Source organism: Erinaceus europaeus, chromosome 1, assembly GCF_950295315.1.
Source record: "Erinaceus europaeus chromosome 1, mEriEur2.1, whole genome shotgun sequence".
NCBI lineage: Eukaryota > Metazoa > Chordata > Mammalia > Eulipotyphla > Erinaceidae > Erinaceus > Erinaceus europaeus.
In genome coordinates, this window is record NC_080162.1 from 20431683 (window position 1) to 20503599 (window position 71917).

The window sequence follows — 71917 nt, forward strand, 5'->3', positions numbered from 1 at the left end:
AATGTAAGTTGAGAGGGCCAGGGCTTGTTCGCAGGTAGATCTTCCTGGGTGGAAACCAGCTTGGGCGGGTGATAGGAATTTCTCTGTAAGAGGAGAAATACGTGACAGAAGCAGTCACTCAAGGAGTTTGTAACACACGGCGGACAGTGTTGGGTTTTTCTTTGGTTTCAAAACCTCTATAATCTTTGCATGACGCCAAACTTTGGGCATAGACTCAGATTCCAAGAAGTGGGACAGGAATGAAGCGAGCCACTTCTTTGCCGCAGGACCCACAACCACTCATAAGTCAGAAATAAGTGGTGCACTATGAGGTAGAGCTTAATGACTTCAGCAAGACTGTATACATGCTTTAGGATATGTGCTGGAGAGTGCATTGTAGGATTAGAAGAGAATCAGTGCAAGAAATCATTCATTGTAAAGCTAATAGCATCATTCATTGACAGGTAGAATATAGGCACAAATACATAAGGGAGCATGTGAAGAGGAAGGTAATACTAATTTGACCATAGTGAAATACAGGCGTTGGTGAGTGTGTGTGTGGGGTGGGGGGAGGGTGGGTAGGGGTGTTGTGTGGCTGTTCCAGTTGGGAGATATTCCAGTGAGATGCTCCAGAGATCCCTTTGACCTCAAGACCAAATTTTGGAAATGACCAGCACAAGCAATCGAAACCCTTGAAGTGCAAATCTTTCCCTGGGGGAAGAACAAAAAAAAGAGGGAAGAATCCTGAGGAACATTATCATTTAAAAGATTAGAGTTAATCACATACATTTATTTATTCCTTAGAATGTTTCGGTAGTGCTAATATTGCTTATGTTTTGCTATAAGAAACCTGAAGTTTAGGAATATTAATTAGAAACAGATCCAAATTCAAATTTTACCTCAACAAATCCTCACCCACCTCTTCCTTTTGAAATAGTTTCAGAAGATGTGTAATGGGAAAAACCTCGTGTGAAGTGACTTGTTGGAATTGTGGGATTTCATTCGGTTTCTTTGAAAAGTACACATCATAGATAGCATAATGGTTATGCAAAGAGACTCATGGCTGAGGGTCCAAAGTCCCAGGTTCAATCCCCCGCACCACCATAAACCACAGCCGGTAAGAGCTCTGGTTTAAAAACAAAAGTACACATTCCCACAAGTTTTATTTTAAGGTTGATGTGAGAGTATTTGCCTATCACTGAGCGCTTTTTACATTCATAACTAACGTAGTTAGAATTTACTGCTAAAAAGGATTCCACTTGTCCTGCTAAGATCAGCAGTTGTTAAACATGTTCATATGGATCCAACCTTAAGGGGTCCATAGGTGAGTTCACTGCAAGGGCGAGTCTGGAGGTGGAACCACCCTCGCTGACAGCTTCGTTTCCATAGCTACCGTTGCTATGTTGAGCATCATGCCTTCCCATTGGCCACTGCTCCGACACTGGTTCCGCCGGCAGATTCCATTGGTTCTCACGTCCTAGAGTCCAGCCGGAAGTGAAGCGTCGCAAAGCAGAGGGAAGGCGGGAGTCCCGATTGAGAACGCCGAGGCTGGAGAGGCTAAAATGGCGAACTCTCCGTGGGCTGAGATTCGGGAGAAATTCCAAGCGGCATTGGCCCTGTCGCGGGTGGAATTGCATAAAAATCCCGAGAAGGAACCGTACAAGTCCAAATACAGCGCCCGAGCGCTGCTGGAGGAGGTCAGGGCGCTGCTGGGCCCCGCTCCGGAGGACGAGGAGGAGCGGGCCGAGGCCGAGGACGGCTCGGGCGCCGGGGACCTCGCCCTGGGGGTGCCGGCGGAGGTGGTGGAGGTCGAGGGGCCCGCCGCCCAGGCGGCCGTGAGGCTGGCGGTTCTGGAGTTTCACCTCGGAGTGAACCACATCGACACCGAGGAGCTGTCGGCCGGGGAGGAGCATCTGGTGAAATGCCTGCGGCTGCTGCGCCGCTACCGGCTGTCGCGGGGCTGCGTCTCCCTGCACATCCAGGCGCAGGTGGGCCGGGCCGGGCCGGGCTCGGGGGACCCCTCCTGGCCTCCCGAATTTATTTGGGGTTTTTTAAATGGCTTTGCAGTAAAGTTGTTGGCACGGGTACAGTTCGGCATCTCCTGGTGATAGGTGTCTGTCTGTCTGCAGGGCCCCAGTTCTTGCCAGTGCCGTCGATGTTGAGAGGCACAGTTTGTCCCCCACATTTTTGTATATTTATTCACTGATCTTCCCTTTTTGTTGCCCTTGTTGTCTTTTATTTTTATAGTTATTATTGTTGTTGTTATTGTTGTCGTTGTTGGATCGGAAAGAGAGAAATGGAGAGAGGAGGGGAAGACAGAGGGGGGGAGAGACAGACAGACAGACACCTGCAGACCTGCTTCACCGCCGTGAAGCGACTCCCCTGCAGGTGGGGATCCGGGGGCTCGAACCGGGATCCCTACGCCGGTCCCTGCGCTTCATGCCCGCTGCGCCACCGCCCGACTCCCCGTCCCCCACATTTTTAAAAATCTTTATTTATTGGATAGAGACAGCCAGAAGGCGACAGGGAAGGGGGGAACAGAGACACCTGCAGCCCTGCTTCAGCCCTCGCAAAGCTTTCCCCCTGCAGGTGGGGGCCGGGGGCTGGAACCCCGGTCCTTGCGCATTGTAACTTGTGCTCTCCACCAGGTGCGCTCCCACCCGGCTCCTGTCTCCACGTTTTGAAGCTTTAGTATCAGCGTCTCCCGAGCTTATTCTCTCCGTCTCCTTTTTAAAAAATCTTTATTTATTGGATAGAGACATCGAGAAGTCAAGAGAGAAGGGGGTGATGGAGACAGAGACACCTGCAGCCCTGCTTCAGCACTCTCAAAGCGTTCCCCCTGCAGGTGGGGGCCGGGGACTCGAACCCGGGGCCTTGCGCACTGTAACTTGCGCCTCAAGCAGGTGCCACCACCCGGCCCCCCGAGCTTATTCTCCACGCTCATCGCTAACACCCCTCTGTGTTTTGCTCAGTCGTGATCATCGCGGTGGTGTCCCCAGACCCACGTAGCTGATTGTAAATGCCCGTTCCAACGTGTCACCAGTCCACATCTTCATTCTTACTTTAAAAAAAATTTTTTAAATCATTTATTTATTGGATAGAGACAGCCAGAAGTCGAGAGGAAGGGAGAAACAGAGGGAAAGAGACAGAGAGACACCTGCAGCCCTGCTTCACCACTTGCAAAGCTTTCCCCCTGCAGGTGGGGACTGGGGCCTCGAACCTGGGTCCTTGAGCACTGTAATGTGTGCCCTCAACCAGGTGCGCCACCACATCTTCATTCTGTGAAGAACCAATCTTACTAGTAGTCACTAACGAAGAATATTAAAAAAAAAAAAAAAAAAAGAAAGAAAAGAGAAAAAAGAAAGGAAGAGGAAAAGAAAACAGACCGCAGGGAAATGGCTCAACTGGCAGAGAATTAATCTCGCGTGTTGAATCTGGGTGAGGTCCCGGAGCCACATACACCAGAGTGGTGCTCTGCGTTGTTTTGCTTTGTTTTTCACCCTAAATAGAGAGCTGTAGTCCATGGGATGCCAGCAGTTTGATTGGGGACCGACACCCCACTCACTGGGCCCTTTCTGTCTCTTTTCTCTGTCTCATGTTGAACTTACACATGTAATAAATTAAAAAATAAACCAAGAACAAATCCAGTGTAATTTAAATCATAACTTGAGATCTCAGTGAAATCACAAAGAATGACCAGAGTGTATTCCAAATTTCAAAGAAGATATTTAAATTCTTCATTTTCTTTTTTTTTTTTTAAAGTGATGTGACTACTATATTCTGACACATACACTTTTTTAAATATATTTTATTTTATTTATTTATTCCCTTTTGTTGCCCTTGTTGTTTTATTGTTGTAGTTATTATTGTTGTCGTCGTTGTTGGATAGGACAGAGAGAAATGGAGAGAGGAGGGGAAGACAGAGAGGAGGAGAGAAAGACAGACACCTGCAGACCTGCTTCACCGCCTGTGAAGCGACTCCCCTGCAGGTGGGGAGCCGGGATTCAAACCTAAACTCTTCATTTTCTATTCTTGCCGTATTTGTTTGCTTACTCCCCAAGGAATTTCTTCTCATTCTTCAGAACTCACTTCATAGTTTTAGTAACTGTCTACAGACTAGTTTGGTACAAAGAACCATCTCCCCTCTACCTTTCTAATCCTTATTGTGACACATTTTATTTATTTACATTAAAAAAAATATATATATATATATATATTTTTTTAATTTTATTATGAGAGAGAGAGAAATAGAGACATGCCAGAGCACTGCTCAGCCCTGGCTTTGTTGGTGCTGGAGACTGAACCTGGGACTTCAGGCATGAAAGTTTTTTGTTTTTTTTTAAATTTTATTTATTTACTTATTCCCTTTTGTTGCCCTGGTTGTTTTATTGTTGTAGTTATTACTGTTGTTATTGTTGTTATTGGATAGGACAGAGAAATGGAGAGAGATGGGGGAAGACAGAGAGGGGGAGAGAAAGACAGACACCTGCAGACCTGCTTCACCTCCTGTGAAGCGACTCCCCTGCAGGTGGGGAGCCGGGGCTCGAACCGGGACCCTTATACCGGTCCCTGCGCTTTGTGCCACCTGCGCTTAACCCGCTGCGCTACAGCCCTAATCCCGAGAAAGTTTTTTTAAAAATTTATTTATTTATTCTCTTTTGTTGCCCTTGTTTTATTGTTGTAGTTATTGATGTCGTCGCTATTGGATAGGACAGAGAGAAATGGAGAGAGGAGGGGGAGACAGAGAGGGGGAGAGAAAGACAGACACCTGCAGACCTGCTTCACTGCCTGTGAAGTGACTCCCCTGCAGGTGGGGAGCCGGGGGCTCAAACCGGGATCCTTATGCCGGTCCTTGTGTTTTGCGCCACCTGCGCTTAACCTGCTGAGCTATAGCCCGACTTCCAAAAGTTTTTTTTTTTTAATAGAACACAAATCAACACTTATTAAAACTATATAGGTGTTATGTATAATAATAAATGATCAGTCTAATTTTTTAAAGAAGACTAAGCAGGTGGCTCAGCAGTAGAGCACATGTTTTGCTTATGTAAGGGCCCAAGTTTGTTTCTGGCACCACATATGTGGAACAGTGTTTGAGTCCTCCTCCTCTCCTTCCCTCCTCCTCTCCTTCCCTTCTCCTCTCCTCATCTCCCTCCTCCTCTCCTTCCGTCCTCCTCTCCTTCCCTCCTCCTCTCCTTCCCTCCTCCTCTCCTCATCTCCCTCCAGGCCACATTTTCAGGGAGAAGCTTATAGTGCAGCAGCCGCAGGTATTTCTCCTGTTTGTTACCTGCTATTAAAAAAAGAAAGAAAGAAAGAACCCAAGAGTTGGTTCAGTGAATAAAGTTTGGACTTTAAAAACCAAAACAGAGAGTCGGGCGGTGGCGCAGCGGGTTAAGCGCACGTGGCGCAAAGCGCAGGGACCGGCATAAGGATCCCGGTTCGAGCCCCCGGCTCCCCACCTGCAGGGGAGTCACTTCGCAGGCGGTGAAGCAGGTCTGCAGGTGTCTGTCTTTCTCTCCCCCTCTCTGTCTTCTCTTCCTCTCTCCATTTCTCTCTGTCCGATCTAAAAATGATGACATCAATAACAACAACAATAACTACAACAATAAAAAAAACACAAGGGCAGTGGTCCAGTAAGTGGCGCACTGGATAAGGTATTGGACTCTCAAGCATGAGGTCTTGGGTTCAATCCCTGGCAGCACACGTACCAGAGTGATGTCTGGCTCTTTCTCTCTCCTGTGTTTCTCATTAATAAATAAATAAAATCTTTAAAAAAAAAAAAACATAGGGAATGATCTCACTCATAGACACAAGTTGTTAAACTAGATCAGAAGGGAGAACACTAAGCAGAACTGGGACTGGAGGTGGTGTACTGCACCAAAGTGAAAGACTCAGGTGTGGGGAGTGTCCTGGTCCTGGAACAGGATGGCAGAGGAGGCCCCAGTGAGGGTTGCATTGTCATGTGGAAATGTTACCCACATACAAACTGTTGTATTTCACTGTTGACTATAAACCAGTAATCCCCCAATAAAGAAAAAAAAAGAGTGCTGGTGGCGGCAAGCGCACACATCATCAGGCACCAGGACCCACATTCCAGCCCCTGCGCCCCACCTGCAGGGCCAGGGGTGCTTCATGAGTGGTGGAGCAGGCGTGCAGATGTCTTATCTTTCTACCCCATCCCTGGTATCTTATCTTCCTCTCTCTCTCTATCTCTTCTCCTCTCAATTTCTTTCTGTCCTATCAAATAGAAATAGAAAGAAAAAACAAGCAGAATTAAAGGGCCTCTGGGAGTGGCAGATGTGTAGTGCCAGCACGGAGTCCTAGCAATAACTGTGGTGGCAATTTTTTAAAATGGGAGGGGGAGGCTGGGGGTGGTGGCCCACCTGGTTGAGTGCACATGTCATCAAGCGCAAGGGACCCAGGTTCAAGCCCCCAGCCTCCACCCGCAGGGGGATGCTTCATATGGTGAAGAAGTACTACAGGTATTTCTCTTTCGCCCTCCCTCTTTCTTCCTCCTCCCCTCTCAGTTTATCAGCCCTATCAAGTAAAATAAATAAGTAAATACAAAAAGCATATGTATGTTCTGGAAGCAGCAGAGCTGTCATGGGACACCAGCCCCCAGCCATAACACTGATGGCAAAAAATTCATCTGGGGTGGGAGTAGATAGTATAATGGTTTTGCAGACAGACTCATGCCTGAGGATACAAAGTCCCAGGTTCAGTCCCTTGCACCACCATAAGCCAGAGCTATCAGTGCTCTGGTTAAAAAAGGGCAGGGATAGACAGCATAATGGTTATGCAAAGAGACTCTCATGCCTGGGGCTCCAAAGTCCCAGGTTTAATCCTCTGCACCACCGTAAACCAGAGCCAGTACACTACTGCTGGCCCCCTTATTATTTATATTTAACTAACGAAAGAGATACAGAGAGAGATACCTTAGTTTATGGTGGTGTTGGGGATTGAACCTGGGACCTCAGCCCTAAGGCATGAGTCTTTTGAATAACCATTATTCTGGCTCCCTAGCCCTAGTATTTTGTTTGTTTAGATTTATTTGTGGGGGTTGCACAGTGGTGCACCTGGTTGAGCACACTCATCACCATGCACAAGGTCCCAAGTTCAAGCCCCCTGTTCCCACTTATGGGGGGAGCTTCCCAAGCAGTGAAACAGTGCTGCAGCTCTCTCTTTCTCTCTCTCCCCCTTCCTATCCCTATCCCTATCCCCATCTTCCCATCCCCCTCAATTTCTCTGTCTCTATCCAAAATAAATAAATAAAAGTTCAGAGAGAGAGAGAGAGAGAGAGAGTTGCTACTGAGACAGACATAAAGAAAAAGAGGGAGGACCAGAATACCACTCTTGGATCTGATGCCAGGGTTGAATTTAGGACCTCATGCTTAAAAGTGCAACTTTTTTTTTTAAATCTTTTAAAAAAAGTATTTATTCCCTTTTGTTGCCCTTGTTGTTTCATTGTCGTTATTGATGTCGTCATTATTGGATAGGACAGAGAGAAAATGGAGAGAGGAGAGGAAGACAGAGGGGGAGAGAAAGACAGACACCTGCAGACCTGCTTCACTGCTTGTGAAGTGACTCCCCTGCAGGTGGGGAGCCGGGGGCTTGAACCGGGATCCTTATGCCTGTCCTTACGCTTTGTGCCACGTGCGCTTAACCCATTGAGCTACCTCCTGACTCCCTAAAGTCCAACTTTTTAAAAAATAAGTATTTATTCCCTTTTGTTGCCCTTGTTGTTTTATTGTTGTATTTATTATTGTTGTTATTATTGATGTCGTAGTTGTTGAATAGGACAGAGAGAAATGGAGAGAGGAGAGGAAGACAGAGGGGGAGAGAAAACTAGACACCTGCAGACCGCTTGTGAAGTGACCGGGGACTCGAACCGGTACCCTTACATCGGTCCTTGCACTTTACGCCACCTGCGCTTAACCTGCTGCGCTACCGCCCAACTTCCAAGTCCAACTTTTTCTCCACTGTGCGACCTCTTGGGCCACAACAGTAACTCTCCTTCCCCTCCCCCCACCCCAGGATTATCACTGGGGCTCAGTTCTTGCATGATGAATCCTTTGCTCCTGGGGGATTTACTTTTTGCCTTCTCTCTCTTCCTGTAGAAGAGAGAAGGATTGAAGGGGAAGGGAGAGGGAGAAGGAGAAAGAAAGACACTTGCACAACAAGGGCAACAAAAGAGTAAATAAATAACTAAATATAAAAAAAATAAAAGAAAACATTAAAAAAGAAGAAAGTCACTTGCAACACTGCTTTACTGCTCATGCAACTTCCCTGCTATGAGTGGGGACTAGGGGCTTGAACTCGAGGCCTTGTGCATAGTAAGGTATATGCTTAACCAGGTGCATCACTGTTGCCTGGCTCCCAAACAGTGACTTTTGAAAATGTTTTTTTAAAAGGCCTCTGGAGGATAATATCAGTAAGTATTATTATTATTATTTTTTTTTTCTAAACTAAAGTCATCAGTAAGTATTATTATTATCACTATTAAACCACTTTATTTTTTAAAAAGATGTGTTGATTAATAAGCAAGAGAGAGAACGTGATGCCAGGAATGCAACTCACGACCTCGTGCTTTAAAATCCAACACTATCCACGGCATCAATTCCCAGCCACTATAAATATTGTGAAAGTACTGGACTTAAAGCATGAGGTTCCGAGTTCAATCCCTGGCATCACATATGCCAGAGGGTGCTCTTATTCTCTCTCTTCCCTCCTGTCCTGTCAATTAAAAAAAAAATAAGCAAATAAAATAAAAACCTACTAAAAGAGAAAGAAGGTGTTATGTTTTTATGTCTTTCTCTTGTCTCTGTGTGTGTTCAAGTTACTCTCCAGTTTAGGACTTTTCAATAAGCTTTTATTATATTTGAAATTGAGACATGACCTAGCTAGTTGCCACTGACTTTAAGTGCCTTGTTCATTTTTTGTTCCCCCTGTGGGGCTTTACTTGAAGGTTCAGCTTCCCAGGCCACTCAGTGATAAGTGGAAGGATTCAGTTTCTTACAGGTGTTTGGTCTGAGAGCCTTAGTTCCTTGCTGGATGTTGGACTCTCTTAGTTCTTTGCCACAAGAGTCTGTCTGTTGTATGATTCAGAACTTGACAGTTGCCTTTTCTTAGAGTAAGCAAGAGGTTCCACCCAATATGGAATCACAAGGTTTACAACCTAATCTTGGAAGAGAGCTTTTTAAAATACATTTTAAGTAGTTATTTGTTTAGGCGAGCGAGAACCAGAGCATCACTGTTGTATGAGATAGCAGGAATTGGCACTTGGAACCTTCTCCGTGTAGGCTTGGCACTGCACATGACATGCCGTCACCTGGGCTGTGGAAAAGATCTTTTGTCACTTTGACCATATCCTTTTTGTTAGAAATTAGTCACTGAATCCAGCCTATGTAAGGGACAGAGGGCATACAAGGTCTGAATACCAGGAGGCAGGGGGCGTCCAGGATTCACCTCAGTGACTGCCTCCTGTGCCCTGCATAAAGACACTTAGTATTATAAATAGTAAGTTTGTTGTTGATTAGGCCTCAGTACTATTTGATAGGCAATATTGACTTTGAAACGATGGTTATAGAGGCTGGGCAGTGGCACACTGGGTTAAGCACACTAGTGCCCAGTGCAATGATCTGGGTTTGAGCCTCCGGCTCCCCACCTGCAGGGGAGTCGCTTCACAGGCAGTGAAGCAGGTCTGCAGGTGTCCCTCTCTCCCTCTCTCTGTCTTCCCCTCCTCTCTCCATTTCTCTCTGTCTTATCCAACAATGACGACATCAATAACAACAATAATAACTACAACAAGGGCACCAAAAGGGAATAATAAATAAATAAATATTAAAAAAAGAAACTATGGTTATTACTTTAATTAGATATTTGTATTGTTATAATTTATTTCTCTTTTCATTATTTTCCAGAATAATCTAGGTATCTTGTGGTCTGAAAGAGAAGAAATTGAAACTGCACAAGCTTACCTTGAATCATCAGAAGCACTTTATAATCAATATATGAAAGAGGTACAGTGCATATCATATCAACTTTATGAGTCAGTGAAAATGGTCAGGAATTGCTTAACAATTCTTCACTTAGAACATCAGTGTGATTGCTTAAAAAGAAAGATGCATTTAAAAAAACTTTTTTAAAAATTATCTTTATTTATTGGATAGAGACAGCCAGAAATCAAGAGGGAAGGGGGTGATAAAGAGGGAGAGAGACAGAGAGACACCTGCAGCCCTGCTTCACCACTTGTGAAGCTTTCCCCCTGCAGGTGGGGACCAGGGGCTCAAACCTGGGTCCTTGCGCATTGTAATACATGCACTTAACCAGGTGCGCCACTACCCAGCCCCTGAAAGATGCATTTTTGTAGATCAAATATGAGCGAGAAGGAGACAAGAAGCCTGGCTTCCTCTGGCACATGGAGTGCTGGACCACACACCTCGGGCCTGCAGGCCTGGTGCTCTGCCAGTTGAGCCATTTCCCCAATGATTCAGTGTGACTTTAAAGAAAATATATCTTTTAATTATCTTTTTTTCCCTTTTCTTTTTAACCTGAGCACTGTTCAGCTCTGGCTGATGGTGGTATAGGGGCTTGAATTTTGAATTATCTTTCTTTCTTTATTATTTTTTTTAAATATTTATTTTATTTATTCCCTTTTGTTGCCCTTGCTGTTTTGTTGTTGTAGTTATTATTGTTGTTGTCGTCGTTGGATAGGACAGAGAGAAATGGAGAGAGATGGGGAAGACAGAGAGGGGGAGAGAAAGACAGACACCTGCAGACCTGCATCACCGCCTGTGGAGGGACATGCAGGTGGGGGCTCGAACTGGGATCTTTAAGCCGGTCCTTGCGCTTTGCGCCACATGGGCTTAACCCGCTGCACAACCCCCCCGACTTCCTTCCTTCCTTCCTTCCTTCCTTCCTTCCTTCCTTCCTTCCTTCCTTCCTTCCTTCCTCTCTCTCTCTCCCTCCCTCCCTCTCTCTCTCTCTCTCTCTCTTTCTTTCTTTCTTTCTTTCTTTCTTTCTTTCTTTCTTTCTTTCTCTCTTTCTTGGATATAGACAGCCAGCAATTGAGAGAAAGGGGGATATGGAGGTAGATAGATGATAAAGAGAGGGAGAGAGAGAGACACCTGCAGCCCTGCTTTACCTCTTGTGAAGCTTTCCCCCTGCAGGTGGGACCAGGGTCTTGAACCCAGGTCCTTGCAAATTATAACATGTGCACTCAACCAGGTGCACCACCACCAGGCCCCATGTGACTTTTTTAATATACTCAGGGAACTGCTGTAGAGTGGTCTAGATGGCCGCTGAATAGTTGAAGTTATTTCCTATTATATTAAGAGTCCTTATGTATTTATTTTAAAATATTTATTTATTTATCAGAGCACTTCTCAGCTCTTGCTTATGGTGGTGTGAGGGATTGAACCTGGGACTTTGGAGCAACAGGCATGAGATTCTCTTTGTATAACAATTATGCTATCTACTCCTGCCCTGCTTTATTTTTTCTCTCTGAAAGTAGCTTGCACCCATCGGGGTTATCACTGGTACTTGGTGTGGCTACTATAAGTCCACTACTCTGGGTGGCCTTTTTCTTTTCTTTTCTCTTCTTTTCTTTTCTTTCTTTCTTTCTCTCTTTCTTTCTTTCCTCCTTCCTTCCTTCCTCCCTCCCTTCCTTTCTTATTTTTTTAAAAATATTTATTTATTTCCTTTTGTTGCCCTTGTTTTATTGTTGTAGTTATTGCTGTTGTTATTAATTTCATCGTTGTTGGATAGGACAGAGAGAAATGGAGAGAGGAGAGGAAGACAGAGAGGGGCAGAGAAAGACAGACATCTGCAGACTTGCTTCACCTCTTGTGAAGCGACGTCCCTGCAGGTGGGGAGCCAGGGGCTTGGACCGGGATCCTTACTCCGGCTCCGGTCCTTACGCTTTGCGCCATGTGCGTTTAACTGACTGTTACCGCCCCACTCCCCCTTCCGTTCTTTCTTTTTTATTTGACAGGACAGAGCAATTGAATGAGGAGGGGGAGGCAGAGAGGGTGAGAGAAAGACAAACACATGCAGACCTGCTTCATGGCTCGTTAAGTGTCTCCCGTGCAGGTGGGGAGTAGGGGTTTAATGCTGTGCATGGTAACAGATGTGCTTAGCCAAGAGCACCACCACCCAGCTCCCTAAAGCACTTTTTTTTAACAGACAAAAGACTTAAAATTTGTAGCTTTTTAAATGAACATGAAATTACATTTCAGGTTTTTTTTGTGTGTGTTGTAGACAGTCTCATTTTACTTGTTTGATTCTATAGAATTAAAAAAAATATTCCCTTTTGTTGCCCTTGTTTTATTGTTGTAGTTATTGTTGTTGTTGATGATGTCATCATTGTTTGATAGGACAGAGAGAAATGGAGAGAGGAGGGGAAGACAGGGGGAGAGAAAGATAGACACCTGCAGACCTGCTTCACCACTTGTGAAGAGACTCCCCTGCAGGTGGGGAGCCGGGGGCTTGATCCTTGGGCTTTGCGCCACGTGTGCTTAACCTGCTGCGCTACCGCCCGACTCCCGATTCTTTAGAATTTTATGGTTAAGGAAAATCACGTTTGCAGCCCAAGAGGCAATGAATGTCGGGTTAGAGAACTAGGCGTGAAAGCGTGTTTGGAGTTCAGTCCCTGCTGTCTCACAGGCCAGACTGGTGCTCTGGTTCTCTCTCACTAATGAATAAATACTTTTTTAAAAAAGAAAATTGTTCCTTTGGTATCATGAAAGTTAACTAGTGAAAAATGAAGCAGTTATTGTTTTTAAAATTAGATTTCTCCAGTGTCTCCAGAGGAGGGCGCTTGATGTTTACAGTTCAAACTGTAGAATTTTGTCTCTCTGTAATGTAGGTTGGGAGTCCTCCTCTAGATCCTGTTGAGCACTTTCTTCCTGAAGAAGAAAAACTTGCTGAGCAGGAGAGATCAAAAAGGTGAGTGGGGTGCGGGGGCAGGTGGTGGCGCACCTGGTTGAGCACACATGTTGCAATGCACAAGGACCCAGGTTTGAGCCCTGGGTCCCCACCTGCAGGGGCAAAGCTTTGTGAATGGTGAAGCAGTGTTTCAGGTGTCCCTGTCTCCCCTTCCCTCTCGATTTCTGGCTGTTTCTATTCAATATGAAAGTAAAGATAACAAAAAAATAAAAAAGAATTAAAAAGGGTACCAGCAGTGGCACATCTGGTGAAGTGCTTTCATTAAAGTGCACAAAGACCCAGGTTCAAGCCCCTGGTCCCCTCCTGCAGGAGGGAAGTTTCACGAGTGGTGAGGCAGGACTGCAGATGTCTCTTTCTCTCCTCCACCTCCTCTCTCAATTTCTCTCTGTCTCTAATAATAAGGACATGAAAATATTAAAAATATTAATGAAAAATAATTTTTAAAAAAGGTGAGAGTGGGTATAATAACTAACCCTCATAACTGCTTCTACATAGTGTAGATAAGCTTATTTTTGCCTCCAAGTCACTTGTAAAGATTATAAAATGTGAATTCTGACATAAATGAAAACCGCCATTTGCCACTTGCTAGATATGTGCTCTTATTCAAATCTGACGCTCAGTTTTGTTATCTGTCAGTTGCTATTCCAATTCAGAGTGCTGGTGAGGGGATGAAAATACACGAGTGGTCCGGGCGGTGGCGCAGTGAATTGGGCTCTCAAGCATGAGGTTCTGAGTTCAGTCCCCAGCAGCACATGTACCAGAGTGATGTCTGGTTCTTTCTCTCTCCTCCTATCTTTCTCGTGAATAAATAAATAAATTCTTTAAAAAAAAAAAAGAAAATACATATGAAAATCTCTTATAAATTATAAGCCATTACACAAAGTCTGCTTTTTTTTTTTTCTTTGTAGATTTGAGAAGGTTTATACTCACAATTTGTATTACTTGGCTCAAGTCTACCAGCACATGGAAATGTTTGAGAAGGCAGCTCGTTATTGCCACAGTACCCTCAAGCGCCAGCTGGAGCACAATGCCTACCATCCTATTGAGTGGGCTGTCAATGCTGCCACCTTGTCACAATTTTACATCAATAAGGTAAGCGTCCTCTAAGTAGTTCTCGAACAAAGATACCGGTAGTGCTTATAAAAGTCAATTGACAGTGCCTTGAAAATGCAGTCTTTAACAAATAGAGAGTCTGTATTTTATGAGGTAAACTGGACAAAAAGAATGCAGCCCCGTTTGCAAACATACTGAAGTCTTGTACTTTCTGATTGCTTCAATTTTTTTGAGTCTTCAAAATGCTGAGTTCTGTTAGTCTTACGTGTCACTCGCCCCTAAAATTGCATATTATCTAAGCCCAGTTCTTTTTTTAATTAGAGACACTGTCTCAGTTTAATTCATTTTAGTGAGATGTTACCTTACATTGCAGATTTTCTCAGAGATACGTCTTTATCTTTATTCAGTGGTGATCTGGTAACGATGAGAATTTGTCTAAGGAAGTTGACTGTTAAATGTGGACTTTGATAAAAGCATGTGATACATTTCTGTTACTCTTCAAAATGACCTCCTCTGTAATATATGTATATATTTTCATATTGGAAAGGTCTTAGCTGGAAAACTCCAAGTACTTATGATATACATCTTTGGATTATCTCATGAGGACAAATTTGAACTTCTTAGTTGTTTATCAGAATTATTTAAACTCATGATGGTATATTCTTACTTAGCCTATTTATTGCTTCAGCCCAGAAACATTTTTAATGCTAAAATGCTTTTAAGCAACCTTTCCCAGCCGTGTTTTCTATTAATTCTCAGTAAAATATTCTAGCAAGAAAAATTATTTTTATTGTATTTCTAATTTATAAGCCTTTGAAATTTTGGTAATTCTTTGCTAATCAGTTCCTTCGTAGATGTTCTGGTTATCTGCTTACCCTTACTGGGCCTTTTTGAAATTTTTTTTGTTAGTGCTGGTTCTGTAAATGCACCCTATGTTTAAAGTATTGTCCCACAGAATTTCATTCAGAAAAGCTATTAGCAGGAGAGAAAGGGCTGTGGTGACTGCAGCATCGCTTCTAGGACTTTGATCTAAGATCAAGTGTGTAAGTAACGCTACTGCATATATCAGCGCTTTTAGTTAAAACCGAATTCATGAATCCATTTCATTGTGGTCATCATCTGAAAGTGTTACCTAGTGCCTCTGCTTGTTGTACCTTTCTTTTTTTTTTTTTTTTTAATAGCTGCTAGAGGCCCCTTGTTTATTTTGTTTAGCAACTTTAAAATTACATATCCATTGTGCTTTTATGTAACACTTAAAATTCCATGGATACTGGTAATACTGCTATGTAGATATTAAAATATAATTAAAAATGCAAAAGCTGTTCAGCATTGCTTATGTAGAGCATGCGGTATTCTCATGAATACTTTTCCTAGCCTGTGCTCTTTTTTTTTTTTAATCAAAATATTACATACTGTTGTTGAAATTAAGTTACACTGCAGAGAGAGAGAGAGAGATTTGAACCATGATTTTAAATGATATAACCATCATTCCTGTCATCGCCATCTTCATCTGGTCCTAGTGGAAAGTTTTTCTTCGTGAATCCCTACTGGCGGGTGCTAAAGCCACACACTTACCAGCCACCTAGAAGGCCAAAAGGCCTGCACATCTTGGTGGGCTGCTCCCAGGGAGCCAGTCTGAACAGAACTGCAATGACAGTGATGGCTAAGGGATTGCGGAGGGGCAGTTAAACTTTAATTGCAACTTTTCTGTTTGGTTTTTGAGGCTTAACACCAACATTTTGATCCCTAGGAGTTGCTGGGCTGACACTGCACATGGTGCCCTGCTAGTAAATTTATCTAGTAGTTTATTTATTCTTTATTATTTTATTATTTATTTAGTGATTCTGTGCTGAGAATTTAAAGTCATACCCAATCACTAAAATCTTCTTAAGAAAATAACCAATATAAAGTGGACATTATATTTTAGCGAAGGTGGCTTCCATCTAAAAATTGGACTTTAACTTTGTACTTTTGCTGGGTGGCTCTATGAATAAATGACAGCTACAAGTATATATCAACAAGGAAATCTCCTAGCTATTTGAGAAGTTTACCATACCCAGATTTGATTTTTTTTTTTTTTTAATTGCCACAAGAGTTATTGCTGGGGCTCAGTGCTGGCACTACAAATATATCACTCCAAGTGGGCTTTTCCTGCCTGCCTGCCTACCTGCCTGCCTGCCTCTTTCCTTCCCTCCTTCCTTCATTCCTTCCTTCTTTCTTTCCTTCCTTCCCTTCTCTCTCTCTTTTTTTTTTTTTTCTATTTTTATTTGATATGACAGAGACTTTGAGAAAGGAGGGGAGACAGAGAGGAAGCAAGACACCTGCAGACCTGCTTCACCGTTCATGAAGCATCCTCCCTGCAGGTGGGGAACAGGAACTCGGACTGGGTCCTTGTGCATGGTAAGGTGTCCACTCAGCCAGGCGGACCACCACCTGGCCCCTAGATTATGTAGTCTTTAAATGGGTTGGTAAAGCAATTCTATAGAGCTTAGCTTATCTGTAAAAATATGTGGACTTCTGGGAGTTGGGCGGTAGCGCAGCAGGGTAAGCACACGTGGTGCGAAGCGCAAGGACCAGCTTAAGGATCTGGGTTCGAGCCCCGGCTCCCCACCTGCAGGGGAGTCGCTTCACAGGCAGTGAAGCAGGTCTGTAGGTGTCTCTCTTTCTCTCCCCCTCACTGTCTTCTTCTCCTCTCTCCATTTCTGTCCTATCTAACAATGGCGACATCAATAACAACAATAATAATAACTACAACAACAATGAAAAACAACAAGGGCAACAAAAGGGAAAATACATACACAAATAAATAAATATAAAAAAATTAAAAAATATATGTGGACTTCAAAAACTTGGTGGGAAGCCTTGTGTGCATTCCAAAGGTTTAAAAGGCAAGCATTTTTTTTTTTTTAATCAGAATTGTCTATTTTTACAGAATGTCAGTGGTCTAAGAATTTATCATGCATGGAACTCGGGATGTTTAGAGAACTATTTGAGGTACTTGCACTGTAGGACGATAGCCGTTGTGGTCTGATGACGATGAGCTCTAGCTTGTAGCCAGCTGTTGTCTTCTAACCAGTGTGGATGATTATTGATTATTGAGAGTTTTTAATGTCCAGCAGCTGCATAGGGTCTCCTCTGTAGTGGTTTTGGCCTGACTTTATAGGTTCCCCTCTGCCCTATATTGACTGGTTATGCAAGTATGGGTCACAAATGAGACTGTGATAATTGCTTTCACTCTTTATTTCTTCAACAGCTGTGTTTTATGGAGGCCAGACATTGTCTATCAGCTGCTAATGTCATTTTTGGTCAAACTGGAAAGATTCTAACTACAGAAGACTGTAAGTTTATGTCTGCTTGTTTTTCTTTTCTTTTCTTTTTCAAAGATTTATTTATTTGTTCACAAAGAATGACAGAGAGAGAGAGAAAGAACCAGGTATCACTTTGGTACATTTGCTGCTGGGGACTGAACTTGGGACCTCACACTTGAGAGTCCAATGCTTTATCCACTGCACCACTTCCCAGACCACTGGATGCTTGTTTTTATGTAGTGCTTTTAAAAATAATAATAATAAATTAATAACTCTCTGTATATATTTACCCATTTCTTCCATGGTTCTGCCCTCTCCTCCCCTCTAAGTCAAACCTACACCCACTGCCACTTCTGAGTAGCCTTCTTTTTCCCTCTTCTCTCTCTGGGTCCTGATGGAATTAGAGTTGAGAACCCACTGGTCATCTTCCCCTAACATTTGTTCTCCTCTGGGAATATGGATCAAAATTCTTTACCGAGTGCAGAACGTGGTAGGTTCTGGCTTCTGTAATTACTTCTCTGCTGGACATGGGTGTTGACATGTTGATCCATACCCCCAGCCTGTTTCTACCTTTCTCTGCTGGGGCAGGGCTCTGGAGAGGGGAGACTTCGGGACACATTTGTGAGGTCATCTGTCCAGGGAAGTTAGGATGGAATCATAGTAGCATCTACAACTTGTTGACTGAAAGGAGGCAAGATATAAGTTAGGACAAAGTGTTCAATGAACAAGAACTAAAAAGTAGGAATAAAACAGATGAGAATAGGGACCTTAGGGTGGAAAGAAGCTAGGAAGTCCATTTTAAGTGTGTTCCAAGTGGCCTGTGACTTTAGTATTTATTTATTTATTCATTTATTTATTTGCCTAAGCTTGATAGCTAATATGCAGGTAGATTAAAAATACTGTCTGGGAAGAAAGCTGGATTAGGGCAAAGAGTAGCTCCCAAACTTGAAGAAAGTATATAAATACAGTTAACTGTTTACCCAGTTGATCTGACCCAGGGCCCATATTCACATTTAGTACAGGAGCCTGTGTAACCACTGAGTCCCTGTAAGCCTGAGCTCAAAGTCCATGGTCACAGCTGGGAACATTCTAGGCTGCACTCACTTCAGGACCAGTCTTCCTCAGGGGGAAGGACAGGATGACCCAGTCTCCCTTCAAAAAGTGGGGCAGTCCCTATCATTGCTACCTTATAATGAGGACCAAGCCCTGGAGAGGTCCACAAGAGGGCTTATGATGATGTTCCTGAAGGAAGTGACCAGTGATGGAGGATGTGTTGCAGGTCTTGGCCCATATTGTCTATATGGGAATCCAAGGATTCCCTGACTACAGCCCCAGGTGATGGGGTGGCCTGGTATTTACCATAAAGGCCATCAAGTGAGCCACCAGAACACTACTCATGCCTGGCTTCTGGTGGTACCAGGGAATAAACCTGGGGCCTCTGAGCCTCAGGTATAAAAGTCATTTTGCATAGCCATTATGCTGTCTCCCTGACCCTCATTGTATAGTTTTTAAAAACCTTAATTTTGAGATAATTTTAAGCTTTGGAAAACTTATAGGAACAACAGTACTATTATATGTCCTTTAAGTTTGGCTTTTAATACTTGCCTCATTTATGGTCATTTTTTTTCTTACAGAACTTGGAAAAAAGCATACATACATTAAATTCTTTTTTTCCGAAGTTCAGTATGTATTTCCTAAAATAAAAATATTTTCTTAAAGGAACCAGGCAGTCAGCACCTGGTTGAATGCTCGTTATTATGTGTAAGGATTCAGGTTCCAGCCCCTGTACCCCACCTGTAGGGGGGAAGCTTCATGAGTGGTAAAGCAGGTCTGCAGGTGTCTCTTTCTCTCTTTCTCTTACTCTCTTCTCAGTTTCTCTCTGTCCTATCAAATGAAGATGATGGTGATGAAAAAAAAAAAAGGCCACTGGAGCAGTGAGTTCATCATGCAGGCACAGAACTCTAGTGATAATCCTGATGGCAATAAAAAATTTTTTTTTCATAATCATAGAGTAGGAAATGTAACATTGATGCATTTTTCATGTGTGGTGTATGTTTCTGTTGTACTAGTTATGTATGTGATTTCTTTTATAGCAATTTCTTTCCTTTTTTAACATTTATTTATTTATTTCCTTTTTGCTGCCCTTTTTGTTTTTATTGCTATTGTAGTTATTGTTTATGACCTCATTGTTGGATAGGACAGAGAGAACTGGAGAGAGGAGGGGAAGACAGAGGGGGAGAGAAAGACAGACACCTGCAGACCTGCTTCACCACCTGTGAAGCGACTCCCCTGCAGGTGGGAATATAGCAATTTTTAGTAATAGAATAATATCTAGCTTAAGATTGTATATTGGCTCTGGAGGTGTGGTGTAGGGAATAAAGTGCTAGACTGATAAGCATACGGTTCTGAGTTCAATCCCTGGCATTGTATGTACCAGAGTTTCTCTTTCTGTCTCTTTCTCATAAGTGAGTAAATCTTTAAATAAAAAAATAAATAAGTAAATAAATAAAAGATTGCATATTACATTTAGCTGTTACATCTCTCTTTTATAAAAATATTTTTCTTTTTTCTTTTATTATTTTTAAAAATATTTTATTTATTTATTAATGAGAGGGATAGGAGGAGAGAGAGAACCAGACATCACTCTGGTACATGTGTTACCAGGGTTTGAACTTGGTACTTCACAGCTTGAGAGTTCAACACTTTTATCCACTGCACCACCTCCTGGACCAAATTTTTCTTTTTAAATGTTATTTATTTTATCTTAATCTTAATGAGAAAGAGAGAGAGAGAGAGAAAGAGACTAAAGCACTTTTCAGCCCTTCCTTGCTTATGGTGAAACTGGAAATTGAACCTGGGACTTTGGGACCTCAGGCATGGGAGTCTTTTGCATGACTTATGCTATCTCCCCAGTCCCTTACATCTCTCCAGTCATTTTTAATCTGGAAGAATTCCTCAGTCTTTCTCTTTTATTATATAGATATTTTGCAAAGTATAGGCCAGTTATTTTGTGGATTTTTTTTTTGCCCCCAGGGCTATTGCTGGGGTCTGGTCACCAGGCCTGCACTATGAATTCACTGCTCCTGGTGACTATTTCCCCCCCATTTTTTTTAATTGGAAAGGACAGAGAGAAATGGAGAGAGGACGGGAAGATAGAGTAGGAAAGAAAGACACCTGCAGACCTGCTTCACCGCCTGTGAAGCAACTTTGCTGCACGTGGGGAGCCGGGGGCTTGAACCAGGATCCTTGTGTGCATCCTTGTGCTTCTTAACCAAGCGTACATAACCCAGTATGCTCTTAGCCTGTTGCACTACTCCCTGACCCTCATTTTGTGGATTTTCCATCAGTTATATGTCATTCCTTATGTTTTTTAAAAAAGATTTTTTAATATATTTATTTATTCCCTGTTGTTGCCCTTGTTTTCTTGTTGTTGTTGTTATTGATATTGTCATTGCTGGATAGGACAGAGAGAAATGGAGAGAGGAGGGAAAGACAAGAGAGAAAGACAGACACCTGCAGATCTGCTTCACTGCTTGTGAAGCGACTCCCCTGCAGGTGGGGAGCCAGGGCTCGAACCGGGATCCTTATGCTGGTCCTTACTCTTTGCACCATGTGCGCTTAACCTGCTGTGCTACTGCCCAACTCCCTGGTTTTTGTTTTAAGATTTTATTATTAGTATTTAAAATTTTTTTTTATTTCTTTATTGGAGAATTAATGTTTTACATTCAACAGTAAATACAATAGTTTGTACATGCAAAACATTCCCCAGTTGATTTTATTTATTATTAATGAGAAAGATAGAAGAGAGAAAAAGAACCAGACGTCACTGTGGCACCTGTGCTGCCGGGGATTGAACTTGGGACCTCATGCTTGAGAATCCAGTGCTTTATCCACTGTGTCTCCTCCCGGACCACCCTAATGTTAAGATTCATTTTATGTATGTTTGGTTGGAATACTGTAAAAGTGTTCTGTCCAAAAAACCCTCTCCAGATTTCTTTTTGTTGGCAAAACTAGCTATTAATGTAGATCTTTCATAAAAGCAAAGAGGCATAATATGAACTTTAAAAAGTAAAACATTGGGGCCGGGTGGTTGCGCACCTGGTTGAGTGCACGTTACAGTGCTCAAGGACCTGGGTTCGAGCCCCCAGTCCCCACCTGCAGGGGGAAAGCTTTACAAGTGGTGAAGCAGTGCTGCAGATGTGTCTCTCTCTATCTCCCCTACCCTCTCGATTTCTAGCTGTCTCTAGCCAGTAAATAAAGATAATTTAAAAAAAATTAAAAAGTAAAACATTAATTCTCCAATAAATAAATAAAAAATAAAAAGAGGGAAAAAAAAGGTAGCATCATGAGGGCCAGGTGGTAGTGCAGCGGGTTAAGCACATGTGGTATAAAGCACAAGCACTGGCCTAAGAATCCCGGTTCGAGCCCCCGGCTCCCCACCTGCAGGGGATTCTTTTTGCAAGCGGTGAAGCAGGTCTGCAGGTGTCTATCTTTCTCTCCTATGTTCTTCCTGATCAGAAGAACATATATATTGTCAAATTAGCTGTTTTCTCCCAGTTAATTTATTGCAGTAAATTAACTGTAGGTCCATTGAAGTCTAAGAGGTAATGGTAAAAAGAGAGAGAGAAAACTAAATCACCAGTAAAATAACATTTTTACCTTTTTTTAATATTTATTTATTTTCCCTTTTGTTGCCCTTGTTCTTTTAAAATTGTTGTTGTTATTATTATTGTTGTTATTGATGTCATCATTGTTAGATAAGACAGAGAGAAATGGAGAGAGATAGGGAAGACAGAGAGAGGGAGAGAAAGATAGACACTTGCACACCTACTTCACCGCCTGTGAAGCGATTCCCCTGCAAGTGGGGAGCCAGGGGCTCGAACCAGGATCCTTACCCGGTCCTTGTGCTTTGCACCACGTGCACTTAACCCGCTGCGCTACCACCCGACTCCCAACATTTTTACTTTTATTTTTTAAAATAGAAAGCAAAATGACAATACCAGTGTTTTTAAAATGTTTTTATTGAGTGCTCTCATAAATTGTTGGTTAGAGCATTTGTTGAAAAATTTGACACTACTGTATTAAGAGCATGTAAATGTAAACTCTGACCCAGTAAATTTCACTTCCAGGTATCTTGTCTTAAGGAAGTAATTCAAAGTTCACATAGATTTTTGCAGTGATCTTTTTGTTTAGAATTGGAAACTTGCCGTAATAGAAGGGTGATTAAGGTATGGTACATCTGTTTAATTGTATGTAATGCACACTTAAAAATCATGCTAAGGGGCCGGGCAGTGGTGCACCTGGTTGAGCTCACAAGTTACCATGAGCAAGGACCTGGGTTCAAGCCCCCAGTTCCCACCTCTAGGGGGGAAGTTTTGCATGTGGCCAAGCAGTGCTGCAGATGTCGCTCTTTCCTTCTGTAGCTTCCCCTCCTGTCTCAGTTTCTGTCCAATAAATAAAAAATATATATATATTTGAATTTATTTATTTATTCCCTTTTGTTGCCCTTGTTTTTTTATTGTTATGGTTACTATTGTTGTTATTGATGTCGTTGTTGGATAGGACAGAGAGAAATGGAGAGAGGAGGGGAAGACAGAGGGGGAGAGAAAAGACATCTGCAGACCTGCTTCACTGCCTGTGAAGCGACTCCCCTGCGGGTGGGGAGCTAGGGGCTCGAACCGGGATCTTTACGCCGGCCCTTGAGCTTTGTGCCACATGCGCTTAACCCACTGCGCTACTGCCCGTCTCCATAAATAAAATATTTTTAAAATTATGTTAAGTAGCCAGGGAGGTGGTATAGTAGCATGAGGCCCCAAGTTCTGCCCTTGGCATTGTATATGTCAGAGTGATGTTTGCTTCCTCTCTCTCCATCTCAAGTAAATAATTAATTTAGAAATAATTTGAGATGTTAATATGCTAAAGGAGGCTGGCTGTGGTGTTGCGATGTCTTTCCTTCTCTTCCTGGCTCTCGGTCTCTTTCTCTGAAAAAAAGTGTGGAGAGGAGAAGCCCCAGCAATGAAGAAAAAAAAGGCCATGTATAAGGAGGTGCTCGGGATATGGGTAAGATGTAAATATATTGTATGAAGAAAAAGGCATATTCAGAATTTTCAAAATTGGATTGAAGCAGCCTGGAAGGTAAGGTGGCTTAGTGGTCGAGTGCAGGGCATGCATGTGTGAGGTGGATATGCTGCCGTGCTGCCTTGCTTTTGTCATTAAGTAAATACATCTTTAAAAAATTGAATATACTTTATGACCATAGCCATATATATAGTTTCTTTCTTTTTTAAAAATTTATTTATGAGAAAGGTAGTGGGAGAGAAAGGAAGAACCAGACATCACTCTGGTACACATGCTGCTGGGGATTGAACTCAAGCCTTTATGCTTGAGAGTTCAATGCTTCATCCATTGCACCACCTCCCAGACCACGTGGTCTTAGTTTTTACCTACAGATAATACATAAAATACTAGAAAGATATAGGAAAACAAATACTAATGAGTATTTTTAGTGGTAGAAATTTGGGTATTCCCCAGCCCACTCCCCAACTTGGTGAGGTTGTTACTTGTATTGATTCAGAAAACAGTGATATTAAAATGAAGTATCCTGTGGCAGTAACCGATTGTAAACATTAACTGGGACAAATCATGCGTTCTGCTCTTTTAGCTACTGAAACTGAAGGAGATGTTCCAGAGCTTTATCATCAGAGGAAAGGGGAGATAGCAAGATGCTGGATCAAATACTGCTTGACCCTCATGCAGAATGCTCAACTTGCTATGCAGGTAAGCTGTCAAAAGTTGCCTTTCTATCTTTATTATTATTACTGCGGATATATATTGAAGCAGATCACTGCTTAGCTCTGGCTTATAGTGATGTGGGGGTTGAAACTGGGACCTCTTGTGCCTTGGGCATACGTTTGTTGCACTAGCCACCCTCTCCTCTTCTCTTCTCTTCTCTTCTCTTCTCTTCTCTTCTCTTCTCCTCACTTTATTTTCATTTTCTTTCCATTTCCCTCCCTCTCTCTTGCTTATTTATTGCACAGGATTGTCTGTGGAGCTTGATGCAGCACTATGAACCCACCATTCCTGGCAGCTATTTCTCCTTTTTTTTTTTTTTTCCTCTTTCTATTTTATTTGACAGGACAGAGAGATATTGGGGGGAGGGGCTGGAGAAGGGGGGGCTGGGCTGTGGCACACCCAGTTAAGTGCACATAGTATGAAGCACAAGGACTCGCACAATGATCCCTGTTTGATCCCCTGGCTCCTGACCTGCAGGTGTTTATCTTCCCCTTATCTCTCATTTGTCTCTGTCCTAGCCAATAAAATGGCCTTCGGGAGCAGTAGATTGGTAGTGCTGGCACCGAGCCCCAGTGATAACCCTGGAGGAAAAAAAATAAATAAAATTAAAAAGAGAGGGACAGAGAAAGATAGACACCAGTTGTGAAATGCCCCCCTGCAGGTGGAGAGTGAGGGCTTGAACCCGGGTCCTTGCGCTTACCCAGGTGCACCGTCGCCCTGCCCCCTCTCTTTTACTGGGGAGTTAATGGTTTACAGTACAGTTGTTGACATATGGGTACATGAGTGGAGAATGAATTCAAGGAAAGTAGAGCATATGAGGAAAGTTAGAGACAACTGCAACATTCTAGATGAGAAATGAAGGTAAATTGGTTTAGGATGGTGATAGGAAATGAAGGGAAAAAAAAAAGGATTCAAGAGGTAAATAAAAGCAAGACGGGAAGGCCTGGCTGAAGATTGGATGTGTCAGGTAAAGAGGAGAGGTGAGGAGAAGGCTGTCTCAAGAAGAATAATTTCAGGTTGCTGACTGTGCAGACTGCTAGGATATTTTAATTTCAGCAGCATAGAGTTTGCATGGTTGTTAAGGGTACTGGACTTACAAGCAGGGGATTCTGGGTTAGATCCTTAGCATTGCATGTGCCAAAGTGATGCTCTGGTTCATCTCTTCCCCCCCCCCCCCATACACACACACACACACAGAGATACACCATTAATCTTCAAAAATTTAATTTCACTAAATGACTTTATTCAAATAGTATTAGAATAGGAACCTGTTTGAGGAAGAATAGGAATTCCATTATAAGTATGTTGAGTAGGTGGTGTTGAGATTTCTGAAAAGAAATGTCAAGCGAAGCATAGTTACGGGCAGCAGTCTGGAGTTTGAGAAGAGGGTTGGACTATGCTCATAGATCATAGTTTTTCTCCCAGAGGACAGTTGCAGCCATGGTGTGGATGGAATCGCCTGTCTGGAGTAGCATTGCCCCCTAGACATAGTATCCCGGTCATGTGTATCACTAAAGGGTTTTAAAAGGGCTGGAGAAATGGCTCAGTGATTTGAGGCCCCAGTTTCGATTCCGAACTCTACCATCTGCCAATGCTGAGCAGTACTCTGATTTCTCTTTATAGGAATAAATAAATCTATGCTGTGAACATCTAGATATTAGTGACATCAATCATAGACATCCATGATCACACACCAGACTCTCATGTCTGAGGCCTCAGAGTTTCTGTCCAAGTTTAGTTTAGTCCCTTATACCACTTCATGCCAGAGCCGAGCAGTACTCTGGTCTGTACTTCTCATATAAATGAATAAGGCAGCCCAGAGGATTCATTAAGAAAGTTATGGTGGGGTGGAGAGGTAACATATTGGTTATGCAAAAGACTTTCATGTCCAAAGTCCCAGGTTCAATCCCCAGCACCACCCTAAGCCAGGGCTGAGCAGTGCTCTGGTCTTTCTGTGTCTTCCGCTGTATCAGTTTCTGATTAAAAGTAAAATAAATATAAATTGGAGCTGTCAAAACAGCTCACTTAGTGCACTTGCATTGTCACGGACGAGACCCAGGTTTGAACCCAGCCCCTACAGCACTGAAAAAGGGTTTTTAAATTTTTTACTTATTGTTACTATTTATATCAGATAGAAACAGAGACAAAAGGGAGTCGGTAGTGCAGTGGGTTAAGCGCAGGCGCGGCAAAGCGCAGGGACCGGCGTAAGGATCCCGGTTCGAGCCCCCAGCTCTCCACCTGCAGGGGAGTCGCTTCACAGTCGGCGAAGCAGGTCTGCAGGTGTCTCTTTCTTTCCCCCTCACCGTCTTCTCCTCCTCTCTCTATTTCTCTGTGTCCTATCTAACAATGATGACATCAATAATAATAATAACTACAACAATAAAACAAGGGCAACAAAAGGGAATAAATAATTATTAAAAAAAATTTAAAAGAGAGACAAAAAGCTAAGAGATAGTGAAAGAAGCCACAGTACCAAAGCTTCCTTCCATGCAGTAGGGTAGTAGACTCCTGAACCTGAGCTGTGCACATGACAAAACTGCAGCTATTCAAGTGAGCTGTTCTGCCAACTGAAGGAAGCTTTGATGCTGTGATATCTTTCTCTGTTTCTCTATTTCTGTCTCTACTTTTTATCTGAAAAAGTCAGCCTAGAGTGGTGAAGCCCCAGTGATGCCCCCTACCCCCTAAAAAGAAACGAAGGAAGGAAGGAAAGGAAGGGAAAATATAAGGACTACAAAATAGCTTTCTTGGATAGTGTGTTCCTTTGCCATGTACTAGACCCAGGTTCAAGCCCAGCCCTCACCATATTGAAGGAATTTTTGATGCTATGGTCTCTTTCACTCTTTCTTTCTCTACCTTGGTCTCTGTCTAAAAAAAAACAATGGAGGGGGGACACAGAGCGAAACTTGGACTAGTTCTGTTCTGTTGCAACAAAGCTAAGGACTTGGGGCGGGAGGTGAGAAGGGAGAGCATTGAGAGGGTGTTGGGGACCCAGTGCGTGATGAGGGAGTGGGAGTTAGTTGGCATTGTATCCATATGACGTGTAAAACCTCCCTAAACCAGACCAGGGAGTAAGAGGGTTTTCCTTTATTTTCTTTTCTTCTCTTTTCTTTTTCTTTTCAAATTGAAAAACAGATCTTTATTGTCTACAATTATATATGTATATATTTAAAAAAAAAAAAAAAACCAAAAGAAATGATTCTCTCACATCTTCATCTTCTTCCTTTTCTTCAAGCCCTGTGATAAAGGACATTATTACATTTTATTCAGACTGGACCAGATGTCCAGACAAGGCTCCATCTCTGTTCTTCTGTATTTGCAAGCTGCATAGTCACATAGCCATCTGCAGCTACCAGGTAGCCCCTGTGTTCCATTCCCCACCTAAGTTTCACCATTACTGGCTTTCCTGTTAATCTGTTGTGGAAAGGTTTGGGATTGAAAGGCAAACTCACCTCGACGAAGAGCTGCAGGTGAGTTGCTGGTGACCCACCGAGGAGTGGAGTGTCTCCAGCAGGCCCTGGTTGGCGGAGCTTCAAGAGGGGCTTTATTTTCTTTACTCCTGAGCTTATTTTAACATTAGTAGACATCAAAGGAGATGAGCTTCCTACTTAATCATGATTTTCTTTCTTTCAGGACAACATAGGAGAGCTCGATCTTGATAAACAATATGAACTTAGAGCTTTAAGGAAAAAAGAACTAGATGAAGAAGAAAGTGTTAGGAAGAAGGCTGTACAGTTTGGAACGGGTGAATTATGTGATGCCATCTCTGCAGTGGAAGAGAAAGTGAGATATCTGAGACCTTTAGACTTTGAAGAAGCTAGAGAACTTTTCTTACTGGGTCAGCAGTATGTCTTTGAAGCAAAAGAGTTCTTTCAGATTGATGGTTATGTTACTGATCATATTGAAGTTGTACAAGACCACAGTTCTCTGTTTAAGGTGCTTGCATTCTTTGAAACTGACATGGAGAGACGGTGCAAAATGCATAAGCGTCGAATAGCGATGCTAGAGCCCCTAATTGTAGACCTGAACCCACAGTATTACCTTCTAGTCAACAGACAGATTCAGTTTGAAATCGCACATGCTTATTATGACATGATGGATTTGAAGGTTGCCATTGCTGACAAGATGAGGGATCCTGATTCACACATTGTGAAAAAAATAAACAGTCTTAATAAGTCAGCACTGAAGTACTACCAGCTCTTCCTAGACTCCCTGCGAGACCCAAATAAAGTCTTTCCTGAGCACTTAGGGGAGGATGTTCTTCGCCCTGCCATGTTAGCTAAGTTTCGAGTGGCCCGTTTATATGGCAAAATCATCACTGCGGATCCCAAGAAAGAGTTAGAAAACTTGGCGACATCACTAGAACATTATAAATTTATTGTTGATTACTGTGAGAAGTACCCCGAGGCTGCCCAGGAAATAGAAGTTGAGCTGGAACTTAGTAAAGAGATGGTGAGTCTCCTTCCAACAAAAATGGAGAGATTCAGGACCAAAATGGCCTTGACTTAAACTCCTGCTTCTAATGAAGGAAAATGTGCAATATTAAAGTGAGTTTCTCCCTAGTTAGACAGGCCCAATTCCACCACGGTGTTTATCGTGAGAGCTAAGTGAATGCAGTCTGAACTTGAGTTACAGTCAGACAGTTGGATCGTTGGGTAGGACCTTAATCACCATAAAGATAAAGAATGATCTACACCTGATGATGTAAGTTGCCTTGCTAGAGTAACATGTGATTAATATTTTAGGCTGCTTGTTTCCTATTTAAAAATAAACCTGCCTCAGTTTTTAAAAGTAGATTCCTTGTCGGCTAGTACGTGGTAGATTCATTAAGAAGGAAAATATTAGGTAATATACCTGTTACTATATTAAATTAAAAAAAAAGTAACTTTTGTCAGTTGCTCTCAAAAGACATCTTTTGTGGAAATATTAAAACTAAAACTAAGTTATATTGTAGAGTGTTGTAAAGTGCTTTTATTAATTATAGGGGGGAAGGCCTCGTTAGAAACATAATAAACTGACTTGTTTCACTAATAAAAGCTTTCATTTCTCCTTTTGTTGTCTAATAAGAATTGATTTTTGGGAGTCGGGCGGTGGCGCAGCGGGTTAAGCGCACGTGGCGCAAATCGCCAGGACCTGCGTAAGGATCCCAGTTCGAGCACCCGGCTCCCCACCTGCAGGGGAGTCGCTTCACAAGCGGTGAAGCAGGTCTGCAGGTGTCTGTCTTTCTCTCCTCCTCTCTGTCTTCCCCTCCTCTCTCCATTTCTCTCTGTCCTATCCAACAACAATGACATTAATAACCACAACAATGTTAAACAAGGGCAACAAAAAGGAAAATAAATAAATAAAAACTTAAAAAAAAGAATTGATTTTTGATATTTTAAAAGGTCCAGGTGGAAGTGCACCTGACTGAGTGCACATATTACAGTGTGCAAGGACCCAGGTTCAAGACCCAGTCCCCACCCATGGGGGGGGAGCTTCATAAGTGCTGAAACAGATCTGCTGGTATCTCTTTCTCCCTCTTAATCTCCCCCTCCTCTTTCAGTTTCTCTCTCTCTATCAAAAATAAATAAATAAATATCTTTAAAAAATAAATAAATATGGGCTGAGTGGTGGTGCACTGGGCTAAATGCACATACGATGAAGCACAAGGACTCGCACAGAGATCCGGCTCCCCACCTGCATGGGCGTCGCTTCACAAGCGGTGAAGCAGGTCTGCAGGTGTCTCTCTCTCCCTCTCTATCTTCCCCTCCTCTCTGAGTTTCTCTCTGTCCTGTTCAGTGGGGGGGGGGGGGGGGGGAAGAGCAATGGATTCATGGTGCCAGCACCGAACCCCAAAGATGACCCTGGAGGCAAAAAATAAAATAAAAATATTGTCTAGAAGATGGTGTCAGAGTTGAGAGTAGAACTAGAAAGCTGCGTTAGGGCAGAGAGTAGCTCCTAAACTTGAAGAAAGTATATAAGTACAATTAACTGTCTATCCCATCAATCTGACCCAGGGCCCATATATATTCACACTTAGCACAGGAACCTGTGTGAACTCTTGAGTCCCTGTCAGCCTGAGCTCGCAGTCCATGGTCACAGCTGGGAACATTCTAGGCTGTACTCATTTCAGTACAGTCTTCCTCAAGTGGCAGAGTGTGTTGACCCAGCCTCCTTTCAGAGAGTTGGGCAATCCCTACCATAGCTGGTCTACAGTGAGGGCAAGATCCTGTAGAGGCCCACAAGTGGGCTTATGATGTTGGTCCTGATGGAGATGACCAGTGATGGTGGAGAAAGGGATCTATTAGAGGTCTTGGCCCACCATATCTATGTGGGAATCCAAGGATTCCCAGACTAGGGCCCCAGATGATGGGGTGGGTTTGTGTTGACCAAAAAGGCCATCAGTAAGTGATCTAGTCTCTTGCCCTTAACCAGCTTTTGTAATCTTTTTTCATTCCTTCTTTATTTTATTTTCTTCTTTTTTGCCTCCAGGGTTATCGCTGGGGCTCGGTGTCTGCACTACAAATCCACTGCTCCTGGAGGCTATTTTTTTCCCTTTTGTTGCCCTTTATTTTTATTTTTTATCATTGTGGTTGTTATTGTTACTGCTGTCATTGTTGGATAGAACAGGAGGGGAAGACAGGGGGAGAAAAAGATTGACACCTGCAGACCTGCTTCACTGTGAAGCGACCCCTGCCGGGGGCTTGAACCAGGATCCTTATGCCAGTCCTTGTGCTTAACCCACTGTGCTACCGCCCGGCCCCCTCCTTTCTTTTTTAAAATATATTTTTATTTATTTACTTATTTATTGGAGAAAGAGAAACTGAGAGGGAATGGGTTTGGGGGCTTGAACCCGGGTCCTTGCACATTACAACTTGAGTGCTCAACCAGGTATGCCACCTCCCAGCTCCTGCAGCCTTTTCTTTTTCTTTTTTAAAATTTTATTAGTGATTTAATATTGATTTACAAAATTACATGTCAACAGGGGTATAGCTCCATACCATCCCCACTACCATATTCTGAATCCCCAGTCCTTCCATTGCAAGCCACAGCAGTTCTCCCAAGATTGCAGGCATGGGTTAACTGTCATCTCTACAGCTATCTGTCTACATTTGCACATAATCACCCCTTTTTTCTTCCTGGTCTAGTCCTCTCTTCCCCTCCAAGCCACACATAACCCTGTTATTATAGTCTTTTTTTTTAACTCATTTTTATTTTTTATTTTATTAGAGGAAATTTGAGAAGGGAGGGGAAGATAGAGAATAAGACAGAGACACCTGCAGCCCTACTTCACCACTCATGAAGCTGTCCCTGTAGGTAGGGACCTGCCGGGCTAGCGTGAGGGTGTTTTTTCCCGGGCACGTGCTCTCTGGGCTGGAGAGAACTCCATCGGAGCCAACCTGGGCTGCTGCTTACTCAGTGACGCAGGAGAGAGACCAGGAACTTGTGGCGGAGCAGGAACGCAATGCGTCTTTGTTGATCAGAGACACCGCTTTTATATATTTAGAACTCGAAGTGGCAAGTCAGAAAAGGAAATGGCTGGGAAAGGGGGTGGAGAAAAAGAAAGAGTGGGAAGGTAGAAAGCTTCCATAGCAACGGCTGCTAAGGTTTTAACTGGTGGGATTAATGTACCCTGCAGGCAGGGCGGGTCTCAAGGTAGATCAAAGGTGGGGGTCTTTCAGGCAAAACAATGATTATGTAAATAGACCGTAGTGTTAGCAATGGAGGATGGAGCAGGGGGCTGCCTGACAGGGACCAAGGGCTTGAACTCAGGCCCTTGCCCACTGTAATGTGTGCAACTCAACTAGGTGCACTACTGCCCGGCTCCTGTAGTTTTTTCTTCATCTGACAAGCTCAGGCTTTCTCCCAGTTGTTAAAGTGTTGAGTCATTTGTTGTATCCAAACCAGTATTAGGTTTACGGGGTCTGGCCTCAAGTTAGAGAGGAAATAGACCTAGGACTTTAGTGGAGTCTAAGTTGGCCTCGAGTTTCACTGCATTTACTTGTTTGATGATTCTAATTAAGGTTGTCATAGGGACAATGATTGTCCTTTAATATTTATATTTTCTATTCTATCTCTTGGCCAATCACATCTTCTAAAGATTATTAAGGGTGCATAGTGCTCTTGCCGTCAGAAGAGATTAGGAGATATATTTTCTTTTCTTTTGTGTAGTTAGTTGAGTAGATCACTTATTTCTTATTTTTCAAATGTAACACTAGGGGAATGAATTAAACGGCCTCATCCATGTACGATACTGGTGAGTAGTCTCTCTAGTCTAGTTTTCTGTTTGTTTGCTTTTGAGAGAGAAGGAGAGGTCTTCCACTATCCTTGGAGCTTCCTCAGTGTGGTTCATAAAGCTTCCGTGTTCTACAGGGTTCAAACCCAGGACCTCGTATATGGTAAGACTTGTGCTCTATCTACCAGGTGAAGTTTTGCCCACTTTACCCCTCAACAATTTTTTTAAGATAGAAAATGTGAGGTATGAAGAGAGAGAGAAAGAAACCCCATGCATCAACCCGCCATCAGTGAAGCTGCTCCCCCTGTTGTGCTGCCATGTGGTGGCCAGGGGCTTGGACTTGGGCCCTTGTGCAAGGTACAGTGTGTGCGCTACTGTGCGAGCCATTTTGCTGCCGGCCCCCCAGTATATGCTTTAAAGATTAGTTCTATTTAGGACATATTGTGCTTAGGGTGTTAAGATGTTTGAGGTGGAAGGATTGCTAATAAGATCCTCTAGTCAGACAGTAAAAAGAGAGGAGAGGACCAGAAGAAGGCAAAGAGGAGTGGGGTTGGGGTAATTCCTCAACTGGTAGAGTTGGGTTCTCATGCCTAAGGTTCCTGGTTCAATCCCCAGTACTGCATGTGCTGGAGTTGCTCATATTTGCCTCTCTCTCCTCTCTAATCAGGTGACACTTCCTCTCAGATATAATAAAATAAACGTAAGGTGTAGGGATTCTGGAGAATGGCACCTCATCTCAGCTCCTTTCTTTAAAGTTCTCTTTTGAAAGTCTTATCTAGACAGCATAGTGGCTTTGCAAAGAGATTCTCGTGCCTGAGGCTCCAGAGTACCAGGTTCAATTCTCGGCTACCATAAGCCAGAGATGAACCATGCTCTAGGGGGGAGAAAATGTCTATTCTAGAACAAATATATACGCTGGTCCTTGTGCTTTGCACCACGTGCGCTTAACCTGCTGCGCTACCGCCCGACTTCCAACAAATATTTTTTTTTAAATATATTTATTTTTATTTTACTGGGTAGAGGCATAGAGAAGTCAAAAGAGAAAATAAATAAATCAGAGATGAATAACTGCTCACGTCTGCAGAGAAGTCTAAAGGGAAAGAGGAGATAAGGAGAGAGAATGAGACACACCTGAAGAGAATGGAAGACTTCACTGCTTGTGAAACTTTCCCCCTATAGGTGGGAACCAGGGGCTTGAACCCTGGTCCTTTTGCATGGCAATGCATGTGCTCTACCAGGTTTGTCAAAAGCTAGCCCCCAAATCTCCCTTATAAAAGACTTTGACAATAGCCATTTTATTTCCAGGCTTCGTCAACTTCAGAACCTCATTTAGTTATTCACTGAACAAATAGTGAACTCTGTGTGCTAGTCACTGAGCTAAGTTGTGAGACTATGATCTATTAGACACAGAATCTAAAATACTTTTCCTTTTATCCAACTGTTTTATTCAACTTGAGTTCAAAAGATAAAACTCAAGTATAACAGACATCTGTCTCCAAGTCAGTCTTTATCCTTAAAAAAAATTTTTTTTAATTATCTTTATTTATTTATTGGATAGAGACAGCCAGAAATCGAGAGGGAAATGGGAGAGAGAGAGAGAGAGAGAGAGAGAGAAAGAGACATATAGCACTACTTGACCACTTGCGAAGCTTTCCCCCTGCAGGTGGGTCTGGGTGCTCGAATCTGGGTCCTTGGTGCACTGTAACCTCTGTGCTCAACTAGGTGTGCCACCGGCCCCAGTCTTATCCTAATAGCCACTAACATACCTTAGTATTTGCTATTTTTTGTCTACACTGACTTTTCATACTTTAAGTCTTTGTTATCAGCAAATCTCATTGATGACTTTGTGATCCTGCACTCTATCCACAGAGCCATTTTCTCAAACTTTCTGCCAAGCACAGCTTCCTCCAAACTTGTTTTGTGAGGCCCTATATCAGTAAGTTCTCAAAAAATTTCTTCCTTCCTCTGTCTTCCCTTTTTTTAAAAATATTTTTATTTATTTATTCCCTTTTGTTGCCCTTGTTGTTTTATTGCTGTAGTTATTATTGTTGTCATTGTTGTTGGATAGGACAGAGAGAAATGGAGAGAGGAGGGGAAGACAGAGAGGGGGAGGGAAAGACAGACACCTGCAGACCTGTTTCACCGCTTGTGAAGCGACACCCCTGCAGGTGGGGAGCCAGGGCTTGAACCAGGACCCTTATGCGGGTCCTTGTGCTTAGCACCACCTGCGCTTAACCCGCTGCGCCACAGCCCGACTGCCTCTCTTCCCTTTGCTCTCCTCTCATTCTCTTTCTTCCTCTCTGTGTCTCCCTTTTCCTCTCCCTTTCTCTTTCTTCTTTCTTTTGCCACCAGGGTTATTGCTGGGGCTGACAACTCCACTGTTCGCCAAAAGCCGTTTCTATCTTTTTCCCTTTTTTCTTATTTTTTCCCCCAGTTTACTAGGGAGTTACAGTTTACAGAGTAGTTGTTGGCACATAGATACAGCCTCTCATCTCCCATGATAAGTGTCTGCAAGACATTTTCTGATTTTTTTCATCTCAGGGTCTCTTTTGTACTTATAATTGTTCAGTATATCAAAGAACTTTTGTTTATATACGTCATCTCTTTCTATATTTACTCTTGCCTGAAATTCAAATTGACAGTTTAACGATTTATATTAAATGACAATGAACTCATTGCATTTAGTCTTATGAAAAACAATTGTTTACCCAAAAATGGCATATATGACTTTTTTTCAAACACCCTTAATATTTGCTTTAATAGAAAAAAGGTTGATTCTTATAAACAGTGATGCAATATGTTATATAGCCTTTAAAAACACCACCACATTTTCGTGAGAGCGTGAGTGTAAAAAAAATAAAATAACATGGTAATGCCATGCCTTTACCTCTTATTAGGATATATCAGATTCCTTGGCAGTACTGGCTTCTTTAGTTTTTTTTCCTAAAAGGGTATTTGTTAATTAATTTAATTAATTTGGATAGAGGGAGAAAGAAACTGAGAGAGAAGAGTGGAGAGAGAAATAGAGACACCTGAAATGTTGTTTCACCATTCATACAACTTCCCCCTGCAAGTGGGGACTGGGGCTTGAGCCCAGATTCTTATGTACTGTAATGTATGTGTTCAACTGGTTTCCTTTCCTATTTTTCTTTATTTCTTTTTTCTTTCTTTCTTTCTTTTGTAACCAGTGCTCATCTCTGGCTTATGATGATACAGAGGATTGAACCTGGGACCTGGGAGCCTTAAGCATGAGAGGCTATACAACCATTCATTATGCTGTCTCCCAGGCCCTCAAATGGCTTCTATAATACTACTTGATTTGCTGGAATTTTGCCAAAGTTATTTCATTGTTTTTATCTTTGCTACTACAGAGTTAATAAAAGGTAGTAGAAGCTCTTCCTTAACTAGACATTTTTCCCCCATTACCTTGTTCTGATTTTTCAAAACCTTGCATGAAATACATCTACTGAGAACCATTAAACATGTTGGCAACATGACTGAATTTGGCATAGAGTCAAATATCTATAGGAACCATAGATTTATTTTATTATAAAATGTTTCTATTTTTTCCTTACCTCTAAGACCAGTTATAAGGGGGCAAAGATTAAATATGACATATAGAACTAATAAACAATGAGGCGCGCGCGTGTGTGTGTGTGTGTGTGTGTGTGTGTGTGTGTGTGTGTGCACATGCACTTGCGCGCACACAGGAGTTTCACTCTTCTAGGTAAATTTTTCCAGATAGAGACAAGAAGAGAAAGAGGGGGAGAGTGAGATTGAAAAGGGGAAGACAGCAGTAAAGTTTCTCCCAGTGCTTTGGGTGCTGGGTTCAAACCTGGGCTGTGTGTGACTAAGCAGGCACACTCCCAGACGAACTGGATTGCTCCCCTCCTCAACCAGGCTTTTTTTTTTTTTTTCCTTTTTCTTTCTTCTTTATAAAAGTCTTTGGAAATTTCCTCTTCAATTTTGTTAGATTTAGACCACAAGTGGATAAAAGCATCACTCATTATTCACCTCACCTCGTTTACCCGTTTCACTAATTCAAGAAGAACATAGTAAATGTCAGAAGACATTTAGCAGTTTGGGAAAAAAAAAATGTTGAGGGCCCTGTGGTGGTTCACCTGGTTGAGCGCACTTGTTCCAATGTGCAAGGACCCAGGCTCCAGACTCTGGTCCCCACCTGCAGGGGAAAGCTTTGTAAATGGTGAAGCACTGCTGCAGGTGTCTCTCTGTCTCTCTCCTTCTCCCTCTCAATTTCTGGCTGTCTCTATCCGATAAATAAAAAAAAATAATATTATTTTAATGTTGAAAGTTTTGTTTGTCTTCCAGATAGTGTGTGTGGGGTTATTTAAGTGCTGTTTTCATTTCTTTGTTCTTATTCTTGAGGAACCAAAAGGTGGAGGAGGGATTTTCATTCTTTCTCTGCAATTCCCTGGGGAAAGTTGTTGCAGTTGTCTGTAACTTGGATTAATTTCTAGGTAATCTGCATCTTTTCTTTCTTTCTTTCTTTTTTTTTTTTCCACTGCAGGGTTATTTCTGAGCTGACTGCCTGCATTATTTCTCCTGGTGGCCACATCCCCCTTCCCCTTAGATGGTGAGAAACAGAAAGATAGAATGAAAAAGAGAGACAGAAGGACAGAAAAAGGGCAGACAACAGGACTTCTCCACAACTGGTGAAAATCCCTCCCTGCAGTTGCCATGTGATGCTCTGGGACTTGAACCTGGGGCCTTTTATATGATGATACATGTTCTCTACATGGTGAGCCACCTGCGGGCCCTCTAGGTTATCTGTATCCTGTTCATCTTTGATCATCAGATCACAGTTTGAACAAATATTGTTAGGTTCTCTGAAGCATTGAGAGGCTTGAAAGAAATGCATTCTTCTTTTTAAGCATTGTTTTAGTCTAGAAAACAGGCATGTACATATTTCAAATAGTGTTTGTTATGGCTTATTAACTTTCTTCACCATGTGAATGGGAGTTGACAAACTTTCTGCAAAGGCAGATAATAATTATGTTATTATTATTAGTCAAGTATTTATTAAATATTTATTTATTAACAGAGACAGTGAAAGAGAGAGCACCAGAGCATCACGCTGACACATTTCACTCAGGCAGGAGTTGAACTCTGGACCTCATGCTAGACAGTCCAGCACTTGATCCTCCATGCCACCAGGGTTACTGCTGGGGCTCGGCACCTGCACTATGAATCCACTGCTCCTGGAGCCCATTTTTCCCATTCTGTTGTCCTTGTTGTTGTTGTTATTGTTATTGTTGCTATTGTGGTTGTTGTTGGATAGGACAGAGGGAGATCAAGAGAGCAGGGGAAGACAGAGGGGGAGAGAAAGACAGACACCTGCAGACCTGCTTCACCGCTTGTGAAGCGACCCCCCCTGTAGGTGGGAACCAGGATCCCATACGTAGGTCCTTGCACTTGGCGCCATGTGCGCTTAACCTGCAATGCTACCGCCTGGTTCCTAATATTTTATAATTTTTTCAGTGTTTTTATTTATTTATTATTGGCTAGAGACAGAGAAATTTAGAAGGGAGGGAGAAGCAGAGAGACACCCGCAGCTCTGCAGCACCACTTGTGAAGCTTTCACCCTGCAGGTGGGGACCAGGGACTTGAACCTGGGTCCCTGCGCACTGTAATGTGTACACTTAACCAGGTGCACCACTGCCTGCCCCCCAAATGATAAATATTTTTAGATTTTCAGACCAGTCTGTCACAACTTTTTAAAAAATTTCTTTATTGGAGGACTGTTTCTAGTCAACAGTAAAATACAGTAGTTTGTACATAAGCAACATTTTCCTGTTTGCACATAACAATACACCCCCACTAGGTCCTCTGCCATCATGTTCCAGGACCTGAACCCTCCCCCACCCACCCACCCCAGAGTCTTTGACTTTCTTGCAGTACGCCAACTCCAGTCCAAGTTCTGCTTAGTGTTTTCCCTTCTGATCTTGTTTTCCAACTTCTGTCTATGAGTGAGATCATCCCATATTCATCCTTCTGTTTCTGACTTATCTCACTTAACATGACTCCTTTAAGCTGCATTCATGGTAAGGTGAAGAAGATGAAATCACCATTTTAATAGCTGAGTAGTGTCCTATTGTGTATATAGACCACAACTTACTCAGCCACTCATCTGTTGTTGGGCACCTACGTTGCTTCCAGGTTTTGGCTATTACTAATTGTGCTGCTATGAACATGGGTATACTCAAATCTTTTTGGATGGGTGTGTTTGGTTCCTTAGGATATATCCCCAGGAAAGGAATTACAGGATCATAGGGTAGGTCCACTTCTAGCCTTCTGAGAGTTCTCTAGACTGCTCTCCACAGAGGCTGCATCAATTTACATTCCCACCGGCAGTGCAGGAGGGTTCCTTTGTCCCCACAACCTCTCCAGCATTTGTTGCTACTACCTTTTCTGAGGTATGACATTCTCACAGGAGTGACGTAGTATCCCATTGTTGTCTTTATTTGCATTTCTCTGACCATCAATGACTTGGAGCATTTTTTTGTTTGTTGGCCTTTTGTATCTCTTCTATGGAGAATACTTTATTCATATCTTCTCCCCATTTTTGGATGGGGTCATTTGTTTTCTTGTTGCTGAGTTTGGTAAGCTGTTTATATATTTTAGTTATTAGCCTCTTGTCTTATGTATGGCATGGAAAGATCTCCTTCTGTGGTCCGGGATGTGCTGCAGTAGATAAAGTGTTGGGATCTCAAGCATGAGGTCTCGAGTTCAACCCCTGGCAGCACATGTGCCAGACTGATGTTTGGCTCTTTCTTCTTATCCCTCTCATAAATAAATTTTTTAAAGAAAAGATCTTTCATTCTGTGGGAGGTCTCTTTGGGTTGTCACAACTTTGAATAGTGTGCTGAAAGCTGCTGTAGACAGTCATCATGAGCACATGTGGCTGTGTTCTAATAAGCCTTTCCTCATGAAAATAGACAGCCGGCTGGAATTGCCTTATGGATTAAGCTGGTAAACTTGATTTTTATTAGTTTACTTTGGGAACTTGTTCACACTTAACATGTACACTTATAAAAGCTAGCATTTTTTTTTTTTTGAAAGTTCAGAGAGAAATTGAGAGGAGAGGGAAGACAGAGAGAGGGAGAGAGAGACACCTGCAGACCTGCCTCACCATTTGTGAAGTGACCCCCCTGCAAGTGGGGAGCTGGGGGCTCAAGCCAGAATCCTTGAGGGATACTTGCTTGGGTCCTTGCACAGGTCAGTGTGCTTAACCTGGTGTGCTACTGCCCTGTCACCAAAACCTAGTATTTTTTTTTATAAATATTTTATTTATTTATTTTCCAACTCCCAAGAGCTATTTTTAAAAAATATTTATTTATTCCTTTTTGTTGCCCTTGTTGTTTTATTGTTGTAGTTATTATTGTTGTTATTGATGTTGTCATTGTTGGGATAGGACAGAGAGAAATCGAGAGAGGAGGGGAAAACAGAGAGGGGGAGATAAAGACAGACACCTGCAGACCTGCTTCACCGCCTGTGAAGGGACTCCTCTGCAGGTGGGGACCCGGGGCTCGAACCGGGATCCTTTACCAGGTCCTTGCGCTTTGCGCCACCTGCGTTTAACCCGCTACCGCCCGACTCCCAAGATACGTATTATCTTCTCTATTCTTACTTGTTCGCTCCTCTTTATTAAATATATCGCCCTGCTTTATATCTTATTGACTTTCAATCACCAGACTGTTAATGCTACTATGATTGCATTCTCACTTCCCTGGACAGACTACCCAGCTGGGAGCTAGAGCCGGGACCCTTACGCCGGTCCTTGCGCTTTGCACCACCTGCGCTTAACCCGCTGCGCTACTGCCCAACTCCTAAGAGCTATTTTTTTAAATCAAGGTCAAGATCAATATCTTTTTTATTTTCTGTTTTAGATATAAACAGGCAGGGAGGGGGTAGTCCGGCAGTAGCGCAGCGGGTTAATTGCAGGTGACGCACAGCGCAAGGACCAGCATAAGAATCCCAGCTCTAGCCCCCGGCTCTCCACCTGCAGGGGAGTCGCTTCACAAGCAGTGAAGCAGGTCTTCAGCTGTCTGTCTTTTTCTCCCTCCTCTGTCTTCCCCTCCTCTCTCCATTTCTCTCTCTCCTATCCGACAATAACAATAACTACAACAACCACACACACACACACACACAAACAAGAGTAACAAAAGGAAATTAAAAAAAAAAAAAAAGGCAGGAAAGCAGAAAGAGAGTGAAAGACACCACAGCACTGACGTTTCTTTCGACATGGTGGGGCCGGGGCTTGAATGTGGGTTGTGCGCATGGCAAAGCAGTGCGCTCTCCAAGGGAGCTCTGCCAGCTCCTAGGATGCATATCTATTATGACAAGCCGCTGATCCTGTCAGCCACCCCCCACCCCATTTTTTATTGGATAAGACAGAGAGAAGTGGAGAGAGGAGGGGAAGATAGGGGGAGAGAAAGATAGACACCTGCAGACCTGCTTCACCACCTGTGAAGCGGGGAGCCGAGGGCTTGAACTGGGAGTTTTGTGCCTGTCCTTGTGCTTAACCAGGTGCCCAGAGAGAGAGAGACAGAGAGAGAGAGGGGCCTAGAGCACTTCTTTGGCATATATGTCATATTAGGAATTGAATCCAGGGCCTCATATATTCAAGTCCTGCACTTTACCCACTGAGCCATCTCTCCAGCCACTTGTTTGATGTGTATCTGCTGCTAATTGTGAGCTATGAGGAGGGAAAACTCATATATTATGACAGCAGTTTATTTTATTTTACTTTTAGAGCACCACTCAGCTCTAGTTTATCGTAGTGCCTGGTATGAGCCTGGGACCTTGGGGCCTCAGACATTATGCCGTATCCCCAGCTCTAATGTTTTTTATATGACCAAGTGTCCTGGGGTATAGGTAAACTTTCCAATGCCCATGTCCAGTGGAGAAGCAATTATAGAAGCCAGAACTCCTGTCTTCTGCACTCATAAAGAATTTTGGTCCAGGGACCGGGTAGGGGTGCACCTGGTTGATCGCATATGTTATAGTGCTCAAGGACCCAGGTTCAAGCCTCTGGTCCACACCTGCAGGGGGAAAGCTTTGTAAGTGGTAAAGCAGGGCTGCAGGTGTCTCTCTTTCTCTCTCCCTCTCTATCTCCGCTACCATCTCAATTTCTGGCTGTGTCTATCCAATAAATAAAGATAATTAAAAAAATTAAAAATTAAAAAAATAATTTTTGTCCATACTCCCAGTGGGGCCCGGTGTTAGAGGATGAACAGAGCACTTTGAACTCCAATTCCATCAGGACCTAGAGAGAGAAGAGGGAAAAAGAAGGACAGCTGGAAGTAGTGATATATATACAATAGTTAACCCATATCCATGTTCTTGGGAGAACTATTATAGTTTCCAATGGAGGGAATGTGGACACAGAACTCTGCTGGTGGAAACAGTATGGAATTATACCCCTGTTATCTCATAATTTTGTAACTCAATATTAAATCACTACTAAAAATAAATTAAAAGTGGCCAAGTGTCTCTAGAGATGCACCTACCTATATTGTAAGTGGCGGTATACAAATGGGCTTTTTGATCAATTTTTAATTTGTTTATAAAATGGAAACAATGACAAGACCATAGAATAAGAGGGGTACATTTCCACACATTGCCCACCCCCAGAGCTCCGTATCCCATCCCCTCCCCTGATAGCTTTCCTATACTTTAACCCTCTGGGAGTATGGACCCAGGGTCATTGTGGTTGCAGAAGGTGGAAGGTCTGGCTTCTGTAATTGCTTCTCCGCTGAACATGGGCGTTGACAGGATCCATACTCCCAGTCTGCCTCTCTCTTTCCCTAGTGGGGCAGGGATCTGGAGAAGCGGAGCTCCAGGACACATGGTGGGGTAGTCTGCCCAGGGAAGTAAGGTTGGCATCATGCTAGCATCTGGAACCTGGTGGCCTCTCCTGAGATTCCCAGGTTGGATGCAGCTTCCTTGCAGAGCTCACACCAGGTGTTTGGGCTTTTTGATCATTTCACACTCGAGAAAGTGGTAATCTTCCTGGAAAAAAAAAATTGGCGACCATATCATCCATTCAGATTACTTTTATCACGAATTTTACTATTGGGTTTTGAAAAAACATATTTAAAAAACAACAACAACAACCAGAAACTATTAAGTATTAAGAAAATAAACAGAAGATACAGCTCTCAAGAACTCTTACTCACCTAACCTATACCACCTACCCAGACTCTATGTCAGTAATTTCTTTTGCAGGAAGATCATGACCCAGTATTAATTTATATCTATAGGAAGTGACATGTTTTCTACGTGCTCTGTGTGAAAGTAGGTTTGCAAAGAACAGTCAAGAGAAACAGGTCAGAGGGTGTGCCCTGGGAGGGTTTCTGAACCTGACAGAGCAGCTCTCAGTGCACAGGTCTTCCCCACTTCCTTCTGAATTATCTCACTCACTCTTTCTCCACTGATAATCTTAGTCACTTTGCCTTTCCTGCTGCCATCCTCAGTCAGGTTTTGTTATCAAGAGGCTCATCACCCTCTAGTCATCTGTCATCTCTTTGTATGGTTTTTACGTTTCTAATTTCCACCCAGAAGCTATTAACCCAGAAGGTTAGCAAAATCGTATAATTATGCAAAAAATTGTAAAAATGAAAACAAAATAATCTTGATTGTTATGCAAAATTTTGTGAATATAGAGTTAGATAACTTTATGTTCAGAAGTTACTGTCTTTTTAGATGCAAGGATCTGAAGTTCTGCTTCTGAATAGTTAATCCTTTTTTCTTTTTTTGCTGTGCCGGTGGCCTAATAAACTAACTGCATTCCACTTGGAAATAAGAAACATTTTCCAAGTCCCTATGGAACATGAACTTAGGTTTCACTCATTGGGGGTGTACCAGATGTTCCAATTTGTAATTTACTTGCCTGAGCCTGCTTTAACCTCCTGAATTTGAAAATACTATATCTTATACATTAAGTTAAGGGCAGTGTATATCAAATGTCAAGGATATGTTCAGGATGATCTGCCTTGACATGTGATTATGTGTTGGAAATGAAAGTCAGTTAGAGATGTTTAGAGAAATAGGTGTGAGAGACTTGGGTGACCACTACTGAGCAGAGAGGGTACTGACCTGCCAAAGACAAGAACCAATTAGGTTTCAAATATCAGCTCTACATTCAAACACTGATGGCTAGTTAAGCCATTTTTATTTATTTATTTATTTACTCATTTTACAACTCTGTTCTGGTGGAATGGGGGTACAGAGCCCTCTGGTTTACTTCACCTATTGTTTGCCCCTCTCAAAGTATGGACCAAAATTCTTTTTTTTTTTTTATTGATTTAATAGTGATTAACAAGATTGTAGTGGTAAGAAGGTACTGGTATAATTCCCACCACCAGAGTTCTGCATCCCACCCTCTCCTTTGGAAGCTTTCCTATTCTTTATCCCTCTGGGAGTATGGACCCATGAAGTGGGTCTATGGAGTATAGAAGGTGGAAGGTTTGGCTTCTGTAATTGCTTCTCCACTGGACATGGGTGTTGACAGATCAGTCTGTCCCCCAGCCTGTCTCTATCTTTCCCTAGTGGGGCAGGGGTCTGTAAAGGTGAGGTTCCAGGGCACACTGGTGAGGTCATCTTGCACCAGCTTTTATAGGGACAACTTTCCTCAACTAGGAAGTTATTCCATGCCTTTGTTTCCATGGAGTACCCAACTTGGGATCTCAGCAGCTTTGGTAGCCTAGGAGCTGCTGTCTTTCTGCTTCTTGTTTTCTAAGTGATTCCTCCCAGGACTAGAGGAGAATTCTGCCAGAGGAAGACTAAGGCGTGTAGCCACAGCACTAGGCCATTCAAGGCCCATGGGGAAACCTCCTGGATGAAAGGTAGGGTTCCCTGGTGACTTTTGAAGATTATATTAGAATACATTGAGGGAGGGGAAGTAGAGGAAGAAGCTGTTTGACAAGGGGTACGAGTAAGCAAGATGCTTGCTTCCTTGGGGAATTGTTTCATTAGCTGGTTCTAATTACTCTGCATGTCAAGCCAGAACTGCCTCTCAGGATTCTGACAAGTTTGGGGTGGGGCAAAAGGACGCACGTTCTGGTGACATGGGGTTAAAAGGGAGACTCAGAGTCTGCTTCTGGGGAGGCAGTTCTTTTCTCCAGTAGAGACAGTGTCTCTTCCCTTGGGAAATCCCCTGTTGGTGTCTACTGACTTGCTATTATTTCAAATTCATCTTGCAAAAGCTCATTAGGGTTTGCATTTGTTTTGAAGTTGGATTTTATAACTTCATCACTGATATGATGAACACATACTGCAGAAAGCTTATGGGTATGTGCCTGTGGAGAAACAACTGTGACAGAGGGACATTGAAACCTGAAACATCAGGAGCGTATAAGGACTAATGGTCTGGGCAAAGCTACTACTCTTGGCTGATCTAAGTAGCTTGCTGAAGACCTGGGGGATTAGCCACTCTATTGGCAGCAGCCTTCGGAGGGAGATCATCTTGCCCATCGATACCAGCGCCTGCATTCTGCCAGCTTCAGGCTCTAGAGAAAGTTCTGAATGACCTGACTTGGTTGACATAGGATATATGGCAGTGTTAAAACGGAGTATCAGCCTTGGGCTAAAGCAGCTCGCTCACTCTCTCTCTCTCTCTCTCCATTTTTAAATTTGTGATTAATCATGGGCCACAAGAGTGTAAGATTACAGGGTATAGCTCCACACCATGCCTCCCACCAAAGTTCTATGTCCCTGCTGATAGTAGTTCTCACAGAGTCTTAGAAACACACTGTTTGCTTCTGTTAAACCAGCTCAGATGAACTAACTCATAAAGTGGCACACCACAACTAAAACTGATCTTTCTTTCCTCTCCTCTTTGCCTGGAAATATAGTGCAATTAATCATCGATTTGGCGTATTTTACTTCTTTTTTGAAAATTTCTTTTTTGGGGAATTAATGATTTGTAGTTGACAGTAAAATACAATAGTTTGTACATGTGTAGCATTTCCACATGCTAATACAACCCCCACTAGGTCCTCTTCTGTCAAGACCTTCATGTTCCAGGACCTGAACCCTCCTCCCACCCCAGAGGCATGTTGTACTTCTTTACTGTTTGTTAAGAGACATTATCTTGTGGGCTGGCAAGATAGTTCCCTTGAGTAGTGTGCCCTAGGCCAACACATGGGGATGCCGGCAGCTGGGAGACTGCACAAGTGGTGGAGTGGTGTTACAGACTCCTCCTCTCCCTCCCTCTATCTGTCCTGTCTCCCTGTCTCTCACCCTCTTGCTAGAAGAAATCATAGATGGCCATCAGGAGTGGTGGAGTTGTGCAGGCAGGCACTGAGCCCCAGTGATAACTGTGGTAACAAATGATGCTGATGGGGGACCAGGTGATGGCGCACCTGGTTGAGCACACATGTTATAAAGCACAAGGACCCAGGTTCAAGTCCCTGGTCCCCACCTACAGGGGGAGAGCTTCACAAGTGGTAAAGCAGTGCTGCAGGTGTGTCTCTTTCTCTCTCCTTATCTCTCCTTCCCCTCTCAAATTCTATCTCTAGCTAATAAATAAATACATAAATCAATTATATAAAAAGAGCACAATATTATGATGATGAGGTTTCCAGGGCTCTGAGAAGAACACAATTTCTTCAGGTCATTGTAGCATATCATCACTGCAGTCAGAAAAGTGCTGTGTGGGCTCAGCCAGACAGGAGTTATAGTTCCGTCTCGGGTTTATTTCACCTCATTCAAGTTCTAAAGGAGAGTGGGAGAAAAGGACAGACACACACACACACACACACACACACACACACACACACACACACACAGTGAAATGCAGTGGCATTTCACTCTTCTGGACCTAGAAGACAACCTTGTTCTGCTCATACCCACGTTTTGTGACTTGGGAGAGTTGGGTCAGACTTGCTAGGGGAATGGAGTCCATTCCCCAAGTGGAGATGAGGATGTGGCTAAGAGAAGCCAGCCTGGATGAGGAACAGGGGGAGAAACTGTAGTGGCAGCACTTTGCAGAGAGCCTGAGGGCTGTCCCCTGCCTGTCAACAGATGACCAGCTAGAGAAGTCATGACATGTTATTCTGTGATCAGAAAAGATGATATTGTGTCCTTTGCAAAATAGCAGATGCTAAATAAGTGAAAAGATGAAAGACAACTGCCAGATGGTTTCACTCAGATGTGGGACTTAAAGATCTGATTTACATGAACTTTCCAAAAACAAACAAACAAACAAACAAAACAGAAGCAAGCAAACTGTAAGACTTGTGAGAACTCTGATGGTTATCTTTGGGAGGTGGGAGGGTAGGGACACAGAAAGTGGGTGATGAGTGAGGTGTAGGGCTATACACTGTAGTCTTAGAATCTTGGAACAACTTATTAATAACAAATAAAAATTATGGTGTTTTTTTTTTTTTTTTAGGACCAGAGCACTGCTCAGCTTTGGTTTATGGTGGGGTGGGGGATTGAAACTGCGACTTTGGAGCCTCAGGCAAGAAGGTCTGTTTGCATAACCATTATGCTATCTACCCCCCGCCCAATAAAAATTATGTAAAGAAAAGAAAAGTAGGGGTTAGGTGGTGGTACAACTGGATGAGCGTGCATGTTACAGTGCACAGGGATCTGGGTTCCAGCCCCCAGACCCCACCAGCAGGGGGAAAGCTTTGCAAGTGATGGAGCAGTGCTGCAGGTCTCTCTCTCTCTTTCTTTCTTTTTTTTTTTTTTTTTTTTTTTTTACCAGAGCACTGGTTTATGGTGGTGTGGGGGTTTGAACCTGGCCTTTGGAGCTTCAGGCATAAGAGTCTCTGCATAACCATGAACCCACCCCCTGCCTGCTCTTCCTTTCTATCTCCTCCCATTCTCTCTATTTCTGGCTGTCTCTATGCAATAAAGATAATGTAAAAAAAAAAAAAAAAAGGGCAAAGGGATCACAAATGAGGAGAGAGAGACTGAGCCTGAGGGCTGCAGGGCAAAGTGGAAAGGTCTGTAGACTCAAGGTCAGGAAGCTGTAGCGCAAATCTTGCCCACTCAGCCTCTTTTGTGCCTGGAGGTACTGAGCATATCAGATGCAGAGAAACAGGCAGGACTTCCAAGACCTGCTATCGAGGGTCAGAAAGGACATGCCATTGTCCCCACTGGTGGAAACCGGGAGGGTGTTTGTCTGGAGGGAGAGGACAAAGGTCACCTAGGGGAGGTGAGACCAGAGACCAGCCCTGAAGAAGGGACAGGTGAAATGATGGCAGGTAGAAGAAAGAACATGGCATAATTGGTGAGAAGAGATGGAGAGGAAGATTGGGTCCATTTAAACACCAAAGGCCCCAAAGAGAAACTCGAAGAAGAAACTGAAAGAAAGCACCTCAGGAGACATTAGTCTAGAAAGCTAGGCTGAGGCCAGACGGGAAGGCTCTTCAAGCAGTGGCAGAGGGTGTGGGCTCCCCTGCAGGCAGGCGGAGTGGGTTCCATGCTCTCCCAGTGCTATGTTAGGTGGCGACTGGTCACATACAGTGTGCTTCAGTTTGTGATGGCTAACTGTAACTACTTACCACAGAGGTGGTGACTATTGTAACCGACTTGATGGCTTAAGCCTATACACGTTAATGATTTTTTTAAGCGTGCCATTGGTTAGACATCTGACTTGAGCTTTACCTGGTTAAAACTAAGATACTGGTCGGGGGTGGATAGAACAATGGTATGCAAAGAGGCTGTCATGCTTGAGGCTCTGAAGCCCCAGGTTCAATCCCCAGCACCACTGCAAGCCAGAGCTGAGCAGTGCTCTGGTTACAAAAAAAAAAAAAAAGGAAGCTACTGGCAGGGCTGCATTCCTTTCTGGAGACACCAGAGAAAAATGTATTCCTTACCTTTTTCACCTTTTAGAACTTCCTACACTCCTTGGTTTGATTCTTTCCTCTGGCTTCAAAGTTGAGGGGGTGATGCAAGTCATTCAGTGCATTTTCTTCTGCCTTCCCCTCTGACTCCAGGACTGGGCTCTCCTAGATAATCCAGGGTCTGATAGTGCTGGGCTCTCCTAGATAATCCAGGGTCTGATAGTGCTGGGCTCTCCTAGATAATCCAGGTTCTGATAGTGCTGGGCCCTCCTAGATAATCCAGGGTCTGATAGTGCTGGGCTCTCCTAGATAATCCAGGGTCTGATAGTGCTGGGCTCTCCTAGATAATCCAGGGTCTGATAGTGCTGGGCTCTCCTAGATAATCCAGGGTCTATTTTCTGTTTTTAGGTCATTGGACATACAACACTAATTCTATCTGGATCCTTTATTTCCCTTTGCCGTGTAATGCAACTTAGTCACAGATTTCAGTGGTTAGGATGATAGGACATGTGCATTTGGGGTGGGTGGTCAGGAGTGGTATTATTCTGCTTATGGAACTGTGGAACTATTCGAGACTCTTTGCAAATGAAAAACAAACATATAAAACCATAGAAAACAAATGTTTTGACTTAAATGACTAAAGTATTAGTACCCTTCTCTTTCACCTCTGGGACCTGCTTTCCTCTCTGCTGGTTTTCCAGCAGTCTTCTTTGAGTGGTCCCCAGAAGCTCCAGGTTTATACCCCACCAACTTAACAATATTAAGGAAGCGTTCCCTCTTGCAGGCATTTTAAAGCAACCGTGATGAGCACTGACACTGACTCAGCTATTCCTGGACCAAACACTGTGGTTTGGGTGGCAATTCTCACTAGCCAGGCAGTGGAGCAGATGGAGGTGTTAAATCCACCATCTCACATGCTCTGAGAGTTGAGGGGGTAGGTGACTCCTTAAAGGAAAACCAGAAGACGGTAACTCAAAAGAGAGTGATGATGGCAGCTGGGGGACTATCTCGGCTAGCAGAATATGAGACTTTCAGGCCTGAAGTCCCCGTTCTGTCCCTGGCATCATGTACTAGAGTGGGGGTGTGCTAGCTCTTCTCGCCTCTCTACCACTTGTGAAATACACACACTCTCGCTCTCTCACAGGTAATAAAGACTAAATCTTTTAAAAAGGAGAACAGCGGTAATAGTAATTACATATGATAGAAATGCACTTAATGGGGAATCGGGCAGTAGTGCAGTGGGTTAAGCGCACGTGGCACAAAGCGGAAGGACCGGAGGAAGGATCCCGGTTCGAGCCCTCGGCTCACCACCTGCAGGGGAGTCGCTTCACAAGTGGTGAAGCAGGTCTGCAGGCAGGTCTGCAGGTGTCAATCTTTTTATCCCCCTCTCTGTCTTCCCCTTCTCTATTCATTTCTCTCTGTCCTATCCAACATCAACGACATCAATCATAACTACAACAATAAAAAAGGGCAACAAAAGGAAATAAATAATAAATAAATACTTAAAAAAAGAAATGCACTTAATGCCATTGGCACTACCCTTAAAGATGATTTTTAAAAATTATATTGTTATTATTATTATTATATTGCCAAGGCTATGGCTGGGGCTTGGTGCCTGCATGACAAATCCACTGCTCCTAATATCCATTTTTCCTTTTTTTTTTTAAATGATAGTGACAGAAAGAAATAAGGCAAGAGAGGAGGAGAGAGAGAGGGAGGGAAAAAGAGAGACAGTTAAAGCCTGCTCCACCTGTGAAGATTCTCTCCTGCACGTGGGGACTGAGAGCTCCAACCCAGGTCCTCTCATATGGGAACTTGTGTGTTTTTCCAGATGTGCAACTGTCTGACCTCTAAGAATGAATTTTACTCTGCATATTTTCACACACACACACACACACACACACACACACACACACACACACACACACACACACACCCAAAGGGAAAATACTTGAACTTTTGGAGACCTATTAGAAAAGAGGGTCCTTGTTTCCCATGCAAATTGCCTCGTTTGGGCCTTCAGGAGTCATCATGGCACCATCTTGGGAAAGACTCTGAGAGGAGAGACAAATAAGGTAAACAAAGCCCAAAGACGCACATTTCTGGGGATGGCCGTGACACCTGCTCCCAGGCATGCTGGAAGCCCTGACACACCTGACAAATCTCTCCATATATTTTTTTTTCTTCTCACAGGTTCTTGTGCTGGTACAAGTCCACAGCTTCTGATAGTGAGGTTTTCTTCTGTTTCTTTTTGTTGTTTGTTCTTATTGTTCTTTTCACCTGAGATAGAGATAGGAAGAGAGAGGAGAGACATCACAGCACTGCTCCGTCATTCATTCCTCCTCCTATGTTGTGTATGGTGCTCCCGTGTGATACCAGGGGCTTGAACCCAGCTCCTTGTGCATGGTGAAGTGTGAGCTCTGATGCTTAGATCTATTCAATTTCAGCTGCTGCAGTTGGTGATTACAGGAAGACAGACTTAAAACAAAAAAGAATAAGAAATGTTGGGTAGGAAGATTCAAGTGAAATCCACTGCTAGAAACTGCCTGATAATGTTTTTAATAAGTCAGATATGAAATGTTGAGGAAATGGAAAGTAAATACAGCGAAAGAAGTGTTAAGACACTGGTTCCCATATTTTTTGGTCTTAAGATACTTTACATTAAAAATGTATATATTGAATTTTGTTGATGTGGTCTACACCCATTGCTACATAAAATTGAATGTGAATCAGAGTGGGGGCTGGGCAGTGGTGCACCCAGTTAAGCACACACAATACTGTGAACAAGGACATGCGTTTGAGCCCTGGCTCCCCACCTGGGGAAGGTGCTTCAGGAGCAGTGAAGCAGGTTTTCAGGCGTCTCTCTCTCTCTTTTTTAATATTTATTTTATTTATTTATTCCCTTTTGTTGCCCTTGTTGTTTTATTGTTGTAGTTATTATTGTTGTTGTCGTTGTTGGATAGGACAGAGAGAAATGGAGAGAGGAGGGGAAGACAGAGAGGAGGAGAGAAAGATAGACACCTGCAGACCTGCTTCACCGCCTGTGAAGCGACTCCCCTGCAGGTGGGGAGCCAGGGTTCGAACTGGGATCCTTATGCTGGTCCTTGTGCTTTGCGCCACCTGTGCTTAACCCGCTGCGCTACAGCCCGACTCCCACTCTCTCTTTTTCTATCTCCTCCTTTCCTCTCAACTTCTGTTTTATCTAATAAAAAAAGGGAAAAAGATGACCGCAGGAGTGGTGCTGGCACTGAGCCCCAGTGGTAATAATAATAATAATAACTGAATCAAAGCTAAGAAAACTGTCAATCACAATAATAAACCCACCACATGTTGAATTAATTAATACATCTTGTGATTAATTAACTATAGATTGCAAAATGAAAAAAAAAATACCTGGGTCCAGGCCCCTGGTCCCAATCTTCAGGAGGGACACTTCTCAAGTGGTGAAGCAGGACTGCAGGTGTCTCTTTGTCTCTCTCCCTCTCCCCTTTCGATTTCTGTCTCCAATAATAAATAAATAAATAAATAAACAAATAAATACATAGAGAGAGAGAAAGGGGGAGGACACCTGCAATTTGGCTTTCACCTCTTTCAAAACTTTCCCTCTGTAGCTGGGGACTCGGGCTCAAGCCCAGGTCCTGTGCATTGTAGGCTGTGTGCCACCACCTGCCCCCCACCCCCGCTCATCTTCTTAACTGAATCTGGGGATAGCACACATAATAACTGATGTTCTAGAAATCTGAATAATTCATAGATACACAACTTTTGAGAGGCAACGGGAAATAAATAGTAAGGCTTCTTTATTCTAATGAGAGGACCAAAGAAAGAACCTCGAGTTAGAGTAGAAAACACCAGATAAAAAAATAAATTGAATTTAAAACAATGAAAAGCATATAGTGAGAAGGGTGACATTGTTTTTTATATTTTCAAGTATCTTTGATAGTTAGCTTAAGAGAAAGACAGTTGGTGTATTGCACCAAAGTAAAAGACTCTGGGGTGGAAGGAAGGGTTCAGGTCCTGGAACATGATGGCAGAGAACCTAGTGGGGACTGTATTGTTTTTTTTAATTATTTATTTATAAAAAGGAAACACTGACAAAACCATAGGATAAGAGGGGTACAATTCCCACCATCAGACCTCTGCGTCTCATCGTGGGGGTTGTATTGTTATGTGGAAAACTGGGAAATGTCATGCATGTACAAACTACTGTATTTTACTCTCAACTCTAAAGCAGTAATCCCCCAATAAATAAATAAAAATAATAAAAAGAGAAAGCTTGTTGGATTCTGGTATCTTCTATATTCAATGTATTATGTCACATAACTTTTTTTTCTTAATTTTATATTAGTGATTTAATAATGATTAGCAAGATTGTAAGATAACAGGAGCACAATTCCACACAATTCCCACCACCAGAATTCCGTGTCCCATCTCCTCCATTGGAAACTTCCCTATTCTTTATCCCTCTGGGAGTAGGGACCAAAATTCTTTTGGGGGTGCAGAAGGTGGAAGGTCTGGCTTCTATAATTGCTTCTCAGCTGGACATGGGTGTTGGCAGGTTGAACCATATACTTCCAGCCTGTTTCTATCTTGCCCTAGTCAGGTAGGACTCCAAAGAGGTGAAGTTCCAGGACACATTGGTGAGGTCGTCTGCCCAGGAAAGTCAGGATGACATCATAGTAGCATCTGCAACTTGGCGGCTGAAAGGTGGTAAGATATAAAGCAGGACAAATGGTTTAATAAACACAAACCCAAAGGTAATAATAGAGCAGATGAAACTAGGGATCTTTGTGTGGGAAGAAGCTAGAAAGTCTATTTTATGTATATTCCAAGGGGCTCATGACTTCAGTAATTTTTGCCTGAGCCTGACAGCTAATATGTATGGACTAAAGTATTGTCTGGGGAGATGGTGTTCAAGTTGAGAATAGGCCTAGAAAGTTGGATCAGAGCAGAGAGTAGCTCCCAAATATGAGGAAAGCATGGAAATACCATTAACTGTGAACCCTAATAATCAGATCCAGGATGTATATATTCATATTTAGCACAGGAACTTGTATAACTTCTGAGTCTCTGTCAGTCTAAGCTGGCAGTCCATGATCACAGCAAAACACACTCTAGGCTGCACTTATTTCAGGAACAGTCTTCCTCAAGTAAAATAGTCGGCTGACCCAGCCTTCCTTTGGAGAGTGAGGCAGTCCCTACCATGGCTGCTCTACAGTGATGGCAAGGCCCTGGAGAGGCCCACAAGAGGGCTTATCCCATAGCTTTGAAACTCCACTGCAAACTTAAAAGAGAATGAAAGAGAAAAAGTAGGTATTGTCTTAATTTTTTTTTTTGTGTGTGTGTGTGTGTGAAATAGTTTTGCCCTCACACAACTCTGGAAAGGTTTTGTGAGGGTCTGTGGACACACTGAAAAAAAGAAAAGAAAAAAGGCCCTGCATTTTTCTAGTGAATGTCACATTGCAACTAAATCTCCATAGTAACAGACCCTAAGGGCAGATCCTGGAAGGAGAGTGCCACTTACCCTTATCAAGTAGTAGATGTATTTGGGGAATGAGATAAGTGTCAAGAATTCTAACTACTGACTGACAGGCCCAATCCTGTCAGCCCATATTGAACTGCTAGCAAACAAACCAGGTCCTTACAGTTAGTAAGTAGCCCTGGCATCTCCCTGGGTATAGTGTCTAGCAGGGGGACCTACCGCTTGCTCACTGCAGCCTGTCAAGGTCTGCCCGCGACAGCTCTGGAGTGTGCACTCTTTCATTACCTGGGACTGAGTGGTCCTAGCCTCCTTTCCAACCTGAATCCAGGTCCATGACAACCTAGTGACTGCCAGATAATCATAACCTCAGATTCCTTGCTCTCCCTCCCCCAAGAACTCCATCATGGCCTCAGTCCAGATACTCAGAGAGTAGTACCAAGTGTAACTAGGAAACAGAAGAAATTACTTGCATTGATGGACCAAGACAAGAACCTCAAAAAAACTTCTCAATACAACAAAACTGTAAGAACTTCATAAAGAATATGTCAAAGCAATGGTCCTAAGGGTATTCAGTGAAATGAGATGATCAATGGAAGAAACTGTCAACAAAGTCAGAGAAAGTATGGGAGAAGGTATAAGAAAAATCCCAATGCAAAGCATACAACTAAAAATACAACAGTAGCTGAATAAAAAGTTACAGAAGAGGGGCTCAGCAGCAGAAAGACAGAAGACAAATGTCAAATAAGTGAGATTGGGGATCGGTTGGTAGTACAGCAAATTAAGCACACATGGCACGAAGCACAAGGATCCTGGTTCGAGCCCCTGGCTCCCCACCTGCAGGGAAGTTGCTTCACAGGCAGCGAAGCAGGTCTGCAGGTGTCTGTCTTTGTCTCCTCTCCTCTTTCGACTTCTCTCTGTCCTATCCAACAACAATGACAACAGCAATAATAATGACAACAATAAGGGTAACAACAAGGGCAACAAAATGGAAAAAATGGCCTCCAGGAGCAGTGGATTTGTAGTACAGGCACCGAGCCCCAGCAATAACCCTGGAGGAAGAAAAAAAAAAAAGTGAGATCAAGAATAGGGTAGAGGAAACCACCAGAAAAAAAAAAAGAGCCAAACAAATGAGGAGAATTTAAAGGAGTTATGGAACTTAAAGGAGTATCATGAGGGATAGCTTTACATCATAAGGATACCCAAAGAATAGAAAGGGGAAATTATTTTTATTACTATTATTTTAATACATATTTTAATATATATATTAGTATACATATACATATATATATATATATATATGACAGAGAGAAATTGAGAGGGAAGGAGGAGATAAAAAGGAAGAGAAAGATATCTTCAGTACTGTTTCACTGCTTGTGAAGCTCTCCACCTGCAGGTGGGAACCAGGGTCCTGAACCCTGTGTGTTTAACTAAGTGCAATACCACTCAGCCTCTGGAAATTCTTAGTCAAAGAAACAATAACAGAGATCAAATATAAAGAACTTTATTTATGTATTTTAATTACTACCAGTGGGTTATCGCTGGAACTTAGCACCTGCATGACAAACCACTCTTGGTGGCCACATCTTTTAGAGAGACAAAGAGTAACTGAGATGGACAGCAGAGACAGTGAGGGAGAAACAAAGACACCTGCAGCACTGTATCACTCAAGAAGCTTCCCCTGTGAAGGTGCGGACCAGGGGCTTGAACCTAGATCCTTGCACTTGGTAATGTATGCATAAAGGGTGTACCACCAGCTGGCCACAAAGAGAGCATTTAAAAAGTAACAACAGAAAAGCAGGCATAAGCAATTTGCTATAAGACTATCACTAGATTATGTACACTCCTAGTAAAGTGTAGTCATATAAATCACTAGTTAATTAATATGAGAGGGGGAAAATTAATTGTATGTATCGAAGTTTTTAAAACACAGACTGAGTCTTTCTAATATAGAGGCTGTGTATTTGATATGCGGACTCTCTCAAAAGCCTAGACCAAGTAGATCAGAAGCAACCAATAGCACAGCTATATACAAGATACTGGGTACTATACAGCAAACCCTAACAGAAGGACTTTTCAAAGTTAACCCAATTACCAAATAATGTGATGATAACATTAACTATCCATTGTCTTTTTGAACCCTAAGACAGCAGGAAGCTCACATCTCCACTATAGAGCCTATATTTCCCCTAGTCCTGGAACCTTAGGATAGGGCCCACTTTCCCGCATGCCTCTTCCAATCCATATCAAATAATACTGCATCTGCCAATCGCAACCTAATCAACGCAACGATTGCCACCTCAACATGCTTCAGCTCAGACTGTGTCCAGAGACGTCAGGTGTGGAATGACAACCCTTCAGCTTCATTACTCGGGTGAGACCTTTCCTTTCATAGTATTCTCTAATTCCATTCCAGGTGGTTCACTTTCTAACAAAGTCCCAAAACCTAGATATAGACCAGGTTCTGTGAGAGAGAGCATATGTTCACACGTATCCATAAACTAATGCAAAATATATACCTGAAAGCAGAGGTACACTAGAGTTTGCAGTGAGTACCCCCCCGTAACACTTCCTCTCCACTATTCCAAGCTTTGGGTCCATGATTGCTCAACAATTTGTTTGGCTTTGTATGTTAACTCTCTTTTCAGCCACCAGGTTCCAGATGCCATCAGGATGCCGGCCAGGCTTCCCTGGACTGAAGACCTCACCAATGTGTCCTGGAGCTCCACTTCCCCAGAGACCCACCCTACTAGGGAAAGAGAGAGGCAGACTGGGAGTATGGACCGACCAGTCAACGTCCATGTTCAGCGGGGAAGCAATTACAGAAGCCAGACCTTCCACCTTCTGCAACCCACAACGACCCTGGGTCCATGCTCCCAGAGGGATAGAGAATGGGAAAGCTATCAGGGGAGGGGATGGGATATGGAGATTGGGTGGTGGGAATTGTGTGGAGTTGTACCCCTCCTACCCTATGGATTTGTTAATTTATCCTTTCTTAAATAGAAAATAAATAAATAAATAAAAAGAAATTCTAAGAGCCCAAAGGTAATGATATGATTTATTCAAAGCATTGAGTGGAATGAAGCCTCTTACCAAGAATATTTTACACACAGTCAGCACTCCTATTTGAAGGCAAAATGAGAAAATTATTTTGTTCTTTTTTCTTTCTTTCTTTCTTTCTTTCTTTCTTTCTTTCTTTCTTTCTTTCTTTCTTTCTTTCTTTCTTTCTTTTTGTTCTTTTTTCTTTTACCAAGGCACTGATCAGCTCTGTTTTATGGTGGTGCAAGGATTGAACCTGGAGCTTTGGAGCCTCAGGCATGACAGTCTCTTTACATAAACATTATGCTATCTACTGCCACCCATGATGATTCCTTGAACAACAGTTCAAGGAATTCATTGCTACTAGTCTGGTCCTACAGGAAATAGTAAAAAGACTTCTGTAAGAGGGAAAAGCGATAAACACGAGAAGAACAAATATAATGATGCAAGGATCCTGGTTTGAGCCCCCCGGCTCCCCACTTGCAGGGATAATGCTTCACAGACAGGTGTGTATGTTTTTCTCCCCTTCTCTATCCTCCTCTCCCCTCTCAATGTCTCTCTGTCCTATCAAAAAAAAACCAAAACAGAATGTGTCCCATCCCACCCACCCACCCCCACCCCCCACCGGCCCAGGAAGCTGCATGTCTACCCCTCACCTTACTTTGGTGTCCTACTTTCAATTTAGTAATATCCTGCTTTTAGTTTCCCTTTCTGATCTTCTTTCTCAACTTCTGTTGATGAGTGGGATCATCCCATACTCATCTTTATCTTTCTGACTTAACTCACTTAACATAATTCCTTCTAGCTCTGTCCAAGATGGGTCAGAGAAGGTGGGTTCATTGTTCTTGATAGCTGTTTAGTATTCCATTGTGTATATATACCACAGCTTTCTCAGCCACTCATCTGTTGTTGGGCACCTGGGTTGCTTCCAGGTTTTAGCTATTATGAATTGTGCTGCTATGAACATAGGAGTACACACCTCTTTTTGGTTGGGTGTTATGGAGTCCTTGGGGTATAACCCCAGAAAAGGAATTATATGGAAGGTCCATGTCTAGCCTTGTGAGAGTTCTCTAGACTGCTCTCCACAGAGGCTGGACCAATTTACATTCCCACCAGCAATGCAAAAGGGTTCCTCTGTCCCCACAGCCTCTCCAGCATTTGTTGCTGCTGTCCTTTTTGATGTATGCCATTCTTACAGGAGTGAGGTGGTATCTCAATGTTGTCTTAATTTGCATTTCTCTGATAATCAGCGACCTGGAGCAGTTTTTCATATGTTTGTTAGCCTTTTGGATCTCCTCTGAGGTGAATGTTTTGTGCATATCTTCTGCCCATTTTTGGGTGGGAATGGTGTTTATGTACACTCCTAGTAAAGTGTAGTCATATAAATCACTAGTTAATTAATATGAGAGGGGGAAAATTAATTGTATGTATCGAAGTTTTTAAAACACAGACTGAGTCTTTCTAATATAGAGGCTGTGTATTTGATATGCGGACTCTCTCAAAAGCCTAGACCAAGTAGATCAGAAGCAACCAGTGGCACAGCTATATACAAGATACTGGGTACTATACAGCAAAGCCTAAAAAAAGGGCTTTTCAAAGTTAACCCAATTACCAAATAATGTGATGATAACATTAACTATCCATTGTCTTTTTGAACCCTAAGACAGCAGGAAGCTCACATCTCCACTATAGAGCCTATATTTCCCCTAGTCCTGGAACCTTAGGATAGGGCCCACTTTCCCGCATGCCTCTTCCAATCCATATCAAATAATACTGCATCTGCCGATCACAACCTAACCAACACAACGATTGCCACCTCAACATGCTTCAGCTCAGACTGTGTCCAGAGACGTCAGGTGTGGAATGACAACCCTTCAGCTTCATTACTCGGATGAGACCTTTCCTTTCATAGTATTCTTTAATTCCATCCCAGGTGGATCACTTTCTAACAAAGTCCCAAGACCAGGTTCTGTGAGAGAGAGCATATGTTCATACGTATCCATAAACTAATGCAAAATATATACCTGAAAGCAGAAGTACACTAGAGTTTGCAGTGAGTACCCCCCCGTAACACTTCCTCTCCACTATTCCAAGCTTTGGGTCCATGATTGCTCAACAATTTGTTTGGCTTTGTATGTTAACTCTCTTTTCAGCCACCAGGTTCCAGATGCCATTAGGATGCCGGCCAGGCTTCCCTGGACTGAAGACCCCACCAATGTGTCCTGGAGCTCCACTTCCCCAGAGACCCATCCTACTAGGGAAAGAGAGAGGCAGACTGGGAGTATGGACCGACCAGTCAACGCCCATGTTCAGCGGGGAAGCAATTACAGAAGCCAGACCTTCCACCTTCTGCAACCCACAATGACCCTGGGTCCATGATCCCAGAGGGCTAGAGAATGGGAAAGCTATCGGGGGAGGGGATGGGATATGGAGATTGAGTGGTGGGAATTGTGTGGAGTTGTACCCCTCCTACCCTATGGGCTTGTTAATTTATCCTTTCTTAAATAAAAAATAAATTAAAAAAATCAGAAAGAAAAATGGCCACAGGAGCAGTGGATTTGTAATGTAGGCACCAGCAATAACCCTGGAGGCAAAAAAAAAAAAAGAAGAAGAATCAAACAAACCAGAGTTGAGGTCACCAAAGAGAAGGAAAGAGTGAATGGAAAGGGTGGATGGAGAAAGCCCAATAAATTTGGTGAGAGATATTTGTACTTAGGTTGTGGGTGTGGTATGGTAGCATATTTTGAAGATATATGAAATTATATTTCTAATACACACACAATATATATATCCAATATTACCTTAATAAAAACAAAGAGGAAGAGGAAGAAAGAAACATTACAAAGACCTACTTCTCATTGGAAAAAGTTCTGAATTTGAGATTATGTTGTGCTACTTTCTAGTTGTATGACATTGGGAAACTTATTTGACTTCTCTGAGCATCCCTTTTCTTAGCTGTGATAATTTTCATTGTGTAGGTTTGTAGTGAGGACTAAGTTAGACAATTATATATGCCTCAAACATATTAGTCATGCAGAAACATGAATCGTCATTACTGAAATTTGGGTAAATAGTAGTGTCATTGGTAGGAATAATGATGCCAAATGCAGAAGCTTGGGTTGGATAAGAAAAATACAATGAGGTCACAGTGATTTTTGAGTTGATAATGGGCCCCTAGATGGAGCAACTGACTGGAGCTCAGGGTTCAGGTCCTGGACGGAGATCCCGGAAGTGGTCGACTCACCAGAGGCAATAGGAGGTGCAAAGACCAAGAAGTCCAGTTTTGTGAGGGCAGAAACAGTATTGCAGAGCCTCTGGTTCACAGAGGGAGTGGTTGGGATGAGGTGCAAACTGTCAGCACATTGAAGATGAGATTAACATGGGCACCAGTAGGTTATGAGTAAAACGGATCATCTTCCATAGTGTGTGGGAATCTGATCCAGTCAGTTGAAGACCTTAAAGGAAAAGATTGACATGTTCCAGTAAGAATTTTGTTAAGATTGTCCTTGACAACATCAACTTCTGTGGGAATTTCTAACCTGAACCCCACAAATACACTAGTCAATTATTTCAAAATCTCAATCTCGGGAGTCAGGCGATAGCACTCGGGCTAAGTGCACGTGGCACAAAGCGCAAGATCTGGCATAAGGATCTGGGTTGGAGACTTCGGCTCCCCACCTGTAGGGGAGTCGCTTTACAGGCGGTGAAGCAGGTCTGCAGGTGTCTATCTTTCTCTCCTCCTCTCTGTCTTCCCCTCCTCTCTCCATTTATCATTGTCCTATCTAACAACGACGATATCAATAGCAACAATAACTACAACACCAATGAAAAACAAGGGCAACAAAAGGGAAAATAAATAAATAAATAGAAAAAAATCTCAATCTCTCTCTTTTTCCTCCCCTCCTCCTCTCTCTCCCTCTCCTATATATGAGGATATGGGCATATTCTGTTCATATAGCCTGAGTTTGAGAGGAAGTGAGGAGCAGTAAAGTGGGGTTTCTTTTCTGTCTTAGCTATCTATCTGTCATTATAACGAAGGCACTATGAAGCTGTAACAACACCACGAATTCTCTGTGAACTCCACTGCGACACTTTCACTTTCTGCCCCAAATGTTATGATTTTGCAGATTTGATGCCCAATATACACAAAGTTTTGACATCAGCAAGGTGACTGTAAGGTCCAGCCATGTCATACACTGATCTTAACCTCTCACAATTTCTATTCCTTATCTAAAATACTCATTTGGAGAAGGACAACAGTTCTGTTCTTTGTCAATGGGCTTTTTGAGGGATTTAGTGAGATGATATCTACCATAGTACTTTGCATGAATGCTAAATAACTGTTAAAATTCACATTAGTATTTTCATATTTTTATTATGTTGTTGAATTGTCATATTGTTTAAATGAGTCTTCATTGTCTGTCTGTTTATTTTTGATTCTTCACAGACAAGAACCATATTTTCCCCCTTCACCTTTCCTCCTCCTCCTTTACCTTAAGAAGACTTGAAGAAAATTGCAGAAAGTTGATAAGAAAAACAGGGGAGCAAAAAAGAAGATCCGAACATAAGATGGAGTCAGTCAAGACACTAACAAATGAATAGCCTCACTTTGGTAGATCATAGGATCGCTTCTGAGCTTCTCCTCAACCAATGAGAAAAAGGAAACTAGATACATCCCACAATTCAACACTGTGTTTGTGAAATAAAATAAACTGATGACAGAGGAAAATATATCCTGCGCAGGAGTTTTCCTTGTCACTACACTTCCTCCTTGACTCTATGGCTCATTTAGCTGAAAGGAAGTCCATTTATGGTAAAGTGCTTCTGACTTAACCCTTGGTAGAAGGCCAGCCTTCTTGTCTCCACTGATGCAAAAGAGAGGCCCTACTCCCCGACTCAGAGAACTGATCTTGCAATATGGTTGTTTCTGAAACCAAAAACGTCACATGTAGATAACAAACAAAATGTGTGGTTAGGTTGTTTTGAAGCAGCTCTTGCTTCCTCTCTTTTGCAATTTTTGGTTAATGAGATTTGACCTGAACATGAGTCAGATACACTCCATTCTCAGGCTTATATAATTTATGTCTAGGCCCTAAGTTAATTTGAATTTCCACTTTCACCCCTTGAAGAAGTTTATCAAACCCAGAAATCAGTAAAGTCTCTTTTTTCTTTCTTCTTCTTTTTTTAATCGGTCAAGTCTTCTTGGGCACTTCTTTTCTACAAGACCTCTGTCTGGCCACCCAGGTGTCTACCTTCAGGAGAGGGGCCCACGAGGAAACGCAGGTAGCCCAGAGCATCAAATCTGTACTCTTCTTAGAGAAGATGGGACTTGAAAGGCAAGAAGAGACAGGAAGGAAAAGGGGACATGTTTGACGAGGAGGACTTAGGCGACGATGGTCCCATGGTGTTCTGGCACTGGAGGAGCCTGGCCTGCTTGTGTTGGCGCTCCGGAAGTGGGGGAAGGACCTGCCACCCCATCTTCCACTTGGCGCTGGGGAGAGGCAAGTCCATGCTCCCTCTCAGGAGATCTTTTGGAGTAAGCTGACATAAAGCTTTCTGAAACAAGTTGTTACCTGGGCATTTGTGGACATTCAAAATACATCATCTCACTGTCAAAGTGAGTGTGACTGATGGCTTACACAAACACTTTTCTCAATGGAAATCACGGAATCCACAGCCCATGATTTTGTGGGAAAAGTGTCCCTGGGGATCATGTCACAACTCTGAAATTTGTCACAGGAATATCCCTTTACCATCTTTTGGAGGGGAAAAAGTGTGGTTACCATTATCCTGACATCTTAGGAAAAGCTCAAGGAGATGTCTTGGCCCTAAAAGTGCTGACATCTGAAGCACTTATCTCTCTCAGGAATATTCCTTTTTAATTAAAAAAAATTTTTTGTTTTGTTTTGTTTTTCCCTTTTGTTGGCCTTGTTTTATTGTGGTTATAGTTATTTTTGTGTAGTTATTATTGTTGTTGTCATTGTTGTTGGATAGGACAGAGAGAAATGGAGAGAGGAGGGGAAGACAGAGAGGGGGAGAGAAAGATAGACACCTGCAGACCTGCTTCACCACTTGTGAAGCAACTCCTTAGCAGGTAGGGAGCCCGGGGCTCGAACCGGGATCCTTAAGCCTGTCCTTGCGCTTTGCGCCACGTGCATGTAACCCGCTGCGCTATCACCCGACTCCCAGAAATATTCTTAAGAGAAGCTTCCCAGTGAGATGGGAGAGAGTGGGAGGTTGCTGAGGTTGGAAGTGAAGGGGCAGGCTGAGCCTGGGAGACTGGTACCTGTGAGGGTTGAGGGCAGGACTCTCATATCTGTGAGTGATTTCATCTCATATTATCTCCACTCTACATGGAAGGAGATGAAGATTCAGGAAAAAAAAAAAAAAAAGAAAGAAAGAAAAACCTTGTTCAAAGTCTCAGAGCTAAGAAAGTGCCCAGAACCCAGCTTTAAAGTTGAGGTGAGTTCTCACCCTACCCTGCCACCTTCCTCAGGAAAAGAAACCAACCCAGAGGTGGGTGCAATGTGATCACTAAGAGAACTCTTTAGCAATAGAAAGTTCTTAAAGATTCCAGCTTTTAGTTTCATGAGCAGTCAACAATTTGTTTGGCTTTATATGTTAACTCTTCTTTCAGCCACCAGATTCCAGATGCTACCATGATGACAACCAGACTTCCCTGTGCAGATGACCCCACCAATGTGTCCTGGAGCCCTGCTTCTCCGGAGCGCTGCCCCACTAGGGAAAGAGAGAGACAGGCTGGGAGTGTGGATAGACCTGTCAACGCCCATGTTCAGTGGGGAAACAGTTACAGAAGCCAGACCTTCCACCTTCTGCACCCCATAATGACCCTGGGTCCATACTCCCAGAGGGATAAAGAATAGGAAAGCTATCAGGGGAGGGGGTGGGATATGGAGTTCTGGTGGTGGGAATTGTGTGGAATTGTACCCCTCTTATCCTATGGTTTTTGTCAGTGTTTTCTTTTTGTTTTTTGTTTTTTGTTTTTTCCTCCAGGGTTATTGCTGGGCTCGGTGCCTGCACCATGAATCCACCGCTCCTGGAGGCCATTTTTCCCCCTTTTTGTTGCCCTAGTTGTTGCAGCCTCTTGCAGTTATTATTGCCATTGTTGACGTTGCTTTGTTGTTGGCTAGGACAGAGAGAAATGGAGAGAGGAGGGGAAGACAGAGAGAGAGGGGAGAGAAAGATAGACACCTGCAGACCTGCTTCACCGCCTGTGAAGCGACTCCCCTGCAGGTGGGGAGCTGGGGCTCGAACCGGGATCCTTACGCTGGTCCCTGCGCTTTGCGCCACGTGCGCTTAACCCACTGCGCCACCACCCGACTCCCCAGTGTTTCATATATATATAAAAGATTAAGATTTGAGGGAAGTGTGGCCCCAGCACCTGCATTTTTAACACCCCTTCATGTGATTCTGGTGACCAAACACATTTGGAGACCCTCCTTGTAAAAGAAGCTGGGGCAGAGTGAGGTGAAGGGTTCTCACTGAAAGCCTCCATTTGAGTAGCGGTTGGGGGGACTCATCAGATAAGAGTTTCTTAGTAGGAAGATGGGGCAAGGGCAAGAAACAGAAAACAGAAAAAAGGAAGCTGTCCCTTCATGGAAACTTGTGTGAGAACAAAAATGAGTAGTGAAGGATGTTGTGGGAGGAAGAATACATGGGAAAGTCAGCTACTTGTGCTGGGCCCCACGCCTATTCCCTCCCCACTGCTGATGTCACTCCAAGAATCTCAGCTACGTTCCAGGGCTGGGAGTAAGGGCAGTGAGGGGAACTCATGAACCCTGAAGCGTGGTGTCTAGTCCTAGCTGTGTGCTAAAGCTCTTGTGTTCCCACTTTGCTTGGGACCATACATGAAGAAGTTCTAAGTCTGTAGCCCCTTTGGGGCCCAGGCCCCTTTGAAAAATCTCATAACTGTCAATAGTCTCCTCAGGAATGAGCACAGAACAGTGACTTTGGCTCACACTTCCAGGGGATGACTACAGCGCCTGAAGCTCATTCATGAAATTGTAGGGGATCTGTGGACTCCCTGCCCAGCAACAGGTCTCTATGGAAGTCTCTTTGACTGCACTGTCCAGTGTAGAAAGTGCTGGTCACCTGTGACCACAAAGTACATGACGGATGGCTGGCGAGAGCTGAGAGCTGCTGTGAGTACATGGTAGGCATTGGATTTTGAAGACCTGATATGAAAGAAGAATGAAATCGCATCATCAGTAATGCTAACATTGACCACATATTACATATCAATTGGGACATTTGGGATTAAAGAAAATATTTTAATTGATTAATTTTTGTGAGGGAGGGGTCAGATCTCTACTTGCTTAGCTCTCACTTATGATGAGGCCGGAGGTCAAATCGGGACTCTCAGGTACACAAGTCCTGTGCTTTTTTTTTTTTTTAAATATTTATTTATTTATTCCCTTTTGTTGCCCTTGTTGTTTTATTGTTGTTGTTATTGATGTCGTCATTGGTGGACAGGACAGAGACAAATGGAGTGAGGAGGGGAAGACAGAGAGGGGGAGGGAAAGATAGACACATGCAGACCTGCTTCACCTCCTGTGAAGTGACTCCCCTGCAGGTGGGGAGCCAGGGCCTAGAACCCGGATCTTTATGTCGGTCCTTGCACTTTGCGCCACATATGCTTAACCCTCTGAGCTACCACCCAACTCCCAGCCCAGTGGTGAATAATCTTCCTGAAGGAAATGTAAGGATTTATTGATTTTAATGAGATAAAGACCCAGACTTCTTTCAGGAATATGGTAGTGCGGGGAATCGAGCCAGCAACATTACACACGGAAGTTCTATACTGTACCCACACCTCCCCAGTCAAATGCATTGTCTTATTAAAATTGATTTCACCTGCTTTCTCTTGCTTTATGAAAATGTATCTAGAACCCTTGATATGATGCGTGTAGCGGTCATTACACATCCACCCAACAGTGCAGTTGGTGGAGACTCAGGGTCCTTTCCCCTTAGTCAGTGTGAGCCCTTTGCAACATGTGTTTGCTTCACTGCGAGCCTGTCACTTCCTCTTCTGGGACACAGTTACAAGAATGGGGAGGGAAATCTTTGCATAAGCTGTTGTCTTCTCAACTACCCTAACTGCTTCTTGAGTGCAGAAGCACGTCTAAGGCTTCTTGGTACCCCTGATGATGAGCAGCAGGCAAACAGAGTGGTCAACCTTTGACCACATATGAGGAAAGCGTTCCAGGCCCACTGGTGTATTAGTTTCCTAGTGTTGTCTTAACAAATTGCCACAAAGTGGAGGTTTAAAACTCCACAAAGTGGAGATGTGTTTTTTTTCCACAGTTCTGGACACTAGATGTCAGAAATCATGTGTTGGCAGGGCTCTGGGTTTCATTCCCTTTTCTTAGTTACTACTTATGGCTGGCTGTCCTTGGATCTTAAAAGCATCACTCCAGTCTCTGCATGTGTCCTCCTGTTTCAATTTTTCCTTCTGTGTCCATTTTTTTTATGGGAGTGTGTGTGTGTTGCGGGGAAGCAACACTACATTATGTATGATGCTGTTTTTTTTAACTTTCTTATTTTCAGGTGGTGCTGGAAATAGAACCCAAGTCCTCACACATACAAGGTATATATCCATTTTTCCACTGTAGAGTTTTAGAGTGTTCTGATATATGGCCCATTTATGGTGGTCTGACTCTTTATAGGAGACCTTTCAGAACATCTTTTAGGGTAGGCTTGGTGATAGTTGATTCTTTCAACTGTTGCTTGACTGAGAAAGTTTTTTATGCTTCCATCTAGTCTGAATGACAGTCTAGCAGGATACAGTATTCTTGGTTGAAAGCCGTTCCCACTGAGCACTCGATAGATATCTTGCCATTCTCTTTTGGCCTGTAGTGTTTGTGTGGAGAAGTCTGCTGCTAATCTTATGGGTTTTCCTCTGTAGGCGACTCTTTGTTTTTCTCTTGCAGCCTTCAGGATCCTTTCTTTAGCCTTTTTCCTTTCCATTCTAATTTAAGTCTGGGTTAATTCTGTTTGGGACCTTCTGGGCTTCTTGAACCTTTATGTCTTTGATGTTGTCTAGACTAGAGAAGTTCTCAGCTATTATGTTCTGAAGAATGCTTTCTTCCCTTCCCTCTCTTTCTTCCTCTGGTAAGCCAATAATGCGTATATTATTTCTGTTGAAGTCAGCCCATAGGTCTCTATTGTTGTTTTCAGTATCTCTTAATCTCTTTTTGAGATCTCTTAATTCTTTTTTAGTTGTCTCCAATTCATCTTTGATCTTGTTGATTCTGTCTTCAGCCTCATTTATTCTATTCTCTCTTCCCTCTACTGTTTTCTGGAGTACATCTATTTTGTTACCCTGTTCTGATACTTTTTTAGCTTATTCAGCCAGTTATGTTCTTAGCTCAGCGATTTCAGCTTTCAGCTCTCTAATAACCTTGAGATAATTAGTGTTTCCTTGCAGAGTCTCATTTGTTTTTTCTGCATTTCTGATGACAATTCTTTCAAACTCTTTACTCACTCCTGTGATTATTTCCTTAACTAGTGTTTGGATGTTGACCTCATTATTTTGTGCTTCACCCTTTGGGGGGCTTTTATTATTTTTTTTCCTCCAGGGTTATTGCTGGGCTTGGTGCCTGCACCATGAATCCACCGCTCCTGGAGGCCATTTTTTCCCCTTTTTGTTGCCCTAGTTGTTGCAGCCTCGTTGCGGTTATTATTGCCATTGTTGATGTTGCTTTGTTGTTGGCTAGGACAGAGAGAAATGGAGAGAGGAGGGGAAGACAGAGAGAGAGGGGAGAGAAAGATAGACACCTGCAGACCTGCTTCACCGCCCGTGAAGCGACTCCCCTGCAGGTGGGGAGCTGGGGCTCGAACCGGGATCCTTACGCTGGTCCCTGAGCTTTGCGCCACGTGCACTTAACCCACTGCACCACTGCCCGACTCCCTGGGGGGCTTTTAGTTGGGCTCTTGTCCTCGTTCATTTCTCCAATATTTCTTCTTGTTGGTTTAACCATTCTGTATAGTATGTTATGAGGTTCCTCTCTCAGTACTTTCAAATTACTCACTCTTGCCTGGATTAACTTGTGTCTAAGTAAGGTAATTAAAGGGTTCACAGTTGTGGAAATTGAAAGTTGTTTCAATATTATTTTAATCCCTGAGTTGGAGCACAGTGGCTTTAAAAGCCTCTTTTGTTCTTTTTCTTCCCTGTAGGCTGTGGGAGCCTGAGGGCCTTTAAACTATAAGTAGTCTTCTTAGCTTAATCACTCACTCTTGACCAAGAGATAAAGCAGGGGGGGAGAGAGATAATATAGTGGTTATGCAAAGAGACTCTCACACCCCAAGGACCCAAAGCTCCAAGATCAATTCAGCTTCTCTGCCAAGCCAGGCAGCACTGCTGGGTCCTGTGAGTTTCTAAACAAGTCCCATTTATAGTCTGTAGGTTCTGAGACAACTATTCACTATGTTCTCATCAGGAGAACAACATGACAAGGCTCCCACCACACAGCCCCACTGCTAGGCCACCAAGGTGTAGATCTTCTCCTGAGTTTCCTGGTCAGTTCTCTGTCCCCCATGTCAGCACAGGGCCTCCCCCCTGCTGCTCCAGCCCTGATGGCAGTAGCAATGGAGACTCACAGTTGCCTTTGGTGAGTCTTAGGGGAGTCCTCTCCTCCAGCCATCTTTTTGTTGATGAAACAGACTGGAGTTGGTGCCTCACTGGTAAACTGCTGGACTGTTACCAGCCACTTAATCTCCCCCTAGGCTGCTCTCTGTCCACGAGCCACACATATTTGCACTCACTGGTGATTTGGTGGGTCCCTGAAGTCATTATAGTCCTGCCTTGTAGCTGTCCCAGATGATCTCTTTTGGTATTCCTACTTTTCCACTTTACCACTAAATTACCTCTTGGGTCCACATTTTCTTCTTCTTCTTCTCCTCCTCCTCTCCCCGCCTTTTTTTAGATTAGGACCTATCCTAATCTAGTCTGGTGTCATTTTTATTTTATATATGCAAAGACTATTTTCAAGGAAGATCACATTCTAAAGTTCCACTGGTCATGACTTTTTTTGTTTGCTTGTTTTGTTTTTGTAGGGAGGTAATATTTAATCTAGTACCATTATTTAATATTTTTGTGAGACAGGTATTTTCAGAGTATCTTATTAGGATGTGAGAGTTACTCTAGCATCCCCTAACCCCAGGAAGGACAGAACAATGTGCTTAGTGTGAGTGGTGCATTGGTTTAAGCTCTAGGTTTAGCTCTACACATTGATGGACATGACATAGTGTTGGAGCTTACTTCCTAGTGGAGGAAGCAATGAATATATCAACATATAATTGTGGTAGGCAAGTTAAAGGGTTAGAGATGAGCAGAGTGGTAGGGAGGTTGGGCAATGTTTGCTGGAACAGGATAGGCAGGGGAAAACACTCTGCAGTAGCCTTTCAGAGCAAAGGTGAGGTGGCTGAGTCATGGAAGTATCAGGTGTATAGATTGAGGGTAGAGATACAAGCAAACAAGAAGCCCCCAAACAGGAATGTGCTTGATGAGCTTGAACTCAAAGAGAGTCAAGGTGATGTGGGTGATCCCCCAAAGCTGCCAGGGCCAGGATGGAACAGCGAGCAGTTTTGGCTGGGACTAGACCTCTAGAGTTGCTAGAGTTGGGTGGGGATGGTCCCAGGAGGGAATTTCCAAGGCTCTGGCTCAGGTATTTCATTTCCTCCAGCCTCACTCCCCTTTCTGCTTACTGGTGTGGGGGCTGGTTTTTGCCAGAGCAATTCAATATCAAGGTCATCTGGTCTTTTTCCAGACAGTAAGAACAGAATTAGGTCTTTGTTGTTAACTCTTGAAGCTCAAGGTTCTAAAACTCCTGTTTCCTCTTATTTTCCCCAAGGGATGTCACTGAGACATGCCACTCAGTTCAGGATTTGAGGCTCACTTTTGCTTTCCTCTGACACGAGCAAGTAGACCTCAGCTCCTGCACAGGTCAGCTGTCTACCTGGGTAACTCTTTGACCGTCTTCAAGTCTTTAACCAGTGTTACATTTTTAGGTGGATGTCTTTAATCGCCTTTTTTGCTTGTTTATTTCCAGGCTTATCACTGGTGCTTGGTACCGCCATGATGAATTCACTGCTCCTGGCAGCTATTTTTTCCATGTTATTGGGTAGGACTGAGAGAAATTGAGAGAGGAGGGGGAGATAGAAAGGAAGAGAGAGAAAGGACCGGGTAGTGGTGTACGTGGTTAAGTGCACACAGTACAGTGAGCAAGGACCCAGGTTCAAGCCTCTAGTCCCCACCTGCAGGGGGAAAGCTTCATGAGTGGTGAAACAGGGCTGCAGGTGTCTTTCTGTCTATCTCTATTTCCCTCTTCTCCTCTCAATTTCTATGTCTCTTTCCAATAATAAATAAATAATATTTAAATAAATAAAATGTTAAAAAAAAAACGAAAGAGAAAGACAGACACTAGCAGACCTGCCTCACTGCTCGTGAAGCATCCACCCTAGAGGTGGGGAGCAGGGCTTGAACCCAGATCCTTGTGCGGGTCCTTGAGTTTAGAACTATGTGTGCTTAATGGAGCCCAGGCCCCCTCTGATTGCCCATTTAAGAAGAGTGCATCCCGCTTCCAGCTCCCTGTCTTCTTTGTCCATTTCTCCCTAGCATACGGAATAATACCCTTAAGTACTATGTGTTGCTTGGTGTCTCCCCTAGTATTCACATGATCCTATGCATTATAAACTCCATGAGGGCAAATCTTTGTGCCTTTTACTCATTAATATAACACAGGTACCTTGAACAGAGCCAGGCAAAAAGAAGGCACTCAAGTATCTGCGCTGAAATGAAAAAATAAGAGAGTATGTTGTCGAGAAGAATTCTATATGGCTGAACTGAAAGAGTCCAGACCCTTGCACCTTCCTCTACAATATGTAGAGAAAAGTGGTCTATAAGACACAGCTATATATAAATAATGTCAAAGGACATAATATGGTGATGTTGTGTACAATACAGCAAATCCGAACAAAGCAATTTTCAAAGTTAACCCAATTGCCAAATAATTTGATTATAGCAATAACTATCTGTTGCCTTCTTAAACCCTAAGACCGCCTATATTTCTCATGAATATACAAATAAAATTTTTTTTCACTATCTTTATTTATTTATTGGATAGAAACAGCCAGAAATCAAGCGGGAAGGGGGTGATAGAGAGGGAGAGAGACAGAGAGACACCTGCAGCACTGCTTCACCACTTGTGAAGCTTTCCCCTGCAGGTGGGGACCGGGGACTTGAACCTGGGTCCTTGAACATTGTAACACGTGCGCTCAACCAGGTGCACCACCACCCAGCCCCTTAAAATATTTTTTAAAATGTAGAGAAAATATGACCAGAATGTGCAACGTGTGTTCAGTTTCAGAAGCAGAGTCTGACGGATGGGCCTGGATAACAGGAGAACACAGACCCGGGCCTTAAGAAGTTTCCATTCTACATGAAAAATGCTCTTTTAAAAAAAATTTTTAGTGATTTAATAATGATTAACAAGATTATAAGATAAGGCGTACAGTTCCATACAGGTTACACCACCAGAATTCCGTGTCCCATCGCCTCCACTGGAAACTTCCTTATTCTTTTAAAAAATATTTATTTGTTTATTATTGGATAGAGACAGAGAAATTGAAAGGGCAGGGGGGAGACAGAGAAGGAAAGAGACAGAGAGACACCTGCAGCTCTGATTCACCACTCACGAAGCTTTCCTCCTGCAGGTGGGGATTAGGGGCTTGAACCTGGGTCCTTGTGCACTGTAATGTGTGCATTTAATAGGTGCACCACTGTCTGGCCCCCATATCTTCCCTATTCTTTATCCCTATGGGAGAATGAACCAAAGTTCTTTTTAGTTTTATTTTATTTTTATATTACAGAATTACATGTCGACATGGGTTTGAATACACACCATCCCCTTCCACTAGAGTTCTGAATCTTCACTCTCCCCACTGCAATCCACCAGAGTTCCCCTAAAGTTGTAGACATGGACCGACCACCTTTTCCACAATTATATGTCCACATTTATACATAGCTTCCCCTTCTTTTTCTGATTCAGTCCTCTCTTCCCCTCATAACATCGTAGCTATCTCCATATGTCCCTCTCCTTTTCCTTCTCTCTTTGGGTGCTGATGGAGCTGGAGTGCAGAGTCCTCTTATCTTCATCCTATGACTTCTCCCCCACTGGGAGTCTGGATCAAGGTTGTTTATGGGGAACAGAAGGTAGGAGTTCTGGCTTCTGTAGCTGCTTCTCCACCGAGCATGGACATTGACAGGTCGATCCAT

The 71917-nt window shown here is 43.1% G+C and overlaps 1 protein-coding gene and 1 pseudogene across 1 annotated transcript; one reads left to right on the top strand and one right to left on the bottom strand.

Moving 5' to 3' along the window:
- The first annotated feature begins 1483 nt into the window (after positions 1–1483).
- KIFBP (kinesin family binding protein) lies at positions 1484–29120 on the top strand. Its single transcript, XM_007524156.3, has 7 exons — positions 1484–1967; positions 9897–9995; positions 12842–12921; positions 13830–14013; positions 17228–17312; positions 23944–24059; positions 27705–29120. Exons 1-7 carry the CDS (start codon positions 1542–1544, stop codon positions 28578–28580), a joined length of 1866 nt encoding a protein of 621 aa, XP_007524218.1. The 5' UTR covers positions 1484–1541; the 3' UTR covers positions 28581–29120.
- LOC103114480 (small nuclear ribonucleoprotein F-like) lies at positions 25475–27658 on the bottom strand (annotated as a pseudogene).
- Positions 29121–71917: the final 42797 nt, after the last annotated feature.

Coding starts and splice junctions, on each gene's coding strand:
- KIFBP (XM_007524156.3), top strand. CDS start 1,542: ATGGCGAACTCTCCGTGGGCTGAGATTCGGGAGAAATTCCAAGCGGCA. Junction 9,996..12,841: donor ATAATCAATATATGAAAGAG/GTACAGTGCATA, acceptor TCTGTAATGTAG/GTTGGGAGTCCTCCTCTAGA. Junction 17,313..23,943: donor GATTCTAACTACAGAAGACT/GTAAGTTTATGT, acceptor CTGCTCTTTTAG/CTACTGAAACTGAAGGAGAT.